The sequence below is a fragment of the Cyclopterus lumpus genome, chromosome 6, assembly GCF_009769545.1.
Source record: "Cyclopterus lumpus isolate fCycLum1 chromosome 6, fCycLum1.pri, whole genome shotgun sequence".
Classification (NCBI taxonomy): domain Eukaryota; kingdom Metazoa; phylum Chordata; class Actinopteri; order Perciformes; family Cyclopteridae; genus Cyclopterus; species Cyclopterus lumpus.
Window position 1 is genome coordinate 413,425 of NC_046971.1, and position 72,089 is coordinate 485,513.

At 47.3% G+C, this 72,089-nt stretch overlaps 3 protein-coding genes across 4 annotated transcripts in view; 2 read left to right on the forward strand and 1 right to left on the reverse strand.

The window, feature by feature from the left end:
• The window catches only part of tph2 (tryptophan hydroxylase 2 (tryptophan 5-monooxygenase)), a 17,988-nt gene extending 3,076 nt beyond the window's left edge, over positions 1–14,912 (forward strand). Inside the window, exons 3-11 of the mRNA XM_034535073.1 lie at positions 1–25; positions 4,098–4,198; positions 4,398–4,465; positions 4,703–4,899; positions 5,061–5,196; positions 5,749–5,875; positions 6,358–6,453; positions 10,722–10,855; positions 14,438–14,912. The exon at positions 1–25 is cut by the window's left edge and continues 159 nt beyond it. Coding sequence (XP_034390964.1) covers positions 1–25; positions 4,098–4,198; positions 4,398–4,465; positions 4,703–4,899; positions 5,061–5,196; positions 5,749–5,875; positions 6,358–6,453; positions 10,722–10,855; positions 14,438–14,612 — 1,059 coding nt within the window. The 3' untranslated portion in view covers positions 14,613–14,912. The remainder of the gene's footprint in view (positions 26–4,097; positions 4,199–4,397; positions 4,466–4,702; positions 4,900–5,060; positions 5,197–5,748; positions 5,876–6,357; positions 6,454–10,721; positions 10,856–14,437) is intronic.
• A 7,672-nt stretch (positions 14,913–22,584) lies between these two features.
• On the reverse strand, positions 22,585–55,822 carry LOC117732568 (transcription initiation factor TFIID subunit 4-like). 2 transcript variants are annotated; one of them, XM_034535586.1, is made up of 15 exons: positions 54,800–55,822; positions 46,604–46,767; positions 45,985–46,059; positions 45,704–45,871; positions 45,494–45,616; positions 45,175–45,264; positions 40,226–40,411; positions 39,667–39,733; positions 37,456–37,561; positions 36,825–36,994; positions 34,912–35,042; positions 34,701–34,826; positions 29,390–29,446; positions 28,380–28,502; positions 22,585–24,208 (listed from the first exon to the last, which is right to left on the reverse strand). In XM_034535586.1, exons 1-15 carry the CDS (start codon positions 55,779–55,781, stop codon positions 24,047–24,049), a joined length of 2,730 nt encoding a protein of 909 aa, XP_034391477.1. In that variant the 5' UTR covers positions 55,782–55,822; the 3' UTR covers positions 22,585–24,046. The 2 variants fall into 2 exon arrangements, with proteins under 2 accessions (XP_034391477.1, XP_034391478.1); XM_034535587.1 differs by having other exon boundaries at positions 23,375–24,208; positions 45,704–45,868.
• Positions 55,823–58,342: 2,520 nt separating this feature from the next.
• Positions 58,343–72,089, forward strand: part of lsm14aa (LSM14A mRNA processing body assembly factor a) — a 23,254-nt gene continuing 9,507 nt past the window's right edge. The window contains exons 1-4 of the mRNA XM_034535558.1: positions 58,343–58,661; positions 63,168–63,331; positions 63,425–63,581; positions 63,741–64,061. Of these exons, the coding sequence (XP_034391449.1) occupies positions 58,541–58,661; positions 63,168–63,331; positions 63,425–63,581; positions 63,741–64,061 (763 nt within the window). The 5' untranslated portion in view covers positions 58,343–58,540. The remainder of the gene's footprint in view (positions 58,662–63,167; positions 63,332–63,424; positions 63,582–63,740; positions 64,062–72,089) is intronic.

Genomic DNA, 72,089 nt, shown 5'->3' on the forward strand with positions numbered 1-72,089 from the left:
GCACACGTGTGGTCTGCGGAGGCAGGTGAGTCCACCTGAGCTGGTACAGTACACCTCTACCTGTGTGGTCTGCGGAGGCAGGTGAGTCCACCTGAGCTGGTACAGTACACCTCTACCTGTGTGGTCTGCTGAGGCAGGTGAGTCCACCTGAGCTGGTACAGTACACCTCTACCTGTGTGGTCTGCGGAGGCAGGTGAGTCCACCTGAGCTGGTACAGTACACCTCTACCTGTGTGGTCTGCGGAGGCAGGTGAGTCCACCTGAGCTGGTACAGTACACCTCTACCTGTGTGGTCTGCTGAGGCAGGTGAGTCCACCTGAGCTGGTACAGTACACCTCTACCTGTGTGGTCTGCTGAGGCAGGTGAGTCCACCTGAGCTAGTACAGTACACCTCTACCTGTGTCGTCTGCTGAGGCAGGTGAGTCCACCTGAGCTAGTACAGTACACCTCTACCTGTGTGGTCCTGCGTTATGATGTAGCCCAGGAAGCAAAGGCAGAGCTGAAGTTTACAAATAGTGTCCTGCCGTATGTTCCTGGGGAGTCCAGATGCTGGAGGATGAAGTGAAGGGCCATCTTGATAGCGTCGTCTACAGACCTGTTTGCTCTGTAGGCGAACTGCAGGGAGTCCAGGAGTGGGTCGGTGAGGGCTTTTGAGGTGGGACAGGACTAGCCGTTCAAAAGACTTCATGAACACAGAGGTCAGGGTGACAGGGCTTGTAGTCATTAAGTGATCCTAGGTTGTTTGGAGACGGGGATGATGGTGGAGGCCTTGAAGAAGGCTGGTACATGGCATGTCTCCAGACAGGTGTTGAAGATGTCTGTAAACACCTAAGACAGCTGATCAGCACAATGCTTCAGGGTGGAGGGGGAGACAGAGTCCGGGTCGGTTGCTTTGCGGGGGTTCTGTTTTTTAAACAGCCTGTTGACGTCTCTCACCAGGCGGAGGTTATTCATAGAGTGGGGGGTTTTAGGCTTGTAGTTGGTAATCTGTCTGAGACCTCTCCAGACAGAATCAGAGTCACTTGCACCGCCTTGCTACACCTGTATTTTGCCTCAGACTCAAGTCTGGTATAAAAGTGTTTGTGAGTGAAGCCTCACCATGGAAACTAAGAAACTAAACTAAAGACACTAATGGACGGACTGAAAATAAACAGAAAGCAGAATAAACAGAATGAAAGGTTGCATAACGAAATACAAGTTTTAGTCAACAATCGAAACAGGATGGAGGATGAGTGACAGCCTGTGGAGAGAAGATGTAGTCTAGTGGTACAACAGCAGCTCTGGTTTAAGTTTATATTCAATTCAATTCAATTTAGTTTTTTTTGTATAGACCAATATCACAAATTACAAACTTCCCTCAGAGGGCTTTACAATCTGTACACATACGACATCCCTGACCTTTGACCTCACATCGAATCAGGAAAAACTCCCCAAAAATAACCTTTGACAGGGAAAAAAGGGAAGAAACCTTCAGGAGAGCAACAGAGGAGGATCCCTCTCCCCGGATGGACAGATGAATAGATGTCATGTGACCAGAATGAACAGAGTTACATAAACATTCAATGAATATGACAGAAATGTATGAATGGACCTCCAATCCATGAAACAGAAGGAGGTAGAGAGGAGGGGGGGCTCACCAGACAGGAGGTATCAAACACAGCCAGGTCCAATGGATCCTATGAGACGTGAAGTCACAACGACTCCGGGGAGGAAACAAAGTTAATAAGGTGCAATGGAGAGATGTAAATTCATCCATAAGGAGAGAGAGAAGAGGAGATAGGTGCTCAGTGTATCCTAAAAACATGCCCCAGAAGCCTATAAGCCTATAGCAACATATCTAGGGGCTGGACCAGGGCAAGCAGCATTCTGGATCAACTGGAGGGATTTAAGAGACTTATTAGAGCAGCCTGATAATAAGGAGTTGCAGTAATCTAGTCTGGAAGTAACAAACGCGTGAACCAGCTTTTCTGCATCTTTTTGAGACAAGATGTGCCTGATTTTTGAAATGTTACGTAGATGATAAAATGCAGTCCTTGAGATTTGCTTAACGTGGAGTTAAAGGACAAGTCTGGGTCAAAGATAACTAGAGATTCTTTACAGTGGTGTTGGATGCCAGGGAAATGCCATCTACAGAAACCACATCACCAGATAATTGATCTCTGAGGTGTTCAATATTGTCTTTAGTATCTTTCATCTCTGTGAAAGCACCTTACCAATATTACTGACGCTCAGTAGAGAGGTACATTATGTTCTGGTTCATAGGCAGATGGGTAACAATGTTGTTCTGGTTTACAGATAGATGGGTAACAATGTTGTTGCGGTTCATAGGTAGATGGGTACCAATGATGTTGTGGTTCATAGGTAGATGGGTCCCAATGATGTTGTGGTTCATAGGTAGATGGGTTCCAATTATGTTCTGGTTCATAAGTAGATGGGTCCCAATTATGTTCTGGTTCATACGTAGATGGGTACCAATGATGTTCTGGTTCATAGGTAGATGGGTACCAATGATGTTCTGGTTCATAGGTAGATGGGTACCAATGATGTTCTGGTTCATAGGTAGATGATACCAATGATGATCTGGTTCATAGGTAGATGGTACCAATGATGTTATGGTTCATAGGTAGATGATACCAATGATGATCTGGTTCATATGTAGATGGTACCAATGATGTTATGGTTCATAGGTAGATGGTACCAATGATGTTCTGGTTTATAGTTAGATGGGTACAATGATGTTCTGGTCCATAGGTAGATGGGTACCAATGATGATCTGGTTTATAGTTAGATGGGTACAATGATGTTCTGGTTCATAGGTAGATGGGTACCAATGATGTTCTGGTTCATAGGTAGATGGGTACCAATGATGTTCTGGTTCATAGGTAGATGGGTACCAATGATGTTCTGGTTCATAGGTAGATGGGCACAAATGATGATCTGGTTTATAGTTTGATGGGTACAATGATGTTCTGGTTCATAGGTAGATGGGTACCAATGATGTTCTGGTTCATAGGTAGATGGTATCAATTATGTTCTGGTACATTGGTAGATGGGTACCAATGATGTTGTTGGTTTATAGGTAGATTAGGTACCAATGATGTTGTGGTTTATAGGTAGATGGGTACCAATAATGATCTGGTTTATAGGTAGATGGGTACCAATGATGTTGTTGGTTTATAGGTAGATTAGGTACCAATGATGTTGTGGTTTATAGGTAGATTAGGTACCAATGATGTTGTGGTTTATAGGTAGATGGGTACCAATAATGATCTGGTTTATAGGTAGATGGGTACCAATGATGATCTGGTGTATAGGTAGATGGGTACCAATGATGATCTGGTGTATAGGTAGATGGGTCCCAATGATGATCTGGTTTATAGTTAGATGGGTACCAATGATGTTGTGGTTTATAGGTAGATGGGTACCAATAATGATCTGGTTTATAGGTAGATGGGTACCAATGATGATCTGGTGTATAGGTAGATGGGTCCCAATGATGATCTGGTTTATAGTTAGATGGGTACCAATGATGTTGTGGTTTATAGGTAGATGGGTACCAATAATGATCTGGTTTATAGGTAGATGGGTACCAATGATGTTCTGGTTTATAGGTAGATGGGTACCAATAATGATCTGGTTTATAGGTAGATGGGTACCAATGATGATCTGGTGTATAGGTAGATGGGTCCCAATGATGATCTGGTTCATAGGTAGATGGGTATCAATGATGTTCTGGTTCATAGGTAGATGGGTACCAATGATGATCTGGTTTATAGGTAGAGGGACACCAATGATGTTCTGGTTTATAGGTGGGTGGGTACCAATGATGATCTGGTTTATAGATAGATAAAAAACAATATGTTCCTTGACTCTCACATTGAACCAAAGATACTAGTCAGCTGATGAGAATAAAACATGTTGGATGATCGTAGATTCTAGAATTGAAAGATTAGTCATTAATGTTCTTTTTAAAACTCTTTTGTATTTACCTTGTGTCTTTGGATCAAGATAAATGTGAAAATCCCTCTCAAAAAAATCATAATTTTTATATTTATAATTTTTATATTTATAATTTTTATATTTCTGTTGTTAAATCAGATGGAGACGATGTTCCCTGGTTCCCGATGAAGATCTCTGAGTTGGATCAGTGTTCCCACAGAGTGTTGATGTATGGATCAGAGCTGGACGCAGACCACCCTGTAACTACATTTCTGTTGAAATATGTTATATTAGTATTTTAACATCATATAATAACATTATACATAAATAAATATTCACGGGACAAACTGAAAACTCAAAGAACACATTCAATCATTTTTTCCAAACATAGTTTCTGGTCAATATAATATGTGAATGTTGTACTTTTCCAGCTGACCTCTGACCTCTTCCTTCCTGCAGGGCTTTAAGGATGAAGTTTATCGGCAGAGGAGGAAATACTTTGTGGAAGTGGCCATGAATTACAAATTGTAAGTATCATAATGTTTGCCAATTTTCTCCTCTGACAAAAACCTTTTTCATTTGTTTGTTTGGACTGATGTCTCAAATATGTTTTTTAATTACTTCACAAACTATGAAACACACTGAACACATGAAGGAGCATGCCAATGTTCATCAGTATCTTCCTCATCTTCATCTTTAATGTGAACACTTTGAGCAATGAATTATCAGCTGTAATCCTCAGTGATTGATGTGTTCCTCCCCAGCGGGCAGCCCATCCCTCGTATCGAGTACACCCCAGAGGAGGTCAGGACGTGGGGAGTGGTCTTCAGAGAGCTGACCCAGCTGTACCCGACTCACGCCTGCAGAGAATACCTGGAGAACCTGCCGCTGCTCAGCAAAGACTGTGGTTACCGAGACGACAATATCCCCCAGCTGGAGGACGTCTCCCTGTTTCTCAGAGGTTCGGTTCATCATCTGCAACACTTTGAGTCTCTAGTGCTTTATTTGAACATAGTTTCGGACTGCAGGAAGGTACTGATACCTGGAAAAGTGAATGTGTGTATAAAACATGTATAATCAGTAATCAGTACCAGTATGTGATGCTTGTCCTCTGTGTTTCAGAGAGGTCTGGTTTCACTGTGCGACCAGTAGCAGGTTACCTGTCCCCCAGAGACTTCCTTGCTGGTTTGGCCTACAGAGTGTTTAACTGCACTCAGTACGTTCGTCACAGCACCGACCCGCTGTACACACCTGAGCCGTGAGTTCACCTGACCACAAACCATCTAGCACCATCCCCTGTCCACGGACCCCTTTACATTGAGACAAGGGCACACAGTGAATCCTAAAATGCTTTAGTTTCTAGTCTTTAGAGGAGCATGTGTCTGAGCCTCTGTCATACTGGCTCACACCGCTTTCCCCTCACTGAGACACTAAAGTCTCTGGGGCATTTTTTGACCAAAAGCCTAACTTTCTGGGTGGCTGTGGATCAGTTAGAGCGGGTTGTCATCTAATCAGAAGATCAGGGTTCGATCCCCAGTGTGTGAATGTGTGTGAATAGCTGAATGGCTGAAAGTTGACGTTTGGTGTTCAGCGCTCTGATTGGTCAGAAGACTAGAAAGGAGCTTCATAGATGCCAGTCTGTTTACTTTGACCCCTACATTGGGTTCTCCTCACATTCCTTCATCCTTGAATCCTCACAGTGCTCTTCTTTTATTGGTGGACGCCATTTGAATGACCGTTGCTAGATGTCACAGCTGCAGCAGCAGGTCTGTGACTCCTTCACAATAAGAGCTTCTTCTGTGTGTTGCAGAGACACCTGCCACGAGCTGCTAGGTCACGTTCCTCTGCTGGCAGATCCAAAGTTCGCTCAGTTCTCTCAGGAGATCGGACTCGCGTCTCTGGGAGCTTCTGATGAGGACGTTCAGAAACTGGCCACAGTGAGTTCCTGTGTGTCTGATGTTCCATCTGTCACGTGACACGTGTACCAGAGCTCTACTGGTGTCCTCTAGTGGCCACAAGGATCATTACACTCTATTATTCACAATAATGATATTACATTAAAGTAAACAAAATCAATGTTTGTTTGTGAGTTTATTCATGATCGTGTGCAGACAGGCGAGGAAGGAGAACGCTTCATTCAAGTAAAATGGTTGAAATGAAGCAAATTCATGTAAACCGATGCTTCATGTTTAATTAATTAGATCTTATTTATATAATGTTCAATAATAATCAATTTCCTTCTTGCTTCTTGTTTTATAGTGATTCAAAACATGTAGCCCAAAACTCCTTTTAGATTTTACATTTGAACTAACTTTATAGTCTATATTATGTATATACATATTCCACCATGGTGCTCTACTGTGCTCTGATACATTTTATTATATTCTCACTCTGATATATTTTTTATATTTTCTCTCAGTGTTATTTCTTCACTATTGAGTTTGGACTCTGCAAACAGGAAGGTCAGCTGAGAGCTTATGGAGCCGGTTTACTGTCTTCTATTGGGGAGCTGAGGGTAACACACTCACACATACACACATGTACACACATATATATATATATATATATATATATATATATATATATATATATATATATATATATATATATATATATATATATATATTATATATATATATATATATATATATATATATATATATATATATATATATATATATATATATATATATATATATATATATATATATATATATATATATATATATATATATATATATATATATATATATATATATATATATATATATATATATATATATATATATATATATATATATATATATATATATATATATATATATATATATATATATATATATATATATATATATATATATATATATATATATATATATATATATATATATATATATATATATATATATATATATATATATATATATATACATATATATATATATATACATATATATATATATATATATATACACATATATATATATATATATATATATATATACACATATATATATATATATATATATATATATATACACATATATATATATATATATATATATATATATATATATATATATACATTTTATATATTGTATCTATGTAGACATATATACTGTATCCATCCATCCATCCATCCATTATCACCTCTTATCCGGGGTCGGGTCACGGTGGCAGCAGGTTCAGCAGGCCGACCCAGGCCTCCCTCTCACCCGCAACACTTTCCAGCTCATTCTGGGGGATCCCGAGGCGTTCCAAGGCCAGCCGGGAGATATAATCCCTCCAGTGTGTCCTCGGTCTTCCCCGGGGCCTCCTACCAGTTGGACGTGCCCGGAAAACCTCTAATGGGAGGCGTCCAGGAGGCATCCTGACTAGATGAACCACCTCAGCTGACTCCTTTGGACACGAAGGAGCAGCGACTCGACTCCAAGCTCCTCCCTGATGTCCGAGCTCCTTACCCTATCTCTAAGGCTGAGCCCGGCCACCCTACGGAGGAAGCTCATTTCGTCCGCTTGTATCCGAGATCTCATTCTTTCGGTCACGACCCAGAGTTCGTGACCATAGGTGAGGGTTGGAACGTAGACCGACCAGTAAATGGAGAGCTTTGCCTTCCGGCTCAGCTCCTCTTCACTAAGACGGACCGGTACAGCGCCTGTTTTACTGCTGCAGCCGCACCGATCCGCCTATCGATCTCCCGCTCCACCTTACCTTCACTCGTGAACAAGACCCCGAGATACTTGAACTCCTTCGCTTGGGGTAGGCAGTTTGCCCCCACCTGGAGGGAGCAATCCGCCAGTTTCCGGCAGAGCACCATGGCCTCAGATTTTGAGGTGCTAACTCTCATCCCTGCCGCTTCGCACTCGGCTGCAAAACGCCCCAGTGAATGCTGGAGGTCACGGTCCGAGGAGGCAAACAGGACCACATCATCCGCAAACAGCAGAGAGGCGATCCCGAGACTCCCGAACCGGATCCTCTCCGCCCCCTGGCTGCGCCTAGATATCCTGTCCATGAAGGTCACGAACAGGACCGGTGATAAAGGGCAGCCCTGGCGGAGGACAACACCCACCGGGAACGTGTCTGACTTACTACCGAGGAGACAAACACAGCTCCTACTGCAGGCGTACAGAGACCGGATGGCCCGTGCCAACGGGTCCGGCACCCCATGCTCCCGCAGCACCCCCCACAAAAACCCCAGAGGGACCCGGTCGAAAGCCTTCTCCAGGTCTACAAAGCACATGTAAACTGGTTGGGCAAACTCCCAGGACCCCTCCAGTAATCTTGCGAGGCTAAAGAGCTGGTCCACTGTTCCACGACCGGGACGGAATCCGCACTGTTCGTCTTGAATCTGAGGTTCGACAAGCGGTCGGAGCCTCCTCTCCAGCACCCTGGCATAAGCTTTTCCCGGGAGGCTGAGCAGTGTGATACCACGATAGTTCGAGCACACTCTCCGGTCCCCCTTCTTGAAGATGGGAACCACCACCCCGGTCTGCCAGTCCATGGGCACTGTTCCCGACCCCCATGCGACACTGAAAAGGCGTGTCAACCAAGACAGCCCAACAATGTCCAGCGCTTTCAGCATCTCAGGGCGGATCTCATCCACCCCTGGCGCCTTGCCACCAAGGAGCTTTTTGACTACCTTAGCGACCTCTGCCAGGGATATGGGTGAAACCACCCCAAAGTCTTCCGGCGCTGCCCCCTCTCCGGGGGACATGTTGGCCGGGTTTAGGAGTTCCTCAAAGTGCTCTTTCCACCGCCCGACGATGTCCCCAGTCCGGGTCAGCAGTTCCCCCCCCCTGCTGAGAACAGCCTGGGGTAGACCCTGCTTTCCCTTCCTGAGCCGTCGGATGGTTTGCCAGAACTTCCTTGAGGCCAACCGAAAGTCCTTCTCCATGGCCTCCCCGAACTCCTCCCATGCCCGAGTTTTAGCCTCCTCGACCATCGCCGCTGCAGCCCTTCTGGCCCGCCGGTACCCGTCAGCTGCTTCAGGAGACCCCTGGGCCAGCCAGGCCCGGAAGGCCTCCTTCTTCAGTTTGACGGCTTCCCTCACCCCCGGTGTCCACCACCGGGTTCTCGGGTTGCCGCCACGACAGGCACCGATGACCTTCCGGCCACAGCCCCGAGCAGCCGCGTCCACAATAGAGGCTTTGAACAAGGTCCACTCAGATTCCATGTCCCCAGCCTCCCTCGGGATTTGTGAGAAGTTCTTCCGGAGGTGGGAGTTGAAGACCTCCCGGACAGGATCCTCTGCCAGACGTTCCCAGTTCACCCTCACTACACGTTTGGGCTTGCCAGGTCTCTCTAGCCGAGTCCCCCGCCATCTGATCCAACTCACCACCAGGTGGTGATCAGTTGACAGCTCTGCTCCTCTCTTCACCCGAGTGTCCAAGACATACGGCCGCAGATCAGATGATACGATTACAAAGTCGATCATTGATCTCCGGCCTGAGGTGTTCTGGTACCAGGTACACTTATGAGCCACCTTATGTTCGAACATGGTGTTCGTTATGGACAAACTGTGGCTAGCACAGAAGTCCAACAACAAAACACCATTCCGCCAGGTTTCTCTGTCATTGCCCACGTGAGCGTTGAAGTCTCCCAGGAGAACTATGGAGTCGGCATGCGGCGCCCTTTCCAGGACCCCTCCCACCGACTCCAAGAAGGCCGGATACTCCGAAATGCTGTTCGGTGCATAAGCACAAACAACAGTCAGAGCCTTACTCCCCACAACCCGTAGGCGCAGGGAGGCGACCCTCTCGTTCCCCGGGGAGAACTCCAACACAGCGGCGCTCAGCCGGGGGCTCGTGAGTATCCCCACTCCCGCCCGGCGCCTCTCACCCTGGGCAACTCCAGAAAAGGACAAAGTCCAACCCTTCTCCAGGAGCTTGGTTCCAGAGCCCATGCTGTGCGTGGAGGTGAGCCCAACTATATCTAGCTGGTACCGCTCCACCTCCTGCACCAGCTCCGGCTCTTTCCCCGCTAGTGAGGTGACGTTCCACGTCCCTAGAGCTAGTCTATGCCGCCGGCGATCGGCCCGCCCAGGTCTCCCGCCTGGCCCGCCGCCCGGTCTACATAGCACCCGACCCCGATAATTCTCCCTGCGGGTGGTGGGTCCACAGGGTGACTGCTGCTCCATGATGTTTTTTCGGGCTGAGCCCGACCGGGCCCCATGGGCAAAAGCCCGGCCACCAGACGCTCGCCGACGAGCTCCCCTCCTGGGTCTGGCTCCGGGAGGGTGCCCCGGTTTCCCTTGTCCGGGCAAGGTAGCTTCAGTCCGTGGGCTGCTTATCATCAGGGTTTATTGAACCGCTCTTAGTCTGGGCTCTCCCCCGAGACCTGTTTGCCTTGGGAGACCCTACCAGGGGCTGATGCCCCGGACAACATAGCTCCCAGGATCACTGAGCCACTCAAACTCCTCCACCACGTTAAGGTGGCGATTCATAGGAGACTGTATCTATGTGTGTGTATATATATATATATATATATATATATATATATATATATATATATATATATATATATATATATATATATATATATATACATACATACATACATACAGTATATAACTAGATCAAACATCAGATTTTCACAGTTGAGAATCTGGAACATGTTCAATCGTTAAATGTCTGAAACGATAAATTATATTGAAATCACAAACTTAATTCATAAAGTACAACATTATAAAATACTTTAAAGGAGTAGTATTGTTAAAAACCCAACCAAAAGAAAGTACAGAGCATGAAGTAATATGAGGTATCATAAACTAAGTCTGATCCCCAGCATGCCCTCTCAGACCGGGCCCGGGTGAGGACCTTTGACCCCAGGACCACCTGCACCCAGGAGTGCCTCATCACCTGCTTCCAGGACGTCTACTTCGTGTCCGAGAGCTTTGAGGAGGCCAAAGAGAAGATGAGGTGAACAACACACAAAGTACACAAAGTACGCTTCCTTCACACACTGCTCAGTGGTGGAGCGGGTCCTCCTTCAATCAGAGGATCGGTGGTTCGATCCCCGGCTCTGCTCGTCCATGTCCTTGTGTCCTTGGGAAGTGTTCATGATATCTTCTCAGGAAAAAATCAGAGAGTCCTGAGAGTTATTATCTTCCTCAATCTGTTGACACCATCGCTCACCTCCTCATCACTTCTGATGGAGTTAAAAAAAATGCAATCCTTGAGATTTGCTTAACGTGGGAGTTAAAGGACAAGTCTGGGTCAAAGATAACTAGAGATTCTTTACAGTGGTGTTGGATGCCAGGGCAATGCCATCTACAGAAACCACATCACCAGATAATTGATCTCTGAGGTGTTCAGGGCCAGTAAAATAACTTCAGTTTTGTCTGAGTTTAACATCAGGAAGTTGCAGGTCATCCATGTTTTTATGTCTTTAAGACATTCTTGAATTTTAGCGAGCTGGTTGGTCTCCTCTGGTTTGATTGATAGATATAATTGAGTATCATCTGCATAGCAATGAAGGTTTATGGAGTGTTTCCTGATAATGTTGCCCAAAGGAAGCATATATAAAAGGTAAATAAAATTGGTCCAAGCACAGAACCTTGTGGAACTCCGTGATTAACGCTGGTGGTCATTGAGGCTTCATCGTTTACAAATACAATAGGAGCAGTACAGAGATGAGTCCTTTATCAGCACTAAGGTCTAATAATACCAGTACGGAGATGAGTCCTTTATCAGCACTAAGGTCTAACAAGACCAGTACAGAGATGAGTCCTTTATCAGCACTAAGGTCTAACAAGACCAGTACAGAGATGAGTCCTTTATCAGCACTAAGGTCTAACAAGACCAGTACAGAGAAAAGTCCTTTATCTGCACTAAGGTCTAACAAGACCAGTACAGAGATGAGTTCTTTATCAGCACTAAGGTCTAACAAGACCAGTACAGAGATGAGTCCTTTATCAGCACTAAGGTCTAATAAGACCAGTACAGAGATGAGTCCTTTATGAGCACTAAGGTGTTTTCTAAATCCTGACTGAAACTCCTCAAATAAACTATTGTGATGTAGGAAGTCACACAACTGATTTGCGACTACTTTCTCAAGGATCTTAGAGAGGAAGGGAAGGTTAGAGATCGGTCTGTAGTTAGCCAACACCTCTGGATTAAGAGTGGTCTTCTTCAGGAGAGGTTTAATTACAGCTACTTTGAAGGAATGTGGTACATGGCCTGTTAACAAAGACACATTAACAATATCCAACAGAGAGGTGCCAATTAAAGGCAACAGGTCTTTAAGCAGCCTCGTTGGGATGGGGTCTAAGAGACAGGTAGACGGTTTAGAAGTAGAAACCGTTGAGGACAATTGGTCTAGGTTAATGGGAGAAAAGCTATCCAAATATACACCAGGGCATACAGCCGTTTCCAAGGCCAATCCTCTTGATGACAGATCGGCAGTAGTTGAGGGCAAGAGATCATCAATCTTGCCTCTAATAGTTCAAATCTTTTCATTGAAGAAGTTCATGAAGTCATTACTACTGAGGTCTAACAACCCTGGGGTTGTTCTTATTTTTCTCTATTACTGATGAGTAATAGGCTGCTCTGGCATTACGGAGAGCCTTTTTATATGTTTTAAGGCTGTCTCACCAAACTAAGCGTGATTCTTCCAGATTGGTGGAACGCCATATGCTTTAAAGCTTTCGTGAAGTTTGCTTTAGGTCGCGGGTCTGAGGGTTCTACCAGGGAGCAAACCTCCTTTGCCTCACTGTCTTCTTCTTCAGTGGGGCTATCGAGTCTAGTGTCATTCTCAGTGAGCCTGTAGCACTATCGACAAGATGATCAATCTGGGACGGACTAAAGTTAGCACAGGAGTCCTCCGTCACATTGAGACGTGGTATTGAATCAAATGCAGAAGGAATCGCTTCTTTAAATGTAGCTACAGCACTGTCAGTTAGACATCTGGTGTAGAAACTTTTGACTAACGGTGTACACTCCGGGAGTATGAACTCAAAAGTTATGAGGTAATGGTCTGACAGAAGAGGGTTCTGTGGGAAGACCTCCAAATGCTCAATGTCAATGCCATATGTAAGAACAAGGTGGAGGGTGTGGCCAAAGCAGTGAGTGGGTTTCTGTACTCTCTGACAGAAGCCAATCGAGTCCAACAATGAGATAAATGCAGCACTAAGGCAATCATTATCAATATCCACATGAATATTAAAATCTCCTACAATAATAACCTTATCAGTTTTAAGGACTAAACTTGATAAACACTCTGAAAATTCAGATATAAATTCTGAATATGGACCTGGTGGCCGGTACAGTATAACAAATAGGATTGGCTGTAATGTTTTCCAGGTTGGATGTGAAAGACTAAGAACAAGGCTTTAAATGAGTTGTAGTTTAGTTTAGGTTTAGGATTCATTAATAGGCTTGAGTCAAAGATGGCTGCTACTCCACCTCCTCGGCCGGTGCCTCGAGGAATGTGAGTATTAATATGACTTGGAGGAGTTGATTCATTTAGGCTGACATATTCTTCATGGCTCAGCCAGGTTTCAGTAAGACACAATAAATCAATGTGATTGTCTGATATTAAATCATTTACTAATACAGCTTTAGATGACAGAGATCTAATATTTAGGAGTCCACATTTAATTATCCTGTTTTGTTGCACTGTTGCAGTAGTGATGTTAACCTGTATGAGGTTATTTTGTATGACTCCTCTTCTGGTTACTTTTGATTTAATTAATTTAAGTGGCCGTGGGACAGACACAGTCTCTATAGAGTTAAGGTTAAGGGTGGGTAACTGTGTATATATATATGCATATATATATATATATATATATATATATATATATATATATATATATATATATATATATATATGCATATATATATATATATGCATATATATATATATATGCATATATATATATATATGCATATATATATATATATATGCATATATATATATATATATATGCATATATATATATATATGCATATATATATATATATATATGCATATATATATATATATATGCATATATATATATATATGCATATATATATATATATATGCATATATATATATATATATGCATATATATATATATATATATATGCATATATTTTTATATATATGCATATGACTTTGGTCCCTGGCTTCCCTATCTTCTTGTTTCTGACTATGGAGCTACCTATAACCAGAGTGGGTTTGTCAGCGGGTGTGTCGCTGAGTGGGGAAAACTGGTTCGAAACGTGAAGAGGTTGGTGGTGCTCAGTGAGCTTCTGTTTGGACTTAAAACCCCTTCGAACAGTCACCCAGCCATCCGGCTGCTCGGGGGCTGCCGGGGAACAGCTAGCAGAAGCTACGTTGGTCCGCACCAGTTACGGTTGGGGGCAGGCTAACTAGCGTAGCTAACGTCTGAGCTTCGATGATGCATGAGGAAGACAGTGTCATAGGAGACTATGGGTTAACTAATCAAATGCTTTCTAATTGAAAACCTGTCACATGATGTGTCACATGACCTGTTTAAAGTGTCTATTTTTTCACAGGGAGTTTGCGAAATCGATAAAGAGGCCATTCTCTGTGTACTACAACCCGTACACTCAGAGCATCGACCTGCTCAAAGACACCCGCGGCATCGAGAACGTGGTGCAGGACCTCCGCAGCGACCTCACCACGGTGTGTGACGCGCTGGGGAAGATGAACACCTACATGGGCATCTAACACCTGAGGCTGAGCTCTGATTGTAAACACCGCCTGTGTTCATGTCTCTGAGCTCTGATTGGTTTAAACATCACCTGTGTTCATGTCTCTGAGCTCTGATTGGTTTAAACATCACCTGTGTTCATGTCTCTGAGCTCTGATTGGTTTAAACATCACCTGTGTTCATGTCTCTGAGCTCTGATTGGTTTAAACATCACCTGTGTTCATGTCTCTGAGCTCTGATTGGTTTAAACATCACCTGTGTTCATGTCTCTGAGCTCTGATTGGTTTAAACATCACCTGTGTTCATGTCTCTGAGCTCTGATTGGTTCAAATCATCACCTGTATTAATGTACACAAACGTGTCGGCTTAAATACAATTTGCGATACACATATATGTTGTATTGTGAATCCTTTCTTTTCGGTAACAATGGAGTTATAGAGAACCTCTTAGAAGCCAATCTAAACCCTGACCCACCTGACCCTGAGAGCCCCGGTCCTCTATCTCAGGCCCTGACCATGATCCTGATCCTGACCTGGTCCTGACCTGGTCCTGATCCTGATCCTGATCCTGATCCTGACCTGGTCCTGACCATGATCCTGATCCTGACCTGGTCCTGATCCTGATCCTGACCTGGTCCTGATCCTGATCCTGACCTGGTCCTGATCCTGATCCTGACCTGGTCCTGACCTGTCAGCAGGCCGTAGAACACCTTTCTTCACCAAACATGTGTGCAGACTTCAGAATGTTTAATTATATTTTTATTTAAAATGTATTTAACCAGGAAAAGCCTCATTGAGATTAAAAATCTCTTTTCCAGAGTGTCCCGGCCAAGACAGCAAACGCACATTTAACGAAGTTTCAGACATAAAACATAAAACAGTGACAGACAATAAAAACTTTAGATAAACCAAAACTAAGACTCAAGTCATCACATCCCAGTTCACACAGTCAGAGGAACATCTACAACCAGATGAACCTTCCTCCAACTCTTTAAAACCACCTACAGAGACCACCTCCCGTAGACCACATTCAAACCTAAAAGACCCTTTTCCCATTTCCAGACGGACGTTAGGGACAGATAGCAAGAGGAGGCCTTCAGAATAAAAGCATGTCTGAGGACAAAGACATGGGACAATGTGCAGACTTCAGAATAAAAGCATCTGAGGACACAGACATGAGACAATGTGCAGACTTCAGAATAAAAGCCTATCTGAGGACAGACATGAGACAATGTGCAGACTTCAGAATAAAAGCATCTCTGAGGACACAGACATGAGACAATGTGCAGACTTCAGAATAAAAGCCTATCTGAGGACAGACATGAGACAATGTGCAGACTTCAGAATAAAAGCATCTCTGAGGACACAGACATGAGACAATGTGCAGACTTCAGAATAAAAGCATCTCTGAGGACACAGACATGAGACAATGTGCAGACTTCAGAATAAAAGCATCTCTGAGGACACAGACATGAGACAATGTGCAGACACAGACGAGAGACAAACAAACCCCAGATGAACGTGGTCCATTGAAGGATCAGGATCTGTGCACAGTGCTGTGTCTCTTTAAATCAATAGTCAATTGTCAGCAGTATTTCGTTACACAGCAGTGAGACATGAGGCAGAGACCAGTCTGCAATAATGTCCTTATTGTGCCTGCAGCCGACCACCACAGAAGAAGAAAACGCATTGAATTAGTCGTTGACTGGGATCAATAAGTGCCACGGCAGAGGAAGACACTATCTGTTACCCCCGAGGACACCAGACGTCTTCATGAACTCCATCTCATTGTGTCCAGTCACAGCAGAATCACACTGAACCACCAGAGGGAGACAGAGGGCCGACGGACACTGTCTCTGGGAATATATGGATATACGAATTTGGACATATATATATATATATATATATATATAGATATCTATGCTATATATATATAGATATCTATATATATATATATACATATATATATAGTATATATATATACTATATATATATACTATATATAGATAGATAGATAGATAGATAGATAGATAGATAGATATATATATATATATATGTATATATATACACATATATATATATATGTATATATATACACATATATATATATATATACACATATGTATATATATATATATATACACATACGTATATATACATATGTGTATATATATATACATATGTGTATATATATATATATGTGTATATATATACATATATATATATATACTATATATATATATATAGATAGATAGATAGATAGATATCTATATACCTATATATATATATATGTATATATATATGTATACATATGTATATATATACACGTATATATATATATATATATACACATATGTATATAGATATATATATATATATACACATATGTATATAGATATAGATATATATATATATATCTATATATATATATATATATATATATATATATATATATATATATATATATATATATATATATATATATATATATATATATATATATATATATATATATATATATATATATATATATATATATATATATATATATATATATATATATATATAGATAGGGGTTAAGTGAATGCCGTCTGGACTCATCAGATCAGGCTTTCCCCAGAAAGTCTTCCAGTTATCTACGTAGTCCACATTGTTTGCTGGGCACCACCTGGACAACCAGCGGTGATGTCATATACAACTTATTTACCTAAGCACATGAAAATATGATATCATATAATATTCTATAGTTCTCAGTCCTTCCCATAAGATTAGAGACGTCAGGCCCCTTATTGTGCTGGAGGAGGAGGCTGATCAACAGATTATATTAATGGTGCTTTCATATGCACGTCCTCTTATCCTGCAGGATTAAAACCAGGGTTAACGAACCCCTCGCAGATGGAGACTCAGGAGGAACCAATGACAGGAAGTCAGTAGTCCTCTATTATAAATATACAAACTACATTTATCTTAGCAGAGCACACATCATACATTGTTATTAATTGTATTATACACAGTGTGTGAATGATGACAAGTAGCGTTTTCATTTGCCATTTACCATTTATTATTATTGTTATTACTATTACCTACCTCACCGACCGCTCTTACCGGGTAACCTGGAGAGGATCTGTGTCTGAGCCTTGTCCTCTGACTACTGGGGTCCCTCAGGGCTCAGTCCTCGGTCCTCTTCTCTTCTCTCTGTACACCAACTCTCTCTCTCTGTCATTCTCTCGCATGGCTTCACCTACCACAGCTATGCTGACGACACCCAACTGATCCTCTCGTTTCCCCAATCTGAAACACAGGTAGCAGCACGAATCTCTGCCTGTCTGACCGACATCTCTCAGTGGATGTCTGACCGACATCTCTCAGTGGATGTCTGTCTGACATCTCTCAGTGGATGTCTGACTGACATCTCTCAGTGGATGTCTGACTGACATCTCTCAGTGGATGTCTGACTGACATCTCTCAGTGGATGTCTGACCGACATCTCTCAGTGGATGTCTGACTGACATCTCTCAGTGGATGTCTGACTGACATCTCTCAGTGGATGTCTGACCGACATCTCTCAGTGGATGTCTGACTGACATCTCTCAGTGGATGTCTGACTGACATCTCTCAGTGGATGTCTGACTGACATCTCTCAGTGGATGTCCGCTCACCACCTGAAAATGAACCCGGACAAGACTGAACTTCTCCTCCTTCCAGGAAAAGTCTCTCCCACCCACGACCTGACTATTACCTTCAACAACTCAGTGTTGGCTCCGACTCTGACTGCCAGGAACCTCGGTGTGACACCTGTCAGTCAACTCTCCCTGACTGCCAACATTACCACAATAACACGCTCCTGTAGGTACATGCTGTACAACATCAGGAGAATACGACCTCTTCTCACTCAGAAGGCGGCACAGGTTCTGGTCCAGGTTCTGGTCCAGGTTCTGGTCCAGTTTCTGGTCCAGGTTCTGGTCCAGGTTCTGGTCATCGCAATGTTAGACTACTGTAACTCCTCCTTCAGGTCTACCTGCTAATGCCATTCGACCTCTACAGCTCATCCAGAATGCAGCTGCTCGACTGGTCTTCAACCTCCTAAATTTACCCACAATCCTCCACTCCTCCGCGACCTTCACTGGTTACCGGTGGCTGCAGCATCCGCTTCAAAACATTGGTACTTGGGTACCGTGCTGCGAACAGATCGGGTCCGGTCTACATCCAGGACATGGTCTAACCTCACATCCAGGACATGGTCTAACCTCACATCCAGGACATGGTCTAACCTCACACCCAGGACATGGTCTAACCTCACACCCAGGACATGGTCTAACCTCACATCCAGGACATGGTCTAACCTCACACCCAGGACATGGTCTAACCTCACATCCAGGACATGGTCTAACCTCACACCCAGGACATGGTCTAACCTCACACCCAGGACATGGTCTAACCTCACACCCAGGACATGGTCTAACCTCACACCCAGGACATGGTCTAACCTCACACCAGGACATGGTCTAACCTCACACCAGGACATGGTCTAACCTCACATCCAGGACATGGTCTAACCTCACATCAGGACATGGTCTAACCTCACATCCAGGACATGGTCTAACCTCACATCCAGGACATGGTCTAACCTCACACCCAGGACATGGTCTAACCTCACATTCAGGACATGGTCTAACCTCACACCCAGGACATGGTCTAACCTCACATTCAGGACATGGTCTAACCTCACACCCAGGACATGGTCTAACCTCACATCCAGGACATGGTCTAACCTCCACCAATCAGCTTGTAGCTCCTTCACTTCGAGCTAAACACTCAACAAAGTCACGACTGTTTGCTGTGCTGGCTCCTCATTGGTGGAACGAGCTCCCCATTGACATCAGGACAGGAAGTCTCTACAGACTAAAAACACATCTTTCTCGACTATACCTTGAATAGGGAAGGTAGAGCCGTAGTAGCACTTTGGTAGCACTTAAATGTCCCTTACCGATAGCACTTTGTAGTTTAGCACTTTAGTAGCACTTAAATGTCTCTTACTGATGGCACTTTGTAGTTTAACACTTTAGTAGCACTTAAATGTCTCTTACTGATAGCACTTTGTAGTTTAACACTTTAGTAGCACTTAAATGTCTCTTACTGATGGCACTTTGTAGTTTAACGTTATTGAAGAAATTGTACTTGCTTGATTCTTGTTGTTCTGAGTTTGGACTCATGGTTTAATGCACTTATTGTAAGTCGCTTTGGATAAAAGCGTCAGCTAAATGACATGTAATGTAATGTAATGTAATGTAATGTATTATTGGTAATTGATACAAGCTTAAAGAGAGACTCAAAGCAACCACAGAGACTCAAAACAACCACAGAGACTCAAATCACCCAGAGATACTTCTCACAGCTGAACTCCACTGAGAGACAAAAGGCCTTTGACTTCTACTACATGGATTACCTGATGTTTAACTACCCAAAACCCTTCAAAGACCTGCACTAAGTCCAGGACCTGGGAGGAGGGCACTGGGTCCAGAACCCGGGAGGAGGGGACTGAATCGAGAACCCGGGAGGAGGGCATTGAGTCCAGGACCTGGGAGGAGGGCACTGAGTCCAGGACCCGGGAGGAGGGTACTGGGTCCATTGTAGAAGATGGGCATTGTAGAAGATGCTGTGAGTACTCTATTGGTCTTGCTTTATTATAAGTCATGTGTTGCCTTTATTTATACATAGACCTAATTACCCAATTATTATTTGTTGTTGTCTTCCAAACAGGGTGAGCCTGGAGGAGTTCAGCTGCTGGGGCTGCAGCTTCATTCCTCAGAGTGAAATGAGAAAGACCCTCCCTGTGCAGGACCAGAGGTGGATTTCAAACACCCTCTTTCCCTCCGGTACGAGCCCCCTGTCCCAGCCCTACCATCAGACACCAACACCCATCGGCTGATGGTGCGGATGCCCTACCGCCTGTGGAAGGGGGGGGAGGGAGCAGCTGACAGGTTCTGGTGTCCACTAGAGGTCCTGGACATTGACAGTTATTACCTGTCACTCAAGTGCACTGTGTGCTCCACAAACTACCTGTCAACGAGTCAAACTGTCCGGAAACAGCTGGACCTGCCGCACCAACAGTTGCTCCTGCTCCTGGTCATGAGTACACCCGTACTTCTCGTATTACACGCGTACAACCCATACTACACCCGTATTACACCCATACTACACCCGTAATACACCCATACTACACCCGTATTACACCCATACTACACCCATACTACACCCGTATTACACCCATACTACACCCGTATTACACCCATACTACACCCGTAATACACCCATACTACACCCGTATTACACCCATACTACACCCATACTACACCCGTATTACACCCATACTACACCCGTATTACACCCATACTACACCCGTATTACACCCATACTACACCCGTAATACACCCATACTACACCCGTATTACACCCATACTACACCCATACCACACCTGTATTACACCCATACTACACCCGTAATACACCCATACTACACCCGTATTACACCCATACTACACCCGTAATACACCCATACTACACCCGTATTACACCCATACTACACCCATACCACACCCGTATTACACCCATACTACACCCGTATTACACCCATACCACACCCGTATTACACCCATACTACACCCGTAATACACCCATACTACACCCGTATTACACCCATACTACACCCGTAATACACCCGTATTACACCCATACTACACCCGTAATACACCCATACTACACCCGTATTACACCCATACTACACCCATACCACACCCGTATTACACCCATACTACACCCGTAATACACCCATACTACACCCATACCACACCCATACTACACCCGTATTACACCCATACTACACCCATACCACACCCGTATTACACCCGTACTACACCCGTGACACCCATACTACCCGTACTACACCCGTATTACACCCGTACTACCCATACTACACCCGTATTACACCCGTACTACCCATACACCCATACCACACCCATACTACACCCGTAATACACCCATACTACACCCATACTACACCCGTATTACACCCATACTACACCCATACTACACCTGTATTACACCCGTACTACCCATACACCCATACCACACCCATACTACACCCGTAATACACCCATACTACACCCGTATTACACCTGTACTACACCCGTATTACACCCATACTACACCCGTATTACACCCATACTACACCCGTATTACACCCGTACTACCCATACTACACCCGTACTACCCATACTACACCCGTATTACACCCATACTACACCCATACTACACCCGAATTATACCCATACTACACCCGTAATACACCCATACCACACCCGTACTACCCATACTACACCTGTATTACACCCGTACTACCCATACTACACCTGTATTACACCTGTACTACCCATATTACACCCGTACTACACCCGTATTACACCCATACTACACCCGTACTACCCATACTACACCCGTAATACACCCATACTACACCCGTATTACACCCATACTACACCCGTATTACACCCGTCCACAAACAGCTGCTGTGTCTGCAGGTCCTGGAGCGTCTGCTTCAGAAGGGCTTCAGCATGAAGGCCTCCTGTGGAGGGGGGATGGACTCGTCCCAGTTCAGCGAGTACATCTTGTGTCGAGATCTCCTGCCCGTCCATCACGCCGATCTGGATCAAACAGGAGCCTCTGGACTGAGTTTACTCACATCTGGATCCAAAACTCTACAGACCTCTTGGAATGAAAACATAAGTCCCGAACGGCCAGAATCTCAGCTCGCTGAATATTGTTCTGTGTCTACAAATGAATGGAAAGTGTGTACAGATCATGGAATTCTTTTTTAAAAACTGCCCTTTGGAAAATGTATATTTAATGTATTTGTTAGCTTGTTTTTACAATTTTTTATTTGTACAGATGAATTAATAAAACGATCAAATTCTTAAACACAAATCCAAGTAGCTTCTTTGTCATTTTCTTTATTTCATTTTTTTTCCAAAGGTACAAACAACTGTAAAATTGCATTGCCTGAAATGCGTCAGGATTGAATAGAGAATGTAGGAAATATAAATAGTCGCAAAAATGGTGTCGTTACAGATGAAAGTTAGCGGGTTAAAAACCAGAAATGTACACTTTCCAAAAAGTCCTTAAAAACTGCATTTTAAACTACCGAGACACGAATATGTTCAACAGTACAAGGTCGAGATTTCAATTCTAATGTTGAACTAAAAGTAAAATCACATGTCAGGCGGGATGATGAAGAGGAGGAGGATGAAGAGGAGGATACTGCAGGAATGTTTGATCTGAAGTGTCATAGTTAGCTTCATGAACGTGTAGCCTGAGTCAGTTTTCACTGTCGGTGGGAGAACCAGCTCCCTGTGAAGATTTACTTTAAAGTCTTAAAGGGACAGTTCAACATTTAAGGCTTATTAGCTTAGCATCAAGTTGGATCCACCCACCAGCAGCTGCAACGCATCTTTTAGAGGAGGTTTGATAAGCTGACCACCGAGGGAATGGGTCAGAGCCAGGCTAGCTGTTCCCCTCCATTTACAGTCTTTATGCTAAGCTACACTAAGCTGCTGGACAGACATGAGTGGAACCAAGCTGAGGATTTATCTAAATGTTGAACTGTACACACACACACACACACACACACACACACACACACACACACACACACACACACACACACACACACACACACACACACACACACACACACACACACACACACACACACACACACACACACACACACACACACACACACACACACACACACACACACACACACACACACACACACACACACTTCTGAAGCGATGAACTGTGTGAGACCGATGGATCGTGAACTGAGCCGGAGGTCCTGAGGGAGTCAGACCCCCGGAGTCGGGCCGTCAGGCTCACTTCACATATTCATATCAGAGATGTTGGAGTATAAATCTTTAGCGTCTCAGAAACGTCCTCCGGTGAAGACGACACGATGAAGTGAGCTGACCAGACCTCTGCAATCTACTGTCAGTGCATTGTGGGTAACGTAGGCGCCAGGTTTAAGGAACGTGGGGAATGTGGTCCAGCTGGTCTAACAGGGTTGAAGTCCGGTCCGGTGTAGCTCCGAGGACGTCACGCTGACGCTGCGTTCAGGTCACAATGTTGAAACCGGAATCACAAACATCGGACTGGAGACTAAAATAGAAAATGAGCGTTCCATCAAACAGGTTTGTGTTTCTATTGAGTCACGTCATCATTTCAGATGAATGCTGCTTAAAGACACTGAGCTGAGCTCCTCTGGTGTGACTGGAGACCAAGACCACCTGGGACTGACTTGTGACATGAGACACCTTGGAGGACATGAGGTTGAAGTGAGGTCCTGGGGCCCCAGTGCTCCTCCTGGGGGCCCAGGGCTCCTCCAGGGGGGACTCCCATCATTTCAGCAGGGCCTTGTAGAGCATCATAGAGCGAGCCGTGGAGCGGTCCTGCTCCAGGCAGAAGATGAAGTCCCTGAGGTTGACTCGTGTGATCCGCTGACGGAGCTGCTGGCGTGAGGAGGAGACAGGGGAGGAGCCGGAACCCGAGCCCGAGGCCACCTGAGGGGGGACGGAGGAGCGTTAGGTACTGGACTAGAGGGGACCAGGATCACATCCACAGCCCCTTGAAACCATCTGCTGAACATGAAACCGTTGGTTGATTGACAGTTCACAAGCAGAAATCTTTTTCATATGAGCGGAAACAAAATGACATTTTACATCAAAACAATGGATGGCTCAAGTTGTTAAAATGTAAAACGATCTGACAAGAGAAGGTCACAGAGAAGGTCACAGAGAAGGTCACGAGACGCTCACAGAGAAGGTCATGAGACGGTCACAAGAAGGTCATGAGACGCTCACAGAGAAGGTCACGAGAAGGTCACAGAGAAGGTCACGAGAAGGTCATGAGACGGTCACAGAGAAGGTCACAGAGAAGGTCATGAGAAGGTCACGAGACGCTCACAGAGAAGTTCATGAGAAGGTCACAGAGAAGGTCACGAGACGGTCACAGAGAAGCTCACGAGAAGGTCACAGAGAAGGTCACGAGAAGGTCACAGAGAAGCTCACGAGAAGGTCACAGAGACGGTCACGAGAAGGTCACAGAGAAGGTCACGAGACGCTCACAGAGAAGGTCACAGAGAAGGTCACGAGAAGGTCACGAGACGGTCACGAGAAGGTCACAGAGAAGGTCACGAGACGCTCACAGAGAAGGTCACGAGACGGTCACGAGAAGGTCACGAGACGGTCACAGAGAAGGTCACGAGACGGTCACAGAGAAGGTCACAGAGAAGGTCATGAGAAGGTCACAGAGAAGGTCACAGAGAAGGTCATGAGAAGGTCACGAGACGCTCACAGAGAAGTTCATGAGAAGGTCACAGAGAAGGTCATGAGAAGGTCACGAGACGGTCACAGAGAACGTCATGAGACGCTCACAGAGAAGTTCATGAGAAGGTCACAGAGAAGCTCACAGAGAAGGTCACAGAGAAGGTCATGAGAAGGTCACGAGACGCTCACAGAGAAGTTCATGAGAAGGTCACGAGAAGGTCACAGAGAAGGTCACGAGAAGGTCATGAGACGCTCACAGAGAAGGTCACGAGAAGGTCACAGAGAAGGTCACGAGAAGGTCATGAGACGCTCACAGAGAAGGTCATGAGACGCTCACAGAGAAGGTCACGAGAAGGTCACAGAGAAGGTCACAGAGAAGGTCACGAGAAGGTCATGAGACGCTCACAGAGAAGGTCATGAGACGCTCACAGAGAAGGTCACGAGACGCTCACAGAGAAGGTCACGAGACGCTCACAGAGAAGGTCACAGAGAAGGTCACGAGAAGGTCACAGAGAAGGTCACGAGACGCTCACAGAGAAGGTCACGAGAAGGTCATGAGACGCTCACAGAGAAGGTCACGAGACGCTCACAGAGAAGGTCACGAGACGCTCACAGAGAAGGTCACAGAGAAGGTCACGAGACGCTCACAGAGAAGGTCACAGAGAAGGTCACGAGAAGGTCATGAGACGGTCACGAAAAGGTCACAGAGAAGGTCACGAGACGCTCACAGAGAAGGTCACAGAGAAGGTCACGAGAAGGTCACGAGACGGTCACGAAAAGGTCACAGAGAAGGTCACGAGACGCTCACAGAGAAGGTCACAGAGAAGGTCACGAGACGCTCACAGAGAAGGTCACGAGACGCTCACAGAGAAGGTCAAAGAAGGTCATGAGACGCTCACAGAGAAGGTCACAGAGAAGGTCACGAGAAGGTCATGAGACGCTCACAGAGAAGGTCACGAGACGGTCACAGAGAAGGTCACGAGACGCTCACAGAGAAGGTCACGAGAAGGTCATGAGACGCTCACAGAGAAGGTCATGAGACGCTCACAGAGAAGGTCACGAGAAGGTCATGAGACGCTCACAGAGAAGGTCACGAGACGGTCACAGAGAAGGTCACGAGACGCTCACAGAGAAGGTCACGAGAAGGTCACAGAGAAGGTCATGAGACGCTCACAGAGAAGGTCACGAGACGGTCACAGAGAAGGTCACGAGACGCTCACAGAGAAGGTCACGAGAAGGTCACAGAGAAGGTCATGAGACGCTCACAGAGAAGGTCACGAGACGGTCACAGAGAAGCTCACGAGAAGGTCACAGAGAAGGTCACAAGACGGTCACAGAGAAGCTCACGAGAAGGTCACAGAGAAGGTCACGAGACGCTCACAGAGAAGGTCACAGAGAAGGTCACGAGAAGGTCACGAGAAGGTCACGAGACGGTCACGAGAAGGTCACGAGACGGTCACAGAGAAGGTCACGAGACGCTCACAGAGAAGGTCACGAGACGGTCACGAGAAGGTCACGAGAAGGTCACGAGACGGTCACAGAGAAGGTCACAGAGAAGGTCATGAGAAGGTCACGAGACGCTCACAGAGAAGTTCATGAGAAGGTCACAGAGAAGGTCATGAGAAGGTCACAGAGAAGGTCATGAGAAGGTCACGAGACGGTCACAGAGAAGGGCTCAAAGGGAGAAGAACTGAGGCCGGAACAACAACATAAGACCATAACAAACACACTTAGGGTGTCGTGGTCTCCCAGCTCAGGCCACTAATTCGGCGTCATGGTGAGTTGTATTTTTATGCACTTTATGCCGGTCGTATCATTTTATTACGTCATATTTATTATGTCATAGGCAGGATGTGGAAAGAGACCTAACCATGATAATGAATGATAATGAATGAATGATAATGAATGAATGATAATGAATGAATGATAATGGATGAATGATAATGAATGAATGATAATGAATGAATGATAATGGATGAATGATAATGGATGAATGATAATGAATGAATGATAATGGATGAATGATAATGGATGAATGATAATGAATGAATGATAATGGATGAATGATAATGAATGAATGATAATGAATGAATGATAATGGATGAATGATAATGGATGAATGATAATGAATGAATAATAATGGATGAATGATAATGGATGAATGATAATGAATGAATGATAATGGATGAATGATAATGAATGAATGATAATGAATGAATGATAATGGATGAATGATAATGGATGAATGACAATGAATGATAATGGATTAATAATAATGGATGAATGATAATGGATGAATGATAATGAATGAATGATAATGAATGAATGATAATGGATGAATGACAATGAATGATAATGGATTAATAATAATGGATGAATAATAATGGATGAATGATAATGGATGAATGATAATGGATGAATGACAATGAATGATAATGGATGAATAATAATGGATGAATAATAATGGATGAATGATAATGGATGAATAATAATGGATGAATGATAATGAATGAATAATAATGAATGATAATGGGTGAATGATAATATTGAATAATAATGGATTAATACTAATGAATGAATGACAATGAATGATAATGGATTAATAATAATGGATGAATGATAATGGATGAATAATAATGGATGAATGATAATGGATGAATAATAATGGATGAATAATAATGGATGAATGATAATGGATGAATAATAATGGATGAATGATGATGAATGAATAATAATGGATGAATGATAATGGATGAATAATAATGGATGAATGATAATGGATGAATAATAATGGATGAATGATGATGAATGAATAATAATGGATGAATGATAATGGATGAATAATAATGGATGAATGATAATGGATGAATAATAATGGATGAATGATAATGGATGAATAATAATGGATGAATGATAATGGATGAATAATGATGAATGAATAATAATGGATGAATGATAATGGATGAATAATAATGGATGAATGATGATGAATGAATAATAATGGATGAATGATAATGGATGAATAATAATGGATGAATAATAATGGATGAATGATAATGGATGAATAATAATGGATGAATGATAATGGATGAATAATAATGGATGAATGATGATGAATGAATAATAATGGATGAATGATAATGGATGAATAATAATGGATGAATGACGATGAATGAATAATAATGGATGAATGATAATGGATGAATAATAATGGATGAATGATAATGGATGAATAATAATGGATGAATGATAATGGATGAATAATAATGGATGAATGGCTTGGAGCCCATAAACCAGAGGAGCTCCATCACAGATTTGTTACACAAGCCTGTAATCAGGAACCCCAACGTCCTCAATGTCCAAGTCCTTCCTGTCCCACCTCTAGAGACCTCTAGAGACCTTTTACCTCGGGTCCAGACGTCGACCCTCCCGGTGAGTCCTGCCGGCGTTTCCTGCGTGGCCCAATGGCGGCGAGCGCTGTGAGGTTGGCGTCTCGTTGTCTCATCTGAGCCAACTCCTGCTGCTGCATCTGTGGACGAGGAGGACGTCACGTCTACTGGAGGTACTCATGGAACACGTCTTCAGAGGAACTACACTTCCCACAATGCTTTGGTAGTAACAGTACCAAGAGGGCGAGGAACTGATTGAATGTTGGATAGAAAGAGGGCGGGGCTGCAGACTGAATACTTTATGGAATGTTGGATAGAAAGAGGGCGGGGCTGCAGACTGAATACCTGATTGAATGTTGGATAGAAAGAGGGCGGGGCTACAGACTGAATACCTTATTGAATGTTGGATAGAAAGAGGGCGGGGCTACAGACTGAATACGTTACTGGATGTTGGATAGAAAGAGGGCGGGGCTGCAGACTGAATACCTGATTGGATGTTGATAGAAAGAGGGCGGGGCTGCAGACTGAATACTTTATTGGATGTTGGATAGAAAGAGGGCGGGGCTGCAGACTGAATACGTTATTGGATGTTGGATAGAAAGAGGGCGGGGCTGCAGACTGAATACGTTATTGGATGTTGGATAGAAAGAGGGCGGGGCTGCAGACTGAATACCTGATTGGATGTTGATAGAAAGAGGGCGGGGCTGCAGACTGAATACCTTATTGAATGTTGGATAGAAAGAGGGCGGGGCTACAGACTGAATACGTTATTGGATGTTGGATAGAAAAAGGGCGGGGCTGCAGACTGAATACCTGATTGGATGTTGATGGAAAGAGGGCGGCGCTACAGACTGAATACGTTATTGGATGTTGGATAGAAAGAGGGCGGGGCTGCAGACTGAATACCTGATTGGATGTTGATAGAAAGAGGGCGGGGCTGCAGACTGAATACCTTATTGGATGTTGATAGAAAGAGGGCGGGGCTGCAGGCTGAATAAACACATCATTGCAGCTGTTCTTTGTTTACCTCTTTAGCTTTCTGCTTCAGACGAGCTTGTTCAGGATCTTCTTGTCTGGCTCGACTCTGAAAGTAAAAAACAGACAGACGTTTATATCTATATATTTGTATGTGTACATGTTGTGGCATCACAAGGGGACAGGTAGTGGAGGGGCGCTACAGAGTGGCCACCAGTGCAAAAACTACATCTCCCAGCCTGCCTCACCGCTCACCCAGCTGCAGCTGCTTAAGGCACCTGATTGAGGCAGGGCTGGGAGACTTAAGGGAGAGCACCTGGGAAGGAGAGAGAAGACAAGCGGAAGGTGAACCCACGAGCACCTGGAAGAGGACAACAAGGGAGAGGACCTCGTAGCCTGGATTCACCAGGATTGAGTTTTTGTTTGGTTAATTAACCACTTTCTCATCCGGGACGTTTTGTGTTATCTAACTGGACCTTTTTTTTAATACTTTGTTGTTTTTGGATGTTACCTTGCTGGTGGGATGGGAAATAAACCTGGACTTTTTGTTAAATACCCTCGGACGTGCCTGTGTTCATCTCTCTCTTTGCACCGCCCCAGGCTAGCCTGTCCTAGCGACAGCCCGTGACACTACAGGTGGTGGAGAATGCGGGCACTGGGGCCAAAGTGCGGATGATTGAGAGAGGAGATATTGACGACTTGTCCCAACTTTTTTCAGAACTTCAAACCCCAGGCCACCAATCCAAAATGGAGCCACTGATGCAGATGCTGTTGGAGAGCCAGAGGGCGCAGCAGGAAATCAGCGGTGCCCTGTTGGCACAGCAAATCAGGGCTAATGAACTGAAGGAGCAGGAGCTCCGGCAGAGGCCAGAGTCGAAGCCCAGGGCAGCTGATTACATCCCTAAACTTGGCGTGACCGACGATGTGGAAGCTTACCTTCATGCCTTTGAAGCTACGGCGACTCGAGAAGGGTGGCCAAAGAGACAGTGGGTTGGACTTCTGGCGCCTTTCCTATCCGGTGAGGCCCTTAAAGCGTTTCGAGATGTAGAGGCTGATATTGCCCACGACTACGACCAGTTAAAGGGGGAGATTTTGAGTCGCCAGGGGCTCACCAAATTTAGCATGGCCCAACGGTTTCATAACTGGACTTTCCTAAGCGGAGAGACGCCCCGGTCCCAAATGCACAAGTTGATACGAGTGGCGAAAAGGTGGTTGGAACTGGACAAACACAGCCCGGCAGACATGATAGAAACCCTGGTTATGGACAAGTATCTACGGGGTCTACCGTACGAGGCAAAAAAAATAATAACAACGGCCACAGGGTGGGTAGAAGCCGTAGAACAGTTCCAGGCGGCCTCGGACATGCTCCAATCACCCTGTGAAGCGCCGGTGGCTTCTGTCCCGGCCCGGCCAAGTGTGCGTCGCCAAAGAGGTCCGGCCCTGGCCAACCCTCACTCGGACCCACCCAGCAGAGGCGGTAGTTCACCTGGACAGCCACGAGCGTTCCGGAACCCAGAGCCCCGCCAGTGCTATCGCTGTGGCAAATTCTGCCACATCTCCTGGCAGTGTGAAAGGCTAGATGAGCCCATGCCCACAGCGGAATCCGCCAGCGGCCCCCATGTCCACTTTGCTGCCCTCCTGGGCGAAAGTAGGGACCGGCGACCAACGTACCCCGTAAAGGTGAATCGACGGGACCTAGAAGCCTTGCTCGATTCAGGAAGTGCTCGGACCCTCGTCCAGGAGGCAGTTTTGGAGGCAACGTCCCCGGCTCAAGGCGATCCCGTCCCGGTGGTTTGTGTCCACGGAGATACCCGAGAGTATCCAACCACCGTAGTGAAACTGACCACAACTAAGGGCACGTTTAATGTCGAGGTGGGAGTAATCCGGGACCTCCCGGTCCCAGTCCTGATCGGGCGTGACTTCCCAGCTTTCCGGATGCTGTGGAGGGAAGCCCTAAAAAAGCTTAGTCGGGAGCCCCGCAAACGTAAGTCGAACCATCCACAATTGAGTAAAACCTGGGTTAACGTTGCCAAACCATGCTTGTCCCCTCTAGTATCAGTCCAAGCCTTGGCAGAAGCTTCTAGTGGAGCTGAGTCTGATGACGCTGAGCCCCAACGTGGGCCAAGTGAGGAGGACACTGATAGCCCTCGAGAAACACTGCCCCTTAAAAGGTCAGTATGGAACCGCACAGTTGCAGGACCTGACTCTGGGTAATGCCTTAAGAAACGTCCAGGTCCTAGAGGGAACGTTGGTGGGAACCCGGTTGACCCCTTCCTACCCTCATTTTTCAGTGAAAAATGGCCTCTTGTATCAGGTAACAAGAAGTAAGGACCAAATCGTTGAGCAACTACTTGTGCCCCGGCCTCACCGCTCCACAGTTCTGCAGTTGGCCCACACTCACTTGCTGGGAGCGCACTTGGGCGTAGAGAAGACTAAAGAGAGGGTGTTACAGAGGTTTTTTTGGCCCGGAGTCCACAAGGAGATAGAGAACTACTGCCGCAGCTGCCCAGATTGTCAGGTCACCGCTCCGAAACCCCTTATCCCTTTGCCTATTATAGAAACCCCCTTTGAACGAGTAGGCATGGATATTGTGGGTCCCCTGCCCAAAAGTGTCCGGGGGCACCAGTACATCTTGGTCATAGTGGACTACGCCACCCGTTATCCGGAAGCCGTCCCTTTAAGAAAGGCCAATGCTAAACAAATAGCAAAAGAACTGTTCCTCTTCAGCAGCCGCGTGGGGATTCCAAAGGAGATTCTTACCGACCAGGGGACCCCCTTTATGTCGAGGGTCACCAAGGAGTTGTGTGCGCTGTTACACGTGAAACAGGTGAGAACCTCGGTCTACCACCCCCAGACAGATGGGCTAGTGGAGAGGTTCAACAAGACCCTCAAAGCCATGCTGAGGAAGGCCATTGACAAAGACGGAAGAAACTGGGACCAGCTGTTACCCTACCTTCTGTTTGCGGTAAGAGAGGTGCCTCAGGCTTCCACTGGCTTCTCACCCTTTGACCTGTTGTATTCTCACAAACCCAGGGGCCTTCTGGACATCGCCAAGGAGACGTGGGAGGAGCAACCCTGTCCCCATCGTACCATGATTGAACACGTGGGGGCGATGCGGGACCGGATGGCAGCTGTGTTCCCCATCGTGAAGGAACACATGGAGAAGGCTCAGAGGGATCAAAGGGCCGCCTATAACCGAGCAGCACAACCCAGGGAATTCAACCCAGGAGACAGAGTCCTAGTTCTTGTCCCCACTGTGGAATGTAAGTTCTTGGCTACTTGGCAGGGGCCCTTTGAAGTAATTGAAAAGGTTGGGGAAGTCAATTACAAAGTACGACAAACAGGGAAGAGGAAAGGTGAGCAAATCTACCATATTAACCTCCTAAAGAAATGGCATGAGCGAGAGGTGTTGTTCAATGGCCTTCCCCCCAGAGAGTCGAGAGAACCCGCCCGGGACGAGGTGCAGTTAGGCCCGGACCTCTCTCCGCACCAGCGGCAGCAGGCAAAGGAGCTGGTAGAAGGAAATCAGGAGGTATTTTCATCCCTCCCAGGCTACACCCACCTGGTGGAACATGAAGTACGCACCCAGCCGGGAAAAACGGTGAACCAAAAGCCATATCGGGTGCCGGAGGCCCGCAAGAAGCTGATTAACGAGGAGGTAAGGAAGATGCTGGCGTTGAACGTGATTGAGGAATCCAAGAGTGCCTGGTCAAGCCCCATCGCCCTGGCTGACAAACCGGACGGAACAGCCCGGTTCTGTAATGATTTCAGAAAAGTAAATGACATTTCTGAATTTGATGCATATCCCATGCCTTGTGTCGATGAGCTAATTGAAAGCCTGGGCCAGGCACGTTTCCTAACCACCCTGGATCTCACCAAAGGTTATTGGCAGGTTCCATTGTCTCCAGGGTCGAAGGAGAAGACAGCCTTTGCCACCCCGGGAGGCCTCTGGCAGTACCGGATGATGCCTTTTGGCCTGTTTGGAGCCCCCGCCACCTTCCAGCGCCTGATGGACCAAGTACTGAAACCCCATCGAGAATATGCAGCGGCCTATCTGGATGATGTGGTAATTCAGAGCCCAGACTGGGAGAGCCACCTACCACGGGTTCAGAAGGTCCTCGACTCCCTCCGACAGGCAGGCTTGACCGCCAACCCCAAAAAGTGTAGGCTGGCGTTTGGGGAGACCAACTACTTGGGGTACACCATCGGGCGGGGCCTTGTGAAACCCCAGGAGGCGAAACTCGCTGCCATCCAAGACTGGCCAAAGCCGTTGACCAAAAACAGGTGAGATCCTTCTTGGGCCTGGCCAATTATTACAGACGTTTTATCACGGATTTCTCTGTGATAGCGGCCCCTCTCACTGAACTGACGACCAAGAAACATTCCCGTATGGTGACATGGTGCCCGGCGGCAGAAGAGGCCTTTAACGACCTGAAGAGGGCCTTGTGTTCGAAACCAGTCCTGATGGACCCCGACTTTAGCAAGGAGTTCGTGGTCCAGGCAGATGCTTCTGAGATGGGCCTGGGTGCTGTCTTAGCCCAGATGAAGGAAGGTGAGGAACACCCCGTTCTGTATTTGAGCCGGAAGTTGCTGCCAAGGGAGAAGAACTATGCCACAGTGGAGAAAGAGTGCCTAGCGTTGAAATGGGCCCTGGAAACCCTCAAATATTACCTGCTTGGAAGGAGGTTCACTCTGGTAACAGATCATTCACCTTTGCAATGGATGGCAAAAAATAAGGAAACAAACAGCAGGGTAACTAGGTGGTTTTTAAGCCTCCAGCCGTTTAACTTCTCTGTCATTCACAGGCCAGGGCGACGCCATGGCAATGCAGATGCCCTGTCCCGCCGTGATGCCTTCTGGTGCTCATTCACCCTGCCGAGGACGTCAGGCCCGGGGAGAGGGATATGTGGCATCACAAGGGGACAGGTAGTGGAGGGGAGCTACAGAGTGGCCACCAGTGCAAAAACTACATCTCCCAGCCTGCCTCACCGCTCACCCAGCTGCAGCTGCTTAAGGCACCTGATTGAGGCAGGGCTGGGAGACTTAAGGGAGAGCACCTGGGAAGGAGAAAGGAGAGCGGAAGGTGAACCCACGAGCACCTGGAAGAGGACAACAAGGGAGAGGACCTCGTAGCCAGGAATGAGTTTTTGTTTGGTTAATTAACCACTTTCTCCTCCGGGACGTTTTGTGTTATCTAACTGGACCTTTTTTTTAATACTTTGTTGTTTTTGGATGTTACCTTGCTGGTGGGATGGGAAATAAACCTGGACTTTTTGTTAAATACCCCCGTGACACTACAATGTGTATATATATATATATATATATATATATATATATATATACACACACACACACACACACACCTTGGCAGCCTTCAGCAGGATCTCTCTCTCCTGCTCGTCCTTCCTTTGTTTCTCCATGCGCTCCAGATGCTCAAAGAAACGAAGCTGAGAGCGAACGTCTGACGTATGATCATGGTGCTCTTCATCCTGATGGAGGAGGACAAACAGCTTTAGGATCAGGAACTGTGGTCTGGTCTTCAGGGTCAGGGGTCAACAGACTGAAGGCTCTTACCTTCCCTCCGTCTGCTCGGTGCTGAGCGACAGACGAGACCGTCTCCAGCAGAGAGCGCAGTCTGGACTGAGTGGCATGAGACACCAGGTTCACCACCTCCAGAGGAACCTCCATCACCCCCAGCTTCTTAGCTGAGGATGAGAGGAGGGACAGCATGACACCTCCTCCACTGAAGTTGTACACACACACACACCACCTCCTCCACTGAGGTTATACACACACACACACACACACACACACACACAACACCTCCTCCACTGAGGTTACACACACACACACACACACACACCACCTCCTCCACTGAGGTTATACACACACACACACCACCTCCTCCACTGAGGTTATACACACACACACAACACCACCTCCTCCACTGAGGTTATACACACACACACACCACCTCCTCCACTGAGGTTATACACACACACACACCACCTCCTCCACTGAGGTTATACACACACACAACACCTCCTCCACTGAGGTTATACACACACACACACCACCTCCTCCACTGAGGTTATACACACACACACAACACCTCCTCCACTGAGGTTATACACACACACACACCACCTCCTCCACTGAGGTTATACACACACACACACCACCTCCTCCACTGAGGTTATACACACACACACACACACACCACCTCCTCCACTGAGGTTATACACACACACACACCACCTCCTCCACTGAGGTTATACACACACACACACACCACCTCCTCCACTGAGGTTATACACACACACACACACCACCTCCTCCACTGAGGTTATACACACACACACACACCACCTCCTCCACTGAGGTTATACACACACACACACCACCTCCTCCACTGAGGTTATACACACACACACACACACACACACACACACACACACACACACACAACACCTCCTCCACTGAGGTTACACACACACAACACCTCCTCCACTGAGGTTACACACACACACCACCTCCTCCACTGAGGTTATACACACACACACACACACCACCTCCTCCACTGAGGTTATACACACACACACACACCACCTCCTCCTCCACTGAGGTTATACACACACACACACACACACACACACACAACACCTCCTCCACTGAGGTTATACACACACACACACACACACACACACACACCACCTCCTCCACTGAGGTTATACACACACACACACCACCTCCTCCACTGAGGTTACACACACACACACACACACACACACACACACACACACACACACACACACACACACACACACTGAGGTTACACACACACACACACACACACACCACCTCCTCCACTGAGGTTATACACACACACACACCACCTCCTCCACTGAGGTTATACACACACACACACACACGCACGCACGCACACACACCACCTCCTCCACTGAGGTTACACACACACCACCTCCTCCACTGAGGTTACACACACACACACACACACCACCTCCTCCACTGAGGTTATACACACACACACACACACACACACACACACACCTCCTCCACTGAGGTTACACACACACACAACACCTCCTCCACTGAGGTTATACACACACACACACACCACCTCCTCCACTGAGGTTACACACACACACACACACACACAGACACACCTCCTCCACTGAGGTTACACACACACACACACACACAGACACACCTCCTCCACTGAGGTTACACACACACACACACACACCTCCTCCACTGAGGTTACACACGCACCACCTCCTCCTCCACTGAGGTTACACACACACACCACCTCCTCCACTGAGGTTACACACACACACACACCACCTCCTCCACTGAGGTTACACACACACACACACACACACACCACCTCCTCCACTGAGGTTATACACACACACACACACACCACCTCCTCCACTGAGGTTACACACACACACACACACACACACCTGTGTCCAGGATGCGGCGGTGCAGCAGGCCGGTGGGCAGGAAGGCTTCGTCTTTACAGGAGCGGATCTTCGTGCCCACGAGCTCCGAGCTGGTGGCGAGGATGCGGGCGTTTTCCTCGTTGAGGTTGACTCCGGCCATGGACGCCACGTCGTTGATGTCGTCGTCATCTCTGAGGACGCAGAATGTGAAGTTAATATTCAGACATGAATTCACATTTATGCTTGAGCTTTAAATGTGTTCACAGTGAGGAAGGAGAACAGTCAGAGTATTGATCACAGTTCTCAGGTTGTGTTATTACATGCTGCCCTCTGCTGGCTGCTCTCTGAACTACAGCCCTGACTCATGCACACTATCTTTGTGTTTGTTTAGAGGCAGAACATATGAGAATATGTGAAATAGATTCACAACGATATCAGCTTTAAACGATATCTTTAGAATCACAGTTTTCGGTAAATATCTTTAGAATTCGGGTTTTCTCTGTTCATCCAGTACAATTCATATTGTATTCTATTATTTACATATATGCCTTTTTCGTTTTACTTCCTGTAAATCACTTTGAATCTTTGCTACGTTTCAAACAAGTGAACCAGATTTTCGGTGAAAAGTCCGGCCTATGAGATCACACTTCACCTGAATGTCCCGCCCCCCGGGTCGCTCAGCTTCCTCTGATTGGCTTGCGCTGCCAAGTTCAAAGGACTTTTATTGATTATAGTTGTGGGTCCTCTGACAAGTGTTCCTGAAGAGAACATTTCATATTAATAATGATCAGTTGACAGAAAGCATAACACAGATGAAGAGATGATGAACATGAGATGATGAAGAGGAGATGAACATGAGATGATGAAGAGGAGATGAACATGAGATGATGAAGAGGAGATGAACACGAGATGATGAAGAGGAGATGAACATGAGATGATGAAGAGGAGATGAACACGAGATGATGAAGAGGAGATGAACACGAGATGAAGAGGAGATGAACATGAGATGATGAAGAGGAGATGAACACGAGATGATGAAGAGGAGATGAACATGAGATGATGAACATGAGATGAAGAGATGATGAACATGAGATGATGAAGAGGAGATGAACAAGAGATGATGAAGAGGAGATGAACACGAGATGATGAAGAGGAGATGAACATGAGATGATGAAGAGGAGATGAACACGAGATGATGAAGAGGAGATGAACATGAGATGATGAACGTGAGATGATGAAGAGGAGATGAACATGAGATGATGAACGTGAGATGATGAACATGAGATGATGAAGAGATGATGAACATGAGATGAAGAGATGATGAACATGAGATGATGAAGAGGAGATGAACAAGAGATGATGAAGAGGAGATGAACACGAGATGATGAAGAGGAGATGAACATGAGATGATGAAGAGGAGATGAACACGAGATGATGAACATGAGATGATGAAGAGATGATGAACATGAGATGATGAAGAGATGATGAACATGAGATGATGAAGAGGAGATGAACATGAGATGATGAAGAGGAGATGAACATGAGATGATGAACATGAGATGATGAAGAGATGATGAAAATGAGATGATGAAGAGGAGATGAACATGAGATGATGAAGAGGAGATGAACATGAGATGATGAACATGAGATGATGAAGAGATGATGAACATGAGATGATGAAGAAGAGATGAACATGAGATGATGAACATGAGATGATGAAGAGGAGATGAACACGAGATGATGAAGAAGAGATGAACATGAGATGAAGAGGAGATGAACATGAGATGATGAAGAGGAGATGAACATGAGATGATGAAGAGGAGATGATGAACATGAGATGAACATGAGATGATGAACATGAGATGAAGAGGAGATGAACATGAGATGATGAAGAGATGAACATGAGATGATGAACATGAGATGATGAAGAGGAGATGAACACGAGATGATGAAGAAGAGATGAACATGAGATGAAGAGGAGATGAACATGAGATGATGAACATGAGATGATGAAGAAGAGATGAACATGAGATGATGAACATGAGATGATGAAGAGGAGATGAACATGAGATGATGAACATGAGATGATGAAGAAGAGATGAACATGAGATGATGAAGCAGAGATGAACATGAGATGATGAACATGAGATGATGAAGAGGAGATGAACATGAGATGATGAACATGAGATGATGAAGAAGAGATGAACATGAGATGATGAAGCAGAGATGAACATGAGATGATGAAGAGGAGATGAACATGAGATGATGATGAAGAGGAGATGATGAAGAGGAAATGAACATGAGATGAAGAGGAGATGAACATGAGATGATGAAGAGGAGATGATGAAGAAGAGATGAACATGAGATGATGAAGCAGAGATGAACATGAGATGATGAAGAAGAGATGAACATGAGATGATGAAGAGGAGATGAACATGAGATGATGAACATGAGATGATGAAGAGATGAACATGAGATGATGAAGCAGAGATGAACATGAGATGATGAAGAGGAGATGAACATGAGATGATGATGAAGAGGAGAGGATGAAGAGGAAATGAACATGAGATGAAGAGGAGATGAACATGAGATGATGAAGAAGAGATGAACATGAGATGATGAAGAAGAGATGAACATGAGATGATGAAGAGGAGATGAACATGAGATGATGAAGAGGAGATGATGAAGAGGAAATGAACATGAGATGAAGAGGAGATGAACATGAGATGATGAAGAAGAGATGAACATGAGATGATGAAGAAGAGATGAACATGAGATGATGAAGAGGAGATGAACATGAGATGATGAAGAGGAGATGAACATGAGATGATGATGAAGAGGAGATGATGAAGAAGAGACTCACCTTGAGGTCTGAGGGTCTGGCTGAAGACAGCAGGTGTTCGACTCTGGACTGCTGCTCGGCCCACCGCCTGAACCAACATCACAATAAATAACATTAGTTTACTCAAATAATCCACATGTGAAAATTAATGTATATTATTTTAGTTCAATAGTTTCATGATCAAACCTCCATAATATTCAGAGCTTTTAGTCTTTAAATTACTTTGTTGAGATACTTCAAGAGTAAAAACCTCAAAAATTGAACTATTCTCTGAATACTTAATGTTAGAAAACAGTCGTTAATATGTCAATTATCAGCATCATTGTCTCCATAATACAGCAGGTATGCCCCTAGTGGATACCAGGAGAAACACACACACACACACACACACACACACACACACACACACACACACACACACACACACACACACACACACACACACACACACACACACACACACACACACACACACACACACACACACACACACACACACACACACACACACACACACACACACACACACACACACACACACACACACACACACACACACACACACACACACACACACTACCATGGCGTTGGTGATCGGCGTGTTCAGTCTGACGCCAGCTGGACTGATAGGCAGCCGCGGCCTGATGGCGGCGATGGAGCCGGGGGCCATCGGGGGAGGGGTCATTGGGATTGGGGCCGAGGTACCAGGGGTCACCAGAGACTGCTGGTTGCTGAGCAGAGACTGACGCAGAGCGGGGAGGCTTTTCTGAGGGGGGGGTGGGGTTGTACAACAACAACACACGTCAGACAAGACCGAAAAAATACTAATAGATATATACATGTAGAACAGTAGTAGTACTTCTAGTACGTGTACCTTGAGGAAGGGGATTAGGTAGGGCTGTGGAGAGGACAGTAGTACAGTAGTAGTACTTGTACGTTGAGGAAGGGGATGAGGTAGGGCTGTGGAGAGGACAGTAGTACAGTAGTAGTACTTGTACCTTGAGGAAGGGGATGAGGTAGGGCTGTGGAGAGGACAGTAGTACAGTAGTAGTACTTGTACGTTGAGGAAGGGGATGAGGTAGGGCTGTGGAGAGGACAGTAGTACAGTAGTAGTACTTGTACCTTGAGGAAGGGGATGAGGTAGGGCTGTGGAGAGGACAGTAGTACAGTAGTAGTACTTGTACCTTGAGGAAGGGGATGAGGTAGGGCTGTGGAGAGGACAGTAGTACAGTAGTAGTACTTCTACCTCGAGGAAGGGGATTAGGTAGGGCTGTGGAGAGGACAGTAGTACAGTAGTAGTACTTGTACCTCGAGGAAGGGGATGAGGTAGGGCTGTGGAGAGGACAGTAGTACAGTAGTAGTACTTGTACCTCGAGGAAGGGGATAAGGTAGGGCTGTGGAGAGGACAGTAGTACAGTAGTAGTACTTGTACCTTGAGGAAGGGGATGAGTTAGGGCTGTGGAGAGGACAGTAGTACGGTAGTAGTACTTGTACGTTGAGGAAGGGGATGAGGTAGGGCTGTGGAGAGGACAGTAGTACGGTAGTAGTACTTGTACGTTGAGGAAGGGGATGAGGTAGGGCTGTGGAGAGGACAGTAGTAGTACTTGTACGTTGAGGAAGGGGATGAGGTAGGGCTGTGGAGAGGACAGTAGTACAGTAGTAGTACTTGTACCTTGAGGAAGGGGATGAGGTAGGGCTGTGGAGAGGACAGTAGTACAGTAGTAGTACTTCTACCTCGAGGAAGGGGATTAGGTAGGGCTGTGGAGAGGACAGTAGTACGGTAGTAGTACTTGTACCTTGAGGAAGGGGATGAGTTAGGGCTGTGGAGAGGACAGTAGTACGGTAGTAGTACTTGTACGTTGAGGAAGGGGATGAGGTAGGGCTGTGGAGAGGACAGTAGTACAGTAGTAGTACGTGTACCTTGAGGAAGGGGATTAGGTAGGGCTGTGGAGAGGACAGTAGTACGGTAGTAGTACTTGTACTTGAGGAAGGGGATGAGGTAGGGCTGTGGAGAGGACAGTAGTACAGTAGTAGTACTTGTACCTCGAGGAAGGGGATGAGGTAGGGCTGTGGAGAGGACAGTAGTACAGTAGTAGTACTTGTACCTCGAGGAAGGGGATGAGGTAGGGCTGTGGAGAGGACAGTAGTACAGTAGTAGTACTTGTACCTCGAAGAAGGGGATTAGGTAGGGCTGTGGAGAGGACAGTAGTACGGTAGTAGTACGTGTACCTCGAGGAAGGGGATTAGGTAGGGCTGTGGAGAGGACAGTAGTAGTACTTGTACCTCGAGGAAGGGGATGAGGTAGGGCTGTGGAGAGGACAGTAGTACGGTAGTAGTACTTGTACCTCGAGGAAGGGGATGAGGTAGGGCTGTGGAGAGGACAGTAGTACGGTAGTAGTACTTGTACCTCGAGGAAGGGGATGAGGTAGGGCTGTGGAGAGGACAGTAGTACGGTAGTAGTACTTGTACCTCGAGGAAGGGGATGAGGTAGGGCTGTGGAGAGGACAGTAGTACGGTAGTAGTACTTGTACCTCGAGGAAGGGGATGAGGTAGGGCTGTGGAGAGGACAGTAGTACGGTAGTAGTACTTGTACCTCGAGGAAGGGGATGAGGTAGGGCTGTGGAGAGGACAGTAGTACGGTAGTAGTACTTGTACCTCGAGGAAGGGGATGAGGTAGGGCTGTGGAGAGGACAGTAGTACGGTAGTAGTACTTGTACCTCGAGGAAGGGGATGAGGTAGGGCTGTGGAGAGGACAGTAGTACCGTAGTAGTACTTGTACCTTGAGGAAGGGGATGAGGTAGGGCTGTGGAGAGGACAGTAGTACGGTAGTAGTACTTGTACCTCGAGGAAGGGGATGAGGTAGGGCTGTGGAGAGGACAGTAGTACGGTAGTAGTACTTGTACCTCGAGGAAGGGGATGAGGTAGGGCTGTGGAGAGGACAGTAGTACGGTAGTAGTACTTGTACCTCGAGGAAGGGGATGAGGTAGGGCTGTGGAGAGGACAGTAGTACGGTAGTAGTACTTGTACCTCGAGGAAGGGGATGAGGTAGGGCTGTGGAGAGGACAGTAGTACGGTAGTAGTACTTGTACCTCAAGGAAGGGGATGAGGTAGGGCTGTGGAGAGGACAGTAGTACGGTAGTAGTACTTGTACCTCGAGGAAGGGGATTAGGTAGGGCTGTGGAGAGGACAGTAGTACGGTAGTAGTACTTGTACCTCGAGGAAGGGGATGAGGTAGGGCTGTGGAGAGGACAGTAGTACGGTAGTAGTACTTGTACCTCGAGGAAGGGGATGAGGTAGGGCTGTGGAGAGGACAGGAGTACAGTAGTAGTACTTGTACCTCGAGGAAGGGGATGAGGTAGGGCTGTGGAGAGGACAGTAGTACAGTAGTAGTACTTGTACCTCGAGGAAGGGGATGAGGTAGGGCTGTGGAGAGGACAGTAGTACAGTAGTAGTACTTGTACCTCGAGGAAGGGGATGAGGTAGGGCTGTGGAGAGGACAGTAGTACAGTAGTAGTACTTGTACCTCGAGGAAGGGGATGAGGTAGGGCTGTGGAGAGGACAGTAGTAGTACTTGTACCTCGAGGAAGGGGATGAGGTAGTGCTGTGGAGAGGACAGTAGTACAGTAGTAGTACTTGTACCTCGAGGAAGGGGATGAGGTAGGGCTGTGGAGAGGACAGTAGTACAGTAGTAGTACTTGTACCTTGAGGAAGGGGATGAGGTAGGGCTGTGGAGAGGACAGTAGTACAGTAGTAGTACTTGTACCTCGAGGAAGGGGATGAGGTAGGGCTGTGGAGAGGACAGTAGTACAGTAGTAGTACTTGTACCTTGAGGAAGGGGATGAGGTAGGGCTGTGGAGAGGACAGTAGTACAGTAGTAGTACTTGTACCTTGAGGAAGGGGATGAGGTAGGGCTGTGGAGAGGACAGTAGTACAGTAGTAGTACTTGTACCTTGAGGAAGGGGATGAGGTAGGGCTGTGGAGAGGACAGTAGTACAGTAGTAGTACTTGTACCTTGAGGAAGGGGATGAGGTAGGGCTGTGGAGAGGACAGTAGTAGTACTTGTACCTCGAGGAAGGGGATGAGGTAGTGCTGTGGAGAGGACAGTAGTACAGTAGTAGTACTTGTACCTTGAGGAAGGGGATGAGGTAGGGCTGTGGAGAGGACAGTAGTAGTACTTGTACCTCAAGGAAGGGGATGAGGTAGGGCTGTGGAGAGGACAGTAGTACGGTAGTAGTACTTGTACCTCGAGGAAGGGGATGAGGTAGGGCTGTGGAGAGGACAGTAGTACGGTAGTAGTACTTGTACCTCGAGGAAGGGGATGAGGTAGGGCTGTGGAGAGGACAGTAGTACGGTAGTAGTACTTGTACCTCGAGGAAGGGGATTAGGTAGGGCTGTGGAGAGGACAGTAGTACGGTAGTAGTACTTGTACCTCGAGGAAGGGGATGAGGTAGGGCTGTGGAGAGGACAGTAGTACGGTAGTAGTACTTGTACCTCGAGGAAGGGGATGAGGTAGGGCTGTGGAGAGGACAGGAGTACAGTAGTAGTACTTGTACCTCGAGGAAGGGGATGAGGTAGGGCTGTGGAGAGGACAGTAGTACAGTAGTAGTACTTGTACCTCGAGGAAGGGGATGAGGTAGGGCTGTGGAGAGGACAGTAGTACAGTAGTAGTACTTGTACCTCGAGGAAGGGGATGAGGTAGGGCTGTGGAGAGGACAGTAGTACAGTAGTAGTACTTGTACCTCGAGGAAGGGGATGAGGTAGGGCTGTGGAGAGGACAGTAGTAGTACTTGTACCTCGAGGAAGGGGATGAGGTAGTGCTGTGGAGAGGACAGTAGTACAGTAGTAGTACTTGTACCTCGAGGAAGGGGATGAGGTAGGGCTGTGGAGAGGACAGAAGTACAGTAGTAGTACTTGTACCTTGAGGAAGGGGATGAGGTAGGGCTGTGGAGAGGACAGTAGTACAGTAGTAGTACTTGTACCTCGAGGAAGGGGATGAGGTAGGGCTGTGGAGAGGACAGTAGTACAGTAGTAGTACTTGTACCTTGAGGAAGGGGATGAGGTAGGGCTGTGGAGAGGACAGTAGTACAGTAGTAGTACTTGTACCTTGAGGAAGGGGATGAGGTAGGGCTGTGGAGAGGACAGTAGTACAGTAGTAGTACTTGTACCTTGAGGAAGGGGATGAGGTAGGGCTGTGGAGAGGACAGTAGTACAGTAGTAGTACTTGTACCTTGAGGAAGGGGATGAGGTAGGGCTGTGGAGAGGACAGTAGTAGTACTTGTACCTCGAGGAAGGGGATGAGGTAGTGCTGTGGAGAGGACAGTAGTACAGTAGTAGTACTTGTACCTCGAGGAAGGGGATGAGGTAGGGCTGTGGAGAGGACAGTAGTACAGTAGTAGTACTTGTACCTTGAGGAAGGGGATGAGGTAGGGCTGTGGAGAGGACAGTAGTACAGTAGTAGTACTTGTACCTTGAGGAAGGGGATGAGGTAGGGCTGTGGAGAGGACAGTAGTACAGTAGTAGTACTTGTACCTTGAGGAAGGGGATGAGGTAGGGCTGTGGAGAGGACTTCAGCTCAGCCTGCAGACGACTGGTGAACTCCTCAGGTTCAATCTTTGCATCCTGAACAAACACAGAACTCCAGTTAATAACAAACATATAATAATATAATCAAGCTCACCAGCAGTTCTTGCACATTAAATATCATAAATAATATTTCATAATAATTCTATATACAATGTATATAATACGAGCAGGTCTGCACCAGGGCCTTCACATTATAAATAACCTAATAATAATAAAATATAATGATATATTTATAATAATTCTAAATAATAAATAACGGTCTTACGAGCAGGTCCTGCACCAGGGCCTTCACATTCTTCGAGGTGTCGGGGGAGGGGGAGTTGTGAGACGCCAGCTTGATGAGCGTCGCCAGGAAGTTCTTACACTTCTTCACATTTTCCTGCATCTCCTGTTGGCATGGTAACAAAGTTGGTCACACAGGTGTCTCCTCGCTGTAGAGAGGACAGAGAACCGAGGAACCAAGCCGGGGACAGACCTGGGACACCACAGAGACTCTGGCAGCCGGCATGGAGGGGGGGGTGGACGGTACTCCGACGGGCTTTGACACCGGCACCCCCCCCGCCGTGATCACCGTCTGGGCCTTCTGAGGGGGGAGCATCTTCACAGACACCGCCGCTCCACCGGGGGACACCGTGATGGTCTTCTGCAACACGTCACACGGTCACCTGATCACACGGTAACCTGATCACACGGTCACATGATCACACGGTCACATGATCACACGGTCACATGAGAGGAGAAGGACAGAGGACACACCTGTACGGTCGTGGTGGATGGAGGCTGAACCATTCTGGTCTGAGCGGGGGACGCCAGGCGAACCGTCTGAGGAGCCTGCAGACGACAGGGAGGGAGAATAACACGTTACACTGCAGCAAAGCATCGTGGGAACCCTTTACATAATGCAGCAAAGCATCATGGGAACCCTTTACATGTGCAGCAAAGCAACATGGGAACCCTTTACATATGCAGCAAAGCATCATGGGAACCCTTTCCATGTGCAGCAAAGCATCATGGGAACCCTTTACATAATGCAGCAAAGCATCATGGGAACCCTTTACATGTGCAGCAAAGCATCATGGGAATACATTACAATACATTTGCAGCTTTAAGTTTACATAAAGACACCAAACATCAGGTTCAATCAGCTATTGATGATCTTGACATTGATAATCTTCATAATGATTGAAGTTATAAATTAAGAAATAAACTGGACCACTGACTGGAAATCAGCTGAAAAAGGCAGAAGGTGTGTGTGTGTGCGTGTGTGTGTCTCAAGTGTGTGTGTGTGCGTGTGTGTGCGTGTGTGGGTCTCAGGTGTGTTGGTGATGCTGCAGACTGGATGAAGACCGGAGACCCCCACAGGGTCCAGACCTACCGTGGCGGCGCTGACCCGGATGGTGGTCCCGGCGGTCGGTGTGGCGGGCCTCTGGCTGATGTTGGCCACCGCTTGACCCTGTTGGGTCTTGGCCTGAGCCTGAGCCAGAACCTGCTGAGGGACCATCACCAGCTGACCCGTCTCAGTCCGGACCAGAACCATACCTAAAGAACACAGGAAGCATCATCTGACCTCAGAGATAACCAGGTGTCTGTCTGTCTGTCTGTCTCTCTGTTAACCAGGTGTGTCTGTCTGTCTCTCTGTTTACCAGGTCTGTCTGTCTCTCTGTTAACCAGGTGTCTGTCCTTCTCTCTGTTAACCAGGTGTCTGTCTGTCTCCCTGTTTACCAGGTGTCTGTCTGTCTCTCTGTTTACCAGGTGTCTGTCTGTCTGTCTGCCTCTCTGTTAACCAGGTGTCTGTCTCTCTGTTAACCAGGTGTCTGTCTCTCTGTTAACCAGGTGTCTGTCTCTCTGTTAACCAGGTGTCTGTCTCCCTGTTTACCAGGTGTCTGTCCTTCTCTCTGTTAACGAGGTGTCTGTCTGTCTCCCTGTTTACCAGGTGTCTGTCTGTCTCTCTGTTTACCAGGTGTCTGTCCTTCTCTCTGTTAACCAGGTGTCTGTCTGTCTCCCTGTTTACCAGGTGTCTGTCTGTCTCTCTGTTAACCAGGTGTCTGTCTGTCTCCCTGTTTACCAGGTGTCTGTCTGTCTCTCTGTTTACCAGGTGTCTGTCTGTCTGTCTCTCTGTTAACCAGGTGTCTGTCTCTCTGTTTACCAGGTCTGTCTGTCTCTCTGTTAACCAGGTGTCTGTCTGTCTCTCTGTTTACCAGGTGTCTGTCTCTCTGTTAACCAGGTGTCTGTCTGTCTGTCTCTCTGTTTACCAGGTGTATGTCTCTCTGTTTACCAGGTGTCTGTCTCTCTGTTAACCAGGTGTCTGTCTCTCTGTTAACCAGGTGTCTTTCTGTGTCTCTGTTTACCAGGTGTCTGTCTGTCTGTCTGTCTCTCTGTTTACCAGGTGTCTGTCTCTCTGTTTACCGGGTGTCTGTCTCTCTGTTTACCAGGTGTCTGTCCTTCTCTCTGTTAACCAGGTGTCTGTCTGTCTCTCTGTATACCAGGTGTGTGTATGTCTGTCTCTCTGTTTACCAGGTGTCTGTCTCTGTTAACCAGGTGTGTGTATGTCTGTCTCTCTGTTAACCAGGTGTCTGTCTCTCTGTTAACCAGGTGTCTGTCTCTCTGTTTACCAGGTGTCTGTCCTTCTCTCTGTTAACCAGGTGTCTGTCTGTCTCTCTGTTTACCAGGTGTCTGTCTGTCTCTCTGTTTACCAGGTGTGTCTGTCTGTCTCCCTGTTTACCAGGTGTCTGTCTCTCTGTTTACCAGGTGTCTGTCTGTCTCTCTGTTTACCAGGTGTCTGTCTCTCTGTTAACCAGGTGTGTGTATGTCTGTCTCTCTGTTTACCAGGTGTCTGTCTGTCTGTCTCTCTGTTTACCAGGTGTCTGTCTCTCTGTTTACCAGGTGTCTGTCTCTCTGTTTACCAGGTGTGTCTGTCTGTCTCTCTGTTTACCAGGTGTCTGTCTCTCTGTTAACCAGGTGTGTATGTCTGTCTCTCTGTTAACCAGGTGTGTCTGTCTGTCTCTCTGTTTACCAGGTGTATGTCTCTCTGTTTATCAGGTGTCTGTCTCTCTGTTTACCAGGTGTCTGTCTGTCTGTTTATCAGGTGTCTGTCTCTCTGTTTACCAGGTGTCTGTCTCTCTGTTTACCAGGTGTGTGTATGTCTGTCTCTCTGTTAACCAGGTGTGTGTATGTCTGTCTCTCTGTTAACCAGGTGTATGTCTGTCTCTCTGTTTACCAGGTGTCTGTCTGTCTGTCTCTCTGTTTACCAGGTGTCTGTCTCTCTGTTTACCAGGTGTCTGTCTCTCTGTTTACCAGGTGTGTCTGTCTGTCTCTCTGTTTACCAGGTGTCTGTCTCTCTGTTAACCAGGTGTGTATGTCTGTCTCTCTGTTAACCAGGTGTGTCTGTCTGTCTCTCTGTTTACCAGGTGTCTGTCTGTCTGTTTATCAGGTGTCTGTCTGTCTGTCTGTCTGTTTACCAGGTGTCTGTCTGTCTCTCTGTTTACCAGGTGTCTGTCTGTCTCTCTGTTAACCAGGTGTGTCTGTCTGTCTCTCTGTTTACCAGGTGTCTGTCTCTCTGTTTACCAGGTGTGTCTGTCTGTCTCCCTGTTTACCAGGTGTCTGTCTGTCTCTCTGTTTACCAGGTGTCTGTCTCTCTGTTAACCAGGTGTGTCTGTCTGTCTCTCTGTTAACCAGGTGTCTGTCTGTCTCTCTGTTTACCAGGTGTGTCTGTCTCTCTGTTTACCAGGTGTGTCTGTCTGTCTCTCTGTTTACCAGGTGTCTGTATGTCTCTCTGTTAACCAGGTGTCTGTCTGTCTCTCTGTTAACCAGGTGTGTCTGTCTGCCTCTCTGTTTACCAGGTGTCTGTCTCTCTGTTAACCAGGTGTCTGTCTGTATCTCTGTTAACCAGGTGTCTGTCTGTCTCTCTGTTAACCAGGTGTGTCTGTCTGCCTCTCTGTTTACCAGGTGTCTGTCTGTCTCTGTTTACCAGGTGTCTGTCTCTCTGTTTACCAGGTGTGTCTGTCTGCCTCTCTGTTTACCAGGTGTCTGTCTGTCTCTCTGTTAACCAGGTGTCTGTCTGTCTCTCTGTTTACCAGGTGTCTGTCTCTCTGTTAACCAGGTGTCTGTCTGTCTGTCTCTCTGTTAACCAGGTGTGTCTGTCTGCCTCTCTGTTTACCAGGTGTCTGTCTGTCTCTCTGTTAACCAGGTGTCTGTCTCTCTGTTAACCAGGTGTCTGTCTGTCTCTCTGTTAACCAGGTGTCTGTCTCTCTGTTAACCAGGTGTCTGTCTGTATCTCTGTTAACCAGGTGTCTGTCTGTCTCTCTGTTAACCAGGTGTGTCTGTCTGCCTCTCTGTTTACCAGGTGTCTGTCTCTCTGTTTACCAGGTGTCTGTCTGTCTGCCTCTCTGTTTACCAGGTGTCTGTCTCTCTGTTAACCAGGTGTCTGTCTGTCTGTCTCTCTGTTTACCAGGTGTCTGTCTCTCTGTTAACCAGGTGTCTGTCTGTCTCTCTGTTTACCAGGTGTCTGTCTCTCTGTTAACCAGGTGTCTGTCTGTCTCTCTGTTAACCAGGTGTGTCTGTCTGCCTCTCTGTTTACCAGGTGTCTGTCTCTCTGTTAACCAGGTGTCTGTCTGTCTGTCTCTCTGTTTACCAGGTGTCTGTCTGTCTCTCTGTTAACCAGGTGTCTGTCTGTCTCTCTGTTTACCAGGTGTCTGTCTGTCTCTCTGTTTACCAGGTGTCTGTCTCTCTGTTAACCAGGTGTCTGTCTGTCTCTCTGTTAACCAGGTGTGTCTGTCTGCCTCTCTGTTTACCAGGTGTCTGTCTCTCTGTTAACCAGGTGTCTGTCTGTCTGTCTCTCTGTTTACCAGGTGTCTGTCTCTCTGTTAACCAGGTGTCTGTCTGTCTCTCTGTTAACCAGGTGTCTGTCTGTATCTCTGTTAACCAGGTGTCTGTCTGTCTCTCTGTTAACCAGGTGTGTCTGTCTGTCTCTCTGTTTACCAGGTGTCTGTCTGTCTGCCTCTCTGTTTACCAGGTGTCTGTCTCTCTGTTAACCAGGTGTCTGTCTGTCTCTCTGTTAACCAGGTGTCTGTATGTCTGTCTCTCTGTTTACCAGGTGTCTGTCTCTCTGTTAACCAGGTGTCTGTCTGTCTGTCTCTCTGTTTACCAGGTGTATGTCTCTCTGTTTACCAGGTGTATGTCTCTCTGTTTACCAGGTGTATGTCTCTCTGTTAACCAGGTGTATGTCTCTCTGTTTACCAGGTGTCTGTCTCTCTGTTAACCAGGTGTCTGTCTCTCTGTTTACCAGGTGTATGTCTCTCTGTTTACCAGGTGTCTGTCTCTCTGTTTACCAGGTGTCTGTCTCTCTGTTTACCAGGTGTCTGTCTCTCTGTTTACCAGTTGTCTGTCTCTGTTTACCAGGTGTCTGTCTCTCTGTTAACCAGGTGTATGTCTCTGTTTACCAGGTGTCTATCTCTCTGTTAACCAGGTGTCTGTCTCTCTGTTTACCAGGTGTCTGTCTCTCTGTTAACCAGGTGTCTGTCTCTCTGTTAACCAGGTGTATGTCTCTGTTTACCAGGTGTCTGTCTCTCTGTTAACCAGGTGTCTGTCTCTGTTTACCAGGTGTCTGTCTCTCTGTTTACCAGGTCTGTCTGTCTCTCTGTTAACCAGGTGTCTGTCTCTCTGTTTACCAGGTGTCTGTCTCTCTGTTAACCAGGTGTCTGTCTCTCTGTTAACCAGGTGTCTGTCTCTGTGTTAACCAGGTGTCTGTCTCTGTTTACCAGGTGTCTGTCTCTGTTTACCAGGTGTCTGTCTCTGTTTACCAGGTGTCTGTCTCTGTTTACCAGGTGTCTGTCTCTGTTAACCAGGTGTCTGTCTCTGTTTACCATGTGTCTGTCTCTCTGTTAACCAGGTGTCTGTCTCTCTGTTAACCAAGTGTCTGTCTCTCTGTTTACCAGGTGTCTGTCTCTCTGTTAACCAGGTGTCTGTCTCTGTTTACCAGGTGTCTGTCTCTCTGTTAACCAGGTGTCTGTCTCTGTTTACCATGTGTCTGTCTCTCTGTTAACCAGGCGTCTGTCTCTCTGTTAACCAGGTGTCTGTCTCTCTGTTTACCAGGTGTCTGTCTCTCTGTTTACCAGGTGTCTGTCTCTCTGTTAACCAGGTGTCTGTCTGTCTGTCTCTCTGTTTACCAGGTGTGTGTCTCTCTGTTAACCAGGTGTATGTCTCTCTGTTAACCAGGTGTCTGTCTCTCTGTTAACCAGGTGTATGTCTCTCTGTTAACCAGGTGTATGTCTCTCTGTTCACCAGGTGTCTGTCTCTCTGTTTACCAGTTGTCTGTCTCTCTGTTTACCAGTTGTCTGTCTCTCTGTTTACCAGGTGTCTGCCTCTCTGTTTACCAGGTGTCTGTCTCTCTGTTAACCAGGTGTATGTCTCTGTTTACCAGGTGTCTGTCTCTCTGTTTACCAGGTGTCTGTCTCTCTGTTTACCAGGTGTATGTCTCTGTTTACCAGGTGTCTGTCTCTGTTAACCAGGTGTCTGTCTCTGTTTACCATGTGTCTGTCTCTCTGTTTACCAGGTGTCTGTCTCTCTGTTAACCAAGTGTCTGTCTCTCTGTTTACCAGGTGTCTGTCTCTCTGTTAACCAGGTGTCTGTCTCTGTTTACCAGGTGTCTGTCTCTCTGTTAACCAGGTGTCTGTATGTCTGTCTCTCTGTTTACCAGGTGTCTGTCTCTCTGTTAACCAGGTGTCTGTCTGTCTGTCTCTCTGTTTACCAGGTGTATGTCTCTCTGTTTACCAGGTGTATGTCTCTCTGTTTACCAGGTGTATGTCTCTCTGTTAACCAGGTGTATGTCTCTCTGTTTACCAGGTGTCTGTCTCTCTGTTAACCAGGTGTCTGTCTCTCTGTTTACCAGGTGTATGTCTCTCTGTTTACCAGGTGTCTGTCTCTCTGTTTACCAGGTGTCTGTCTCTCTGTTTACCAGGTGTCTGTCTCTCTGTTTACCAGTTGTCTGTCTCTGTTTACCAGGTGTCTGTCTCTCTGTTAACCAGGTGTATGTCTCTGTTTACCAGGTGTCTATCTCTCTGTTAACCAGGTGTCTGTCTCTCTGTTTACCAGGTGTCTGTCTCTCTGTTAACCAGGTGTCTGTCTCTCTGTTAACCAGGTGTATGTCTCTGTTTACCAGGTGTCTGTCTCTCTGTTAACCAGGTGTCTGTCTCTGTTTACCAGGTGTCTGTCTCTCTGTTTACCAGGTCTGTCTGTCTCTCTGTTAACCAGGTGTCTGTCTCTCTGTTTACCAGGTGTCTGTCTCTCTGTTAACCAGGTGTCTGTCTCTCTGTTAACCAGGTGTCTGTCTCTGTGTTAACCAGGTGTCTGTCTCTGTTTACCAGGTGTCTGTCTCTGTTTACCAGGTGTCTGTCTCTGTTTACCAGGTGTCTGTCTCTGTTTACCAGGTGTCTGTCTCTGTTAACCAGGTGTCTGTCTCTGTTTACCATGTGTCTGTCTCTCTGTTAACCAGGTGTCTGTCTCTCTGTTAACCAAGTGTCTGTCTCTCTGTTTACCAGGTGTCTGTCTCTCTGTTAACCAGGTGTCTGTCTCTGTTTACCAGGTGTCTGTCTCTCTGTTAACCAGGTGTCTGTCTCTGTTTACCATGTGTCTGTCTCTCTGTTAACCAGGCGTCTGTCTCTCTGTTAACCAGGTGTCTGTCTCTCTGTTTACCAGGTGTCTGTCTCTCTGTTTACCAGGTGTCTGTCTCTCTGTTAACCAGGTGTCTGTCTGTCTGTCTCTCTGTTTACCAGGTGTGTGTCTCTCTGTTAACCAGGTGTATGTCTCTCTGTTAACCAGGTGTCTGTCTCTCTGTTAACCAGGTGTATGTCTCTCTGTTAACCAGGTGTATGTCTCTCTGTTCACCAGGTGTCTGTCTCTCTGTTTACCAGTTGTCTGTCTCTCTGTTTACCAGTTGTCTGTCTCTCTGTTTACCAGGTGTCTGCCTCTCTGTTTACCAGGTGTCTGTCTCTCTGTTAACCAGGTGTATGTCTCTGTTTACCAGGTGTCTGTCTCTCTGTTTACCAGGTGTCTGTCTCTCTGTTTACCAGGTGTATGTCTCTGTTTACCAGGTGTCTGTCTCTGTTAACCAGGTGTCTGTCTCTGTTTACCATGTGTCTGTCTCTCTGTTTACCAGGTGTCTGTCTCTCTGTTAACCAAGTGTCTGTCTCTCTGTTTACCAGGTGTCTGTCTCTCTGTTAACCAGGTGTCTGTCTCTGTTTACCAGGTGTCTGTCTCTCTGTTAACCAGGTGTATGTCTCTGTTTACCATGTGTCTGTCTCTCTGTTAACCAGGCGTCTGTCTCTCTGTTAACCAGGTGTCTGTCTCTCTGTTTACCAGGTGTCTGTCTCTCTGTTTACCAGGTGTCTGTCTGTCTGCCTCTCTGTTTACCAGGTGTCTGTCTCTCTGTTAACCAGGTGTCTGTCTGTCTGTCTCTCTGTTTACCAGGTGTCTGTCTCTCTGTTTACCAGGTGTCTGTCTCTCTGTTAACCAGGTGTCTGTCTGTCTGTCTCTCTGTTAACCAGGTGTCTGTCTCTCTGTTAACCAGGTGTCTGTCTCTCTGTTAACCAGGTGTATGTCTCTCTGTTAACCAGGTGTATGTCTCTCTGTTCACCAGGTGTCTGTCTCTCTGTTTACCAGGTGTCTGCCTCTCTGTTTACCAGGTGTCTGTCTCTCTGTTAACCAGGTGTCTGTCTCTCTGTTAACCAGGTGTCTGTCTCTCTGTTTACCAGGTGTGTGTCTCTCTGTTTACCAGGTGTGTGTCTCTGTTAACCAGGTGTCTGTCTCTCTGTTTACCAGGTGTCTGTCTGTCTGCCTCTCTGTTTACCAGGTGTATGTCTCTCTGTTAACCAGGTGTCTGTCTCTGTTTACCAGGTGTCTGTCTGTCTGTCTCTCTGTTTACCAGGTGTCTGTCTCTCTGTTTACCAGGTGTCTGTCTCTCTGTTAACCAGGTGTCTGTCTGTCTGTCTCTCTGTTAACCAGGTGTCTGTCTCTCTGTTAACCAGGTGTCTGTCTCTCTGTTAACCAGGTGTATGTCTCTCTGTTAACCAGGTGTATGTCTCTCTGTTCACCAGGTGTCTGTCTCTCTGTTTACCAGGTGTCTGCCTCTCTGTTTACCAGGTGTCTGTCTCTCTGTTAACCAGGTGTCTGTCTCTCTGTTAACCAGGTGTCTGTCTCTCTGTTAACCAGGTGTCTGTCTCTCTGTTCACCAGGTGTCTGTCTCTCTGTTTACCAGGTGTCTGCCTCTCTGTTTACCAGGTGTCTGTCTCTCTGTTAACCAGGTGTCTGTCTCTCTGTTAACCAGGTGTCTGTCTCTCTGTTTACCAGGTGTGTGTCTCTCTGTTTACCAGGTGTGTGTCTCTGTTAACCAGGTGTCTGTCTCTCTGTTAACCAGGTGTCTGTCTCTGTTTACCAGGTGTCTGTCTCTCTGTTAACCAGGTGTCTGTCTGTCTGTCCTTATCTCTGTTTACTAGGTGTATGTCTCTGTTTACCAGGTGTCCTCTCTGTTAACCAGGTGTCTGTCTCTCTGAATGGGACCAGATGCAGGCGTACTCACCTGGAGGCATGGAGAATCCGGGGGGCAGCTGGATGGTGGTCTGCTGCTGGGGCCGGACGGCCAGGGGGGGCTGAGGAGCCGCCGCTCGGGGGGCGCTCGCCACAAGTCCGGGTCTCTGCTGCTGGATGGATGCGGTCACCAGGGGGGCCCCCGGGGGCCTCATCACGGCCATGGGGGGCTGACCCACGCCGTTCACCGCTGGCTTCAGGGTCACGGCAGCCGTACTGGCCCCGGTTTGGCCGACGTGTGGCTGGGCTGCAGCGGCCGGGGGGGTGCTGGTCAGGATGACTTGGGGCTGGCTCGGCACCAGCACCTTGGGGTGCATCAGAGGGGTGCTGTGGTTCACCACCTGTGGGCTGGGGGGGGCACCCTTGGGGTCAACTCCGTTCTGGGCCACTGTACTGGGGTGTCTCTGCAGGTGGCCGGCCGGAGCCGCCACCGTGGAGACCCCGGTGCTTATTACCGTGCCGGTCCCCGGAGCCGCCGCAGGCACAGAGTTCACCAACTTTACGGCTCCAGCGCCGCCGTTCAAACTTTGTAGTCCGGGAGTAGCGGTCCGGACCGCCTCTGTGACGGGACCCGGAGCCAGGTGAAAGCTGGCTGCGGCGGACCGGGTGGTCAAAGTTACGGGTCCCAGTACCGAGGAGTTAGTGGCGGGGGGGGCTCCCGCTGTCAGGGGACCGGCTCCGGCGGGGACCCCGGACCCGGAGGACGGGAGGACTCTTCCGGAGAGCGGCTCGTCCGCTCCGGGTTCCGGGTCTAAACCCGCTCCGGGGTGCCCTTGTTGCGGCTCCGGAGACCCCGCTCGGTCGCGCGCTTTCCCGGAGAGCTGCCCGGCGGCCGGCGGCGTTCCGTCCCGGTTACCGGCGGAAGCTTTCCTGTCTCCGAGCTGCGACTCCAGAGAGCCCACCAGGTCGCTGACCGCCTTCTCGTCCACCTCGGTGAAGAGCATGTCCTCCAGCGGGTCGGAGGCTCCCGCCATCTTTGATGCTGGACCGTTGTGCAAATCGGGTTTTAGGATGTGCGCATGCGCGGAGGAGCCGAGCTGTTTTCGCGCAGAGAAATAGAACAAATAGACTTTCGGTGTGCGCGTGTATACACGTCTATATACTTAGTGTACTTAGTTAATGTACTTAGTTAATGTACTTAGTTAATGTACATAGTTAATGTACTTAGTTAATGTACATAGGGTACTGCACTCATACACGTCTATATACTTAGTGTACTTAGTTAATGTACTTAGTTAATGTACATAGCGTACTGCACTCATACACGTCTATATACTTAGTGTACTTAGTTAATGTACTTAGTTAATGTAATTAGTTAATGTACATAGCGTACTGCACTCATACACGTCTATATACTTAGTGTACTTAGTTAATGTACATAGCGTACTGCACTCATACACGTCTATATACTTAGTGTACTTAGTTAATGTACATAGTGTACTGCACTCATACACGTCTATATACTTAGTGTACTTAGTTAATGTACATAGTTAATGTACAGTGTACTTAGTTAATTTACTTAGTTAATGTACTTAGTTAATGTACATAGCGTACTGCACTCATACACATCTATATACTTAGTGTACTTAGTTAATGTACATAGTGTACTGCACTCATACACGTCTATATACTTAGTGTACTTAGTTAATGTACATAGTTAATGTACTTAGTTAATGTACATAGGGTACTGCACTCATACACGTCTATATACTTAGTGTACTTAGTTAATGTACTTAGTTAATGTACTTAGTTAATGTACATAGGGTACTGCACTCATACATGTCTATATACTTAGTGTACTTATTTAATGTACTTAGTGTACTGCATTCATACACGTCTATATACTTAATGTACTTATTTAATGTACTTAGTGTACTGCACTCATACACGTCTATATACTTAATGTACTTATTTAATGTACTTAGTGTACTGCACTCATACACGTCTATATACTTAATGTACTTATTTAATGTACTTAGTTAATGTACATAGGGTACTGCACTCATACACGTCTATATACTTAGTGTACTTAGTTAATGTACTTAGTGTACTGCACTCATACACGCCTATATACTTAGTGTACTTAGTTAATGTACTTAGTTAATGTACTTAGTTAATGTACATAGCGTACTGCACTCATACACGTCTATATACTTAGTGTACTTAGTTAATGTACATAGTGTACTGCACTCATACACGTTTATATACTTAGTGTACTTAGTTAATGTACATAGTGTACTGCACTCATACACGTCTATATACTTAGTGTACTTAGTTAATGTACTTAGTGTACTGCACTCATACACGTCTATATACTTAGTGTACTTAGTTAATGTACATAGTTAATGTACTTAGTTAATGTACATAGGGTACTGCACTCATACACGTCTATATACTTAGTGTACTTAGTTAATGTACTTAGTTAATGTACTTAGTTAATGTACATAGCGTACTGCACTCATACACGTCTATATACTTAGTGTACTTAGTTAATGTACTTAGTTAATGTACATAGTGTACTGCACTCATACACGTCTATATACTTAGTGTACTTAGTTAATGTACTTAGTTAATGTACATAGCGTACTGCACTCATACACGTCTATATACTTAGTGTACTTAGTTAATGTACTTAGTTAGTGTACTTAGTTAATGTACTTAGTTAATATACATAGCGTACTGCACTCATACACGTCTATATACTTAGTGTACTTAGTTAATGTACTTAGTTAATGTACTTAGTTAATGTACATAGCGTACTGCACTCATACACGTCTATATACTTAGTGTACTTAGTTAATGTACTTAGTTAGTGTACTTAGTTAATGTACTTAGTTAATATACATAGCGTACTGCACTCATACACGTCTATATACTTAGTGTACTTAGTTAATGTACTTAGTTAATGTACTTAGTTAATGTACTTAGTTAATGTACATAGTTAGTGTACTTAGTTAATGTACTTAGTTAGTGTACTTAGTTAATGTACTTAGTTAATGTACTTAGTTAATATACATAGCGTACTGCACTCATACACGTCTATATACTTAGTGTACTTAGTTAATGTACTTAGTTAATGTACATAGTTAATGTACTTAGTTAATGTACTTAGTTAATATACATAGCGTACTGCACTCATACACGTCTATATACTTAGTGTACTTAGTTAATGTACTTAGTTAATGTACATAGTTAATGTACTTAGTTAATGTACTTAGTTAATGTACATAGTTAGTGTACTTAGTTAATGTACTTAGTTAGTGTACTTAGTTAATGTACTTAGTTAATGTACATAGCGTACTGCACTCATACACGTCTATATACTTAGTGTACTTAGTTAATATACTTAGTTAATGTACATAGTTAATGTACTTAGTTAATATACTTAGTTAATGTACATAGTTAGTGTACTTAGTTAGTGTACTTAGTTAATGTACTTAGTTAATGTACATAGTTAATGTACATAGGGTATGACTCGACGTTGCCGTGTTGGCTCTTCTAACCCGCACAGAGCTACATCTCCAGATCTCGCGATATAACGGAGTTCCCGTTAGCCCCCGCGCGCACAGCCACCCGATGGAGGATGAGGAAGCCATGTTGTTGTCGCGGTGACGGTGGAAAGAGAAGCACAACCCTGAGAAACGGCTCGTAGAATCCGCTCCAGTTGACCTCACGGACCGGAGGCTCGTCCATCCCGCGCCCCGTTCGGATCCCCCACCCTGCAGCGGACACCATGAGCGGCGGGACCCCGTACCTGGGCAGCAAGATCAGCCTGATCTCCAAAGCCGAGATCCGCTATGAAGGAATCCTGTACACCATCGACACGGAGAACTCCACCGTGGCTCTGGCGAAAGGTGGAGTAACTGGGTGGGGGTGACACATGGGTGCTCATGGGTGCTCATGGGGGCAGGCGTCCTCACAGGAACACTCGTGTTTATGGGGACACATGGGTGCTAACGGGGACATGGGTGCTCATGGGGGCAGGCGTCCTCACAGGAACACTCGTGTTTATGGGGACACATGGGTGCTAACGGGGACATGGGTGCTCATGGGGACAGGCCTCACAGTAACACAGGCGTCCTCACGGGACAGGCGTCCTCACGGGACAAGCGTCCTCACGGGACAAGCGTCCTCACGGGACAAGCATCCTCACGGTAACACAGGCGTCCTCACGGTAACACAGGCGTCCTCACGGGACAAGCATCCTCACGGTAACACAGGCGTCCTCACGGTAACACAGGCGTCCTCACGGGACAAGCGTCCTCACGGGACAAGCATCCTCATGGTAACACAGGCGTCCTCACGGTAACACAGGCGTCCTCACGGGACAAGCGTCCTCACGGGACAAGCGTCCTCACGGGACAGGCGTCCTCACGGGACAGGCGTCCTCACGGTAACACAGGCGTCCTAACGGGACAAGCGTCCTCACGGTAACACAAGCGTCCTCACGGGACAGGCGTCCTAACGGGACAAGCATCCTCACGGTAACACAGGCGTCCTCACGGGACAGGCGTCCTCACGGTAACACAAGCGTCCTAACGGGACAGGCGTCCTAACGGGACAAGCATCCTCACGGTAACACAGGCGTCCTCACGGGACAGGCGTCCTCACGGGACAAGCGTCCTCACGGTAACACAAGCGTCCTCACGGGACAGGCGTCCTAACGGGACAAGCATCCTCACGGTAACACAGGCGTCCTCACGGTAACACAAGCATCCTCACGGGACAGGCGTCCTAACGGGACAAGCGTCCTCAAGGTAACACAAGCGTCCTCACGGGACAGGCGTCCTAACGGGACAAGCGTCCTCAAGGTAACACAAGCATCCTCACGGGACAGGTGTCCTAACGGGACAAGCGTCCTCAAGGTAACACAAGCGTCCTAACGGGACAGGCGTCCTCACGGGACAGGCGTCCTCACGGTAACACAGGCGTCCTCACGGGACAAGCGTCCTCACGGGACAAGCGTCCTCACAGTAACACCGGCGTCCTCACGGGACAGGCGTCCTCACGGGACAGGCGTCCTCACGGGACAAGCGTCCTCACGGTAACACAGGCGTCCTCACGGGACAAGCGTCCTCACGGTAACACAGGCGTCCTCACGGGACAAGCGTCCTCACGGTAACAACGGCGTCCTAACGGGACAAGCGTCCTCACAGTAACACCGGCGTCCTCACGGGACAGGCGTCCTCACGGGACAGGCGTCCTCACGGGACAAGCGTCCTCACGGTAACACAGGCGTCCTCACAGGACAAGCGTCCTCACGGTAACACAGGCGGCCTCACGGGACAGGCGTCCTCACGGGACAAGCGTCCTCACGGGACAAGCGTCCTCACGGTAACACAGGCGTCCTCACGGGACAAGTGTACTCACGGTAACACAGGCGTCCTCACGGGAACACAGGCGTTCTCGCGGGAACACAGGCGTCCTAACGGGACCACAGGCGTCCTAACCATACAAGCGTCCTCACGGTAACACAGGCGTCCTAACGGGACAAGCGTCCTCACAGTAACACAGGCGTCCTCACGGGACAAGCGTCCTCACGGTAACACAGGTGTCCTCACGGGACAGGCGTCCTCACGGGACAGGCGTCCTCACGGGACAAGCGTCCTCACGGTAACACAGGCGTCCTCACGGTAACACAGGCATCCTCACGGGACAAGCGTCCTCACGGTAACACAGGCGTCCTCACGGTAACACAGGCGTCCTCACGGGACAAGCGTCCTCACAGTAACACAGGTGTCCTCACGGGACAGGCGTCCTCACGGGACAGGCGTCCTCACGGGACAAGCGTCCTCACGGTAACACCGGCGTCCTCACGGTAACACAGGCGTCCTCACGGTAACACAGGCGTCCTCACGGGACAAGCGTCCTCACGGTAACACAGGCGTCCTCACGGGACAAGCGTCCTCACGGTAACACAGGCGTCCTAACGGGACAAGCATCCTCACGGTAACACAGGTGTGGTAACACAGGCGTCCTCGCGGTAACACAGGTGTGGTAACACAGGCGTTCTCGCGGTAACACAGGTGTGGTAACACAGGCGTCCTCGCGGTAACACAGGCGTCCTCGCGGTAACACAGGCGTCCTCGCGGTAACACAGGTGTTCTCGCGGGAACACAGGCGTCCTCGCGGTAACACAGGTGTGGTAACACAGGCGTTCTCGCGGGAACACAGGCGTCCTCACGGTAACACAGGTGTGGGAACACAGGCGTCCTCGCAGTAACACAGGTGTGGTAACACAGGCGTCCTCGCGTTAACACAGGTGTGGTAACACAGGCGTTCTCGCGGGAACACAGGCGTCCTCATGGTAACACAGGTGTGGTAACACAGGCGTCCTCGCAGTAACACAGGTGTGGTAACACAGGCGTCCTCGCGTTAACACAGGTGTGGGAACACAGGCGTCCTCGCAGTAACACAGGTGTGGTAACACAGGCGTCCTCGCGGGAACACAGGCGTTCTCGCGGGAACACAGGCGTCCTCGCGGGAACACAGGCGTCCTCGCGGGAACACAGGCGTCCTCGCGGGAACACAGGCGTCCTCGCGGGAACACAGGTGTGGTAACACAGGCGTCCTCGCGGGAACACAGGCGTTCTCGCGGGAACACAGGCGTCCTAACGGGACCACAGGTGTGGTAACACAGGCGTCCTCGCGGTAACACAGGTGTGGTAACACAGGCGTCCTCGCGGGAACACAGGCGTCCTCGCGGGAACACAGGCGTCCTCATGGGTACAAGCGCCCACATGGGTACAGGAGACAGGTGTCCTAAAGAGGACAAGTGTCCTCATTGGGGGACACAACTCCTCAGGGTCAGTCTATCTTCTGGTCTTCAGAGCAGTAATTTATCCATAATCCATAGTTGGCTTTGTGCTAGCGCTAACAGTATCCCTTATCAACAAGAAGGCTGGATTCTAACTTCAGTCCAACATGAGACGAAGAGCTCTTAATGAAGGTAACTTCAGTCCCAAATGAGATGAAGAGCTCTTAATGAAGGTAACTTCAGTCCCACATGAGATGAAGAGATCTTCTAATGAAGGTAACTTCAGTCCCACATGAGATGAAGAGATCTTCTAATGAAGGTAACTTCAGTCCCACATGAGATGAAGAGCTCTTAATGAAGGTAACTTCAGTCCCACATGAGATGAAGAGCTCTTAATGAAGGTAACTTCAGTCCCACATGAGATGAAGAGCTCTTCTAATGAAGGTAACTTCAGACCCACATGAGATGAAGAGCTCTTAATGAAGGTAACTTCAGTCCCACATGAGATGAAGAGCTCTTAATGAAGGTAACTTCAGTCCCACATGAGATGAAGAGATCTTCTAATGAAGGTAACTTCAGTCCCACATGAGATGAAGAGCTCTTAATGAAGGTAACTTCAGTCCCACATGAGATGAAGAGCTCTTAATGAAGGTAACTTCAGTCCCACATGAGATGAAGAGCTCTTAATGAAGGTAACTTAAGTCCAACATGAGATGAAGAGCTCTTAATGAAGGTAACTTCAGTCCCACATGAGATGAAGAGATCTTCTAATGAAGGTAACTTCAGTCCCACATGAGATGAAGAGCTCTTAATGAAGGTAACTTCAGTCCCACATGAGATGAAGAGCTCTTAATGAAGGTAACTTCAGTCCAACATGAGATGAAGAGCTCTTAATGAAGGTAACTTCAGTCCCACATGAGATGAAGAGCTCTTAATGAAGGTAACTTCAGTCCCACATGAGATGAAGAGCTCTTAATGAAGGTAACTTCAGTCCCACATGAGATGAAGAGCTCTTAATGAAGGTAACTTAAGTCCAACATGAGATGAAGAGCTCTTAATGAAGGTAACTTCAGTCCCACATGAGATGAAGAGATCTTCTAATGAAGGTAACTTCAGTCCCACATGAGATGAAGAGCTCTTAATGAAGGTAACTTCAGTCCCACATGAGATGAAGAGCTCTTAATGAAGGTAACTTCAGTCCAACATGAGATGAAGAGCTCTTAATGAAGGTAACTTCAGTCCCACATGAGATGAAGAGCTCTTAATGAAGGTAACTTCAGTCCCACATGAGATGAAGAGCTCTTAATGAAGGTAACTTAAGTCCAACATGAGATGAAGAGCTCTTAATGAAGGTAACTTCAGTCCCACATGAGATGAAGAGATCTTCTAATGAAGGTAACTTCAGTCCCACATGAGATGAAGAGCTCTTAATGAAGGTAACTTCAGTCCCACATGAGATGAAGAGCTCTTAATGAAGGTAACTTCAGTCCAACATGAGATGAAGAGCTCTTAATGAAGGTAACTTCAGTCCCACATGAGATGAAGAGCTCTTAATGAAGGTAACTTCAGTCCAACGTGAGATGGCGTGTGTGTGTGTCCTTAGTGCGCTCCTTCGGCACAGAGGACCGGCCCACCGATCGTCCCATTCCTCCTCGAGACGACACCTTTGAGTACATCATCTTTAGAGGCAGCGACATTAAGGACCTGACGGTGTGCGAGCCGCCCAAACCCCCTTGCTCCCTCCCCCAGGACCCGGCCATTGTGCAGGTAGGCGCCACCCACAACCACTCCACCTACACACCGGAGCAGGTGGAGAGTCTGGTAGCTTCACAGTATGACACTAACCTTTTCTCCCCTCAGTCGTCCATGAGCTCCAGCTCCTCGTCCTCCACCGCCCCCCCCACCCCGTTCCAGTCTGCTGGCTCCTACGGACTCTTCAACCGTGCTCCGGTTCCGGCCTACAACCAGTTCAGCACCAGCCCCCTGGTGTCGCCTCAGTTTGGACCCGTTGGTGTTGGTGAGTTCTTTCCAGGGTTCAGGGTCTGCATGAGAGGTGGGGGCAGAGTCGTGTGTGTGTGTGTGTGTGTGTGTGTGTGTGTGTGTACGTGTGTGTACACGCGTGTGTGAACTTTAATGGAATCACTAGCCAGGCTCTGGTTTATCACCCCCCCCCCAGGACGCAGCAGCCCCAGCCTGGACCCTTTAAGGAAGAGCCCCACCCTGGAGCAGGTGATCCAGAGCGCCCCGAACACCGCCACCACGGCTCTGGCACCCGGCCTGGGGCGCAGAAGCCCCGCCCACGGTCGCACGGCCCCCACTACCGGTGGTCAGAAGGTCCAGCACCAGGACGGCGTGGACACGAGGAGGGGGGAGCCGGTCAGGGGGGGACGCAACAGCCACAGCTGGTCTGCACCCCGAACCATCTCGTCCTCTCACATCACTGCTGCAGATAGGACTCCCTCTGCAGGACTCACCCATTCTGTCTTCAGCCACCCAGGTGAGACCCAGACCGGCACACTACGACCCTCAAAGGAGTGCTGATTGGTTTAATGTGACTGCGGTTCCTCTTGGTAACATAGTGGTGACATAGTGATGACATAGTGGTTCCTCCTGGTTCCTCATGGTAACATAGTGGTTCCTCCTTCCTTGTCGTAAAATAGTAGTACCTCATGGTGACCTAGTGGTTCCTTATGGTGAAATAGTGGTTCCTCATGGTGACCTAGTGGTTCCTTATGGTGAAATAGTGGTTCCTCGTGGTGACCTAGTGGTTCCTTATGGTGAAATAGTGGTTCCTTGTGGTGACCTAGTGGTTCCTTGTGGTGACCTAGTGGTTCCTTGTGGTGAAATAGTGGTTCCTTGTGGTGAAATAGTGGTTCCTCGTGGTGACCTAGTGGTTCCTCATGGTGACCTAGTGGTTCCTTATGGTGACCTAGTGGTTCCTTATGGTGACATGGTGGTTCCTTGTGGTGACATGGTGGTTCCTCGTGGTGACCTAGTGGTTCCTTGTGGTGACATAGTGGTTCCTCGTGGTGACATAGTGGTTCCTTGTGGTGACATGGTGGTTCATCTTGGTGACCTAGTAGTTCCCCGTGGTGACAGTGGTTCCTCGTGGTGACATAGTGGTTCCTTATGGTGAAATAGTGGTTCCTTGTGGTGACCTAGTGGTTCCTTGTGGTGACATAGTGGTTCCTCGTGGTGACCTAGTGGTTCCTCGTGGTGACCTAGTGGTTCCTTGTGGTGACTTAGTGGTTCCTTGTGGTGACCTAGTGGTTCCTCGTGGTGACCTAGTGGTTCCTTGTGGTGACATGGTGGTTCATCTTGGTGACATAGTGGTTCCTTGTGGTGACCTAGTGGTTCCTTATGGTGAAATAGTGGTTCCTTGTGGTGACCTAGTGGTTCCTTGTGGTGACATAGTGGTTCCTTGTAGTGACATGGTGGTTCATCTTGGTGACATAGTGGTTCCTCGTGGTGACATAGTGGTTCCTCGTGGTGACATAGTGGTTCCTCGTGGTGACATGGTGGTTCATCTTGGTGACCTAGTGGTTCCTCATGGTGACCTAGTGGTTCCTTATGGTAACCTAGTGGTTCCTTATGGTTACCTAGTGGTTCCTTGTGGTGACATAGTGGTTCCTTGTGGTGACATGGTGGTTCCTCGTGGTGACCTAGTGGTTCCTTGTGGTGACATAGTGGTTCCTCGTGGTGACATGGTGGTTCTTCGTGGTGACATGGTGGTTCCTCGTAGTGACCTAGTAGTTCCTTGTGGTGACATAGTGGTTCCTCGTAGTGACCTAGTGGTTCCTTGTGGTGACATAGTGGTTCCTCGTGGTGACATGGTGGTTCATCTTGGTGACATAGTGGTTCCTTAACGTGAAATAGTGGTTCCTTGTGGTTCCTCGTGGTGACCTAGTGGTTCCTTGTGGTGAAATAGTGGTTCCTAGTGGTGACCTAGTGGTTCCTTGTGGTGACATAGTGGTTCCTCGTGGTGACCTAGTGGTTCCTTATGGTGAAATGGTGGTTCCTTGTGGTTCCTTGTGGTGACCTAGTGGTTCCTTGTGGTGACATGGTGGTTCATTTTGGTGACCTAGTGGTTCCTTGTGGTGACCTAGTGGTTCCTTATGGTGAAATAGTGGTTCCTTGTGGTGACATGGTGGTTCCTTGTGGTGACCTAGTGGTTCCTTGTGGTGACCTAGTGGTTCCTTGTGGTGACATGGTGGTTCATCTTGGTGACATAGTGGTTCCTTATGGTGACCTAGTGGTTCCTTATGGTGACATGGTGGTTCCTCGTGGTGACATGGTGGTTCATCTTGGTGACCTAGTGGTTCCTTGTGGTGACATAGTGGTTCCTCGTGGTGACATGGTGGTTCATCTTGGTGACATAGTGGTTCCTTATGGTGACCTAGTGGTTCCTTGTGGTGACATGGTGGTTCATCTTGGTGACATAGTGGTTCCTTGTGGTGACCTAGTGGTTCCTTATGGTGAAATAGTGGTTCCTTGTGGTGACCTAGTGGTTCCTTGTGGTGACATAGTGGTTCCTTGTAGTGACATGGTGGTTCATCTTGGTGACCTAGTAGTTCCCCGTGGTGACATAGTGGTTCCTTGTGGTGACATAGTGGTTCCTCGTGGTGACATGGTGGTTCATCTTGGTGACCTAGTGGTTCCTCATGGTGACCTAGTGGTTCCTTATGGTGACCTAGTGGTTCCTTATGGTGACCTAGTGGTTCCTTGTGGTGACATAGTGGTTCCTTGTGGTGACATGGTGGTTCCTCGTGGTGACATGGTGGTTCATCTTGGTGACCTAGTGGTTCCTCATGGTGACATGGTGGTTCATCTTGGTGACCTAGTAGTTCCCCGTGGTGACAGTGGTTCCTCGTGGTGACATAGTGGTTCCTTATGGTGAAATAGTGGTTCCTTGTGGTGACCTAGTGGTTCCTTGTGGTGACATAGTGGTTCCTCGTGGTGACCTAGTGGTTCCTCGTGGTGACCTAGTGGTTCCTTGTGGTGACTTAGTGGTTCCTTGTGGTGACCTAGTGGTTCCTCGTGGTGACCTAGTGGTTCCTTGTGGTGACCTAGTGGTTCCTTGTGGTGACATAGTGGTTCCTTGTAGTGACATGGTGGTTCATCTTGGTGACCTAGTAGTTCCCCGTGGTGACATAGTGGTTCCTCGTGGTGACATAGTGGTTCCTTGTAGTGACATGGTGGTTCATCTTGGTGACCTAGTAGTTCCCCGTGGTGACATAGTGGTTCCTCGTGGTGACATAGTGGTTCCTCGTGGTGACATGGTGGTTCATCTTGGTGACCTAGTGGTTCCTCATGGTGACCTAGTGGTTCCTTATGGTAACCTAGTGGTTCCTTATGGTTACCTAGTGGTTCCTTGTGGTGACATAGTGGTTCCTTGTGGTGACATGGTGGTTCCTCGTGGTGACCTAGTGGTTCCTTGTGGTGACATAGTGGTTCCTCGTGGTGACATGGTGGTTCTTCGTGGTGACATGGTGGTTCCTCGTAGTGACCTAGTAGTTCCTTGTGGTGACATAGTGGTTCCTCGTAGTGACCTAGTGGTTCCTTGTGGTGACATAGTGGTTCCTCGTGGTGACATGGTGGTTCATCTTGGTGACATAGTGGTTCCTTAACGTGAAATAGTGGTTCCTTGTGGTTCCTCGTGGTGACCTAGTGGTTCCTTGTGGTGAAATAGTGGTTCCTAGTGGTGACCTAGTGGTTCCTTGTGGTGACATAGTGGTTCCTCGTGGTGACCTAGTGGTTCCTTATGGTGAAATGGTGGTTCCTTGTGGTTCCTTGTGGTGACCTAGTGGTTCCTTGTGGTGACATGGTGGTTCATTTTGGTGACCTAGTGGTTCCTTGTGGTGACCTAGTGGTTCCTTATGGTGAAATAGTGGTTCCTTGTGGTGACATGGTGGTTCCTTGTGGTGACCTAGTGGTTCCTTGTGGTGACCTAGTGGTTCCTTGTGGTGACATGATGGTTCATCTTGGTGACATAGTGGTTCCTTATGGTGACCTAGTGGTTCCTTATGGTGACATGGTGGTTCCTCGTGGTGACATGGTGGTTCATCTTGGTGACCTAGTGGTTCCTTGTGGTGACATAGTGGTTCCTCGTGGTGACATGGTGGTTCATCTTGGTGACATAGTGGTTCCTTATGGTGACCTAGTGGTTCCTTGTGGTGACATGGTGGTTCATCTTGGTGACATAGTGGTTCCTTGTGGTGACCTAGTGGTTCCTTATGGTGAAATAGTGGTTCCTTGTGGTGACCTAGTGGTTCCTTGTGGTGACATAGTGGTTCCTTGTAGTGACATGGTGGTTCATCTTGGTGACCTAGTAGTTCCCCGTGGTGACATAGTGGTTCCTCGTGGTGACATAGTGGTTCCTCGTGGTGACATGGTGGTTCATCTTGGTGACCTAGTGGTTCCTCATGGTGACCTAGTGGTTCCTTATGGTGACCTAGTGGTTCCTTATGGTGACCTAGTGGTTCCTTGTGGTGACATAGTGGTTCCTTGTGGTGACATGGTGGTTCCTCGTGGTGACCTAGTGGTTCCTCGTAGTGACCTAGTGGTTCCTTGTGGTGACATAGTGGTTCCTCGTAGTGACCTAGTGGTTCCTTGTGGTGACATGGTGGTTCCTCGTAGTGACCTAGTGGTTCCTTGTGGTGACATAGTGGTTCCTCGTGTTGACATAGTGGTTCCTTGTGGTGACATGGTGGTTCATCTTGGTGACATAGTGGTTCCTTAACGTGAAATAGTGGTTCCTTGTGGTTCCTCGTGGTGACCTAGTGGTTCCTTGTGGTGACATAGTGGTTCCTCGTGGTGACATGGTGGTTCATCTTGGTCACCTAGTGGTTCCTCATGGTGACCTAGTGGTTCCTTATGGTGACCTAGTGGTTCCTTATGGTGACCTAGTGGTTCCTTGTGGTGACATATTGGTTCCTTGTGGTGACATGGTGGTTCCTCGTGGTGACCTAGTGGTTCCTCGTAGTGACCTAGTGGTTCCTTGTGGTGACATAGTGGTTCCTCGTAGTGACCTAGTGGTTCCTTGTGGTGACATGGTGGTTCCTCGTAGTGACCTAGTGGTTCCTTGTGGTGACATAGTGGTTCCTCGTGTTGACATAGTGGTTCCTTGTGGTGACATGGTGGTTCATCTTGGTGACATAGTGGTTCCTTGTGGTGACCTAGTGGTTCCTTATGGTGAAATAGTGGTTCCTTGTGGTGACATAGTGGTTCCTCGTGGTGACATAGTGGTTCCTTGTGGTGACATGGTGGTTCATCTTGGTGACCTAGTAGTTCCCCGTGGTGACAGTGGTTCCTCGTGGTGACATAGTGGTTCCTTATGGTGAAATAGTGGTTCCTTGTGGTGACCTAGTGGTTCCTTGTGGTGACATAGTGGTTCCTCGTGGTGACCTAGTGGTTCCTCGTGGTGACCTAGTGGTTCCTTGTGGTGACTTAGTGGTTCCTTGTGGTGACCTAGTGGTTCCTCGTGGTGACCTAGTGGTTCCTTGTGGTGACATGGTGGTTCATCTTGGTGACATAGTGGTTCCTTGTGGTGACCTAGTGGTTCCTTATGGTGAAATAGTGGTTCCTTGTGGTGACCTAGTGGTTCCTTGTGGTGACATAGTGGTTCCTTGTAGTGACATGGTGGTTCATCTTGGTGACCTAGTAGTTCCCCGTGGTGACATAGTGGTTCCTCGTGCTGACATAGTGGTTCCTCGTGGTGACATGGTGGTTCCTCATGGTGACCTAGTGGTTCCTCATGGTGACCTAGTGGTTCCTTATGGTAACCTAGTGGTTCCTTATGGTTACCTAGTGGTTCCTTGTGGTGACATAGTGGTTCCTCGTGGTGACATAGTGGTTCCTCGTGGTGACATGGTGGTTCCTCATGGTGACCTAGTGGTTCCTCATGGTGACCTAGTGGTTCCTTATGGTAACCTAGTGGTTCCTTATGGTTACCTAGTGGTTCCTTGTGGTGACATAGTGGTTCCTTGTGGTGACATGGTGGTTCCTCGTGGTGACCTAGTGGTTCCTTGTGGTGACATAGTGGTTCCTCGTGGTGACATGGTGGTTCTTCGTGGTGACATGGTGGTTCCTCGTAGTGACCTAGTAGTTCCTTGTGGTGACCTAGTGGTTCCTCGTAGTGACCTAGTGGTTCCTTGTGGTGACATAGTGGTTCCTCGTGTTGACATAGTGGTTCCTTGTGGTGACATGGTGGTTCATCTTGGTGACATAGTGGTTCCTTAACGTGAAATAGTGGTTCCTTGTGGTTCCTCGTGGTGACCTAGTGGTTCCTTGTGGTGACATGGTGGTTCATCTTGGTGACATAGTGGTTCCTTGTGGTGACCTAGTGGTTCCTTATGGTGAAATAGTGGTTCCTTGTGGTGACATAGTGGTTCCTTGTAGTGACATGGTGGTTCATCTTGGTGACCTAGTAGTTCCCCGTGGTGACATAGTGGTTCCTCGTGGTGACATAGTGGTTCCTCGTGGTGACATGGTGGTTCATCTTGGTGACCTAGTGGTTCCTCATGGTGACCTAGTGGTTCCTTATGGTGACCTAGTGGTTCCTTATGGTGACCTAGTGGTTCCTTGTGGTGACATAGTGGTTCCTTGGGGTGACATGGTGGTTCCTCGTGGTGACCTAGTGGTTCCTTGTGGTGACATGGTGGTTCTTCGTGGTGACATGGTGGTTCTTCGTGGTGACATGGTGGTTCCTCGTAGTGACCTAGTGGTTCCTTGTGGTGACATAGTGGTTCCTCGTGTTGACATAGTGGTTCCTTGTGGTGACATGGTGGTTCATCTTGGTGACCTAGTGGTTCCTTAACGTGAAATAGTGGTTCCTTGTGGTTCCTCGTGGTGACCTAGTGGTTCCTTGTGGTGACATGGTGGTTCATCTTGGTGACCTAGTAGTTCCTCGTGGTGACAGTGGTTCCTCGTGTTGACATAGTGGTTCCTTATGGTGAAATAGTGGTTCCTAGTGGTGACCTAGTGGTTCCTTGTGGTGACATAGTGGTTCCTCGTGGTGACCTAGTGGTTCCTTATGGTGAAATGGTGGTTCCTTGTGGTGACCTAGTGGTTCCTTGTGGTGACCTAGTGGTTCCTTATGGTGAAATAGTGGTTCCTTGTGGTGACATGGTGGTTCCTCGTGGTGACATGGTGGTTCATTTTGGTGACCTAGTGGTTCCTTGTGGTGACCTAGTGGTTCCTTATGGTGAAATAGTGGTTCCTTGTGGTGACATGGTGGTTCATCTTGGTGACCTAGTGGTTCCTTGTGGTGACCTAGTGGTTCCTTGTGGTGACATAGTGGTTCCTCGTGGTGACATGGTGGTTCATCTTGGTGACATAGTGGTTCCTTATGGTGACCTAGTGGTTCCTCATGGTGACATGGTGGTTCCTCGTGGTGACATGGTGGTTCATCTTGGTGACCTAGTGGTTCCTTGTGGTGACCTAGTGGTTCCTTGTGGTGACCTAGTGGTTCCTTATGGTGAAATAGTGGTTCCTTGTGGTTCCTCGTGGTGACCTAGTGGTTCCTCGTGGTGACCTAGTGGTTCCTCGTGGTGACATAGTGGTTCCTCGTGGTGACATGGTGGTTCTTCGTGGTGACATGGTGGTTCCTCGTAGTGACCTAGTGGTTCCTTGTGGTGACATAGTGGTTCCTCGTGTTGACATAGTGGTTCCTTGTGGTGACATGGTGGTTCATCTTGGTTACATAGTGGTTCCTTAACGTGAAATAGTGGTTCCTTGTGGTTCCTCGTGGTGACCTAGTGGTTCCTTGTGGTGACATGGTGGTTCATCTTGGTGACCTAGTAGTTCCTCGTGGTGACATAGTGGTTCCTTTTGGTGAAATAGTGGTGACCTAGTGGTTCCTTGTGGTGACCTAGTGGTTCCTTGTGGTGACCTAGTGGTTCCTCGTGGTGACCTAGTGGTTCCTTATGGTGAAATGGTGGTTCCTTGTGGTGACCTAGTGGTTCCTTGTGGTGACATGGTGGTTCATTTTGGTGACCTAGTGGTTCCTTGTGGTGACCTAGTGGTTCCTTATGGTGAAATAGTGGTTCCTTGTGGTGACATGGTGGTTCATCTTGGTGACATAGTGGTTCCTTGTGGTGACATAGTGGTTCCTCGTGGTGACATGGTGGTTCATCTTGGTGACATAGTGGTTCCTTATGGTGACCTAGTGGTTCCTTATGGTGACATGGTGGTTCCTCGTGGTGACATGGTGGTTCATCTTGGTGACTTAGTGGTTCCTTATGGTGAAATAGTGGTTCCTTGTGGTTCCTCGTGGTGACCTAGTGGTTCCTCGTGGTGACATAGTGGTTCCTTGTGGTGACATGGTGGTTCATCTTGGTGACATAGTGGTTCCTCGTGGTGACATAGTGGTTCCTCGTGGTGACATGGTGGTTCATCTTGGTGACATAGTGGTTCCTCGTGGTGACATAGTGGTTCCTCGTGGTGACATGGTGGTTCATCTTGGTGACCTAGTAGTTCCTCGTGGTGACATAGTGGTTCCTCGTGGTGACATAGTGGTTCCTCGTGG

Bases quoted from the DNA above. Each gene is read 5' to 3' on its own strand.
- LOC117732568 (XM_034535586.1), bottom strand. From the start codon at position 55,781: ATGGCGGGAGCCTCCGACCCGCTGGAGGACATGCTCTTCACCGAGGTG. The intron at 40,412-45,174 runs GTACAAGTACTA...CCCCCCCCTCAG, and splicing joins ACCTCATCCCCTTCCTCAAG to AAAAGCCTCCCCGCTCTGCG. The intron at 28,503-29,389 runs GTAAACAAAGAA...CCTCGTCCACAG, and splicing joins TGAAGCAGAAAGCTAAAGAG to ATGCAGCAGCAGGAGTTGGC.